Raw genomic sequence first — 72,089 nt, forward strand, 5'->3', positions numbered from 1 at the left:
GTCAGGGCTGCCATAGATTTCGGCTTTTCCTGGCCAAGGTGCCGGGCGAGCCACTCATCGCAGATGTTGTGCTTAAAAGCTGCTAGGGTCTCTGCATCCGGATAGTCGACGATTTGATTTTTCTTTGTTAGGAACCGTGTCCAGAATTGCCTGGCCGATTCCTTTGGCTGCTGAATTATGTGGCTCAAGTCATCGGCATCTGGTGGTCGCACATAAGTGCCCTGGAAGTTCTCGAGGAATGCGGCTTCCAGGTCCTCCCAACAGCCAATGGACTCTGCTGGCAAGCTATTGAGCCAATGCCGAGCTGGTCCTTTGAGCTTGAGTGGGCGGTATTTAATGGCGTGTAGATCATCACCGCGGGCCATGTGGATATGCAGGAGGAAATCCTCGATCCATACCGCAGGATCTGTTGTGCCGTTGTATGATTCTATATTTACAGGTTTGAAACCCTCTATGATTTGATGATACATTACTTCGTCTGTGAAGCATAGGAGGTGTGCGGCGCCTCTGTACTGGGCTATGTCGCGACGCAGCTCGAATGAGTCTTGCCCGCTGTGTTCGGCCCGGCCGGACTTACTTTTACTGTATCCGGCGTGACGATTATTGTCTCGCATAGTGGCACGCCCTCGTGATCCGTAGATCGATCTTGCATGTTTTGCTTTGTCCTCCAAAACGTCTCGTAGGTCTGGTGTATTTCCCCATGCCTTTTTATTTGAATGGCGTTGGGGTGCGGGCTGAGCTTTTGGCTGGAATGTCTCTCCGTCGCGGCCACGAGGTGGCCGATCAGCCGCGTGATACGCCGGGGATGTAGGTTTTGGTGCTTCCTCCTCCAGTCGGGGTAGCAACCTGCACATTGGGTAACTCTTGGAGGGGCGTTCGAGTTTATATTCCTCGGCCGCCAGGACTTCAGTCCATCTGTCAGCTAGCAAATCTTGGTCAGCTTGAAGCTGCTGCTGCTTTTTCTTAAGGCTATTTGCCGTGGCTATAAGCCGACGCTTGAAGCGCTCTTGTTCGATGGGATCCTCTGGCACGACAAATTCGTCATCGTCGAGGCTTGCCTCGTCTCCGGAGGGAGGCATGTAATTATCATCCTCCGCCTCTCCATCTGCCGCTCTCAGGAGGGCTGGCTCCTCCATCCTCCTACCCTAAATCTTGCTAGAGGGGATTGTTGTCGTCTTAGGCACTGTCCGAAGTGCTATTATCTCCTGTGCCAGTATCACCGCTTTTGCCTTGGCGGGACTTAGAGCGGCGCCGCTGACGCCGGCACTTGGGTTGCTTCTTGGAGGGGTCATCCTCCGTTGTCACGTCGCCATTGCCTTCTTTGGGTGTGTCCACCATGTATATATCGTATGATGAGGTGGCTGTCTAGTGCCCTGTGGGCAGTGGTTCCTCTTAGTCTCCCACATCGTCATCCATACCGTCGTTGTCTTCGGAGTCAAAGTCGAGCATGTCGGTTAAGTCGTCGACAGTGGCTACTAAGTGGGTGGTGGATGGGCGGCGAATTTCTTCGTCATCCGCATCCCAATCCTGCCGGACATAGTTTGACCAGGATCCTCCTGACAAGGAGAGAGACCTTAATAAGTTCAGTATGTCGTCAAAGGGCGAGTGCTGAAAAATATCCGCAGAGGTAAACTCCATGATCGGCGCCCAATCGGATTCGATAGGAACGGGCACAGGCGGTTCGGAGTCCGTGGCCGGAGAAGGATCCGGCAGTTTGGCAACACGGCTCTCGTGAAGGGTAAGGTCGATATTCGGCTCGATGGCCGCAGAGGATACGGCCTCCGTGGCGAGGTCTATCCACCCGTCCATGGATGGCGCAACTGGCTCCGAATTGAGGGTCGGAGCGGCTGCCGGTGCAATTTCTTGAACACTGTCCGATGGTAGAGCTAAATCGTACTCATCGTGGCCGCGTGGCGCACAAGGCAGGGGCTCGAATCCGTCAAAGATCAAGTCTCCATGGATATCGGCCGTGCAGTTTAAACTTCCAAACCTGACCTGGCGGCCAGGGGCTTAACTTTCGATATGCTCCAGATGGCCAAGCGAGTTGGCCCGCAGTGCGAAGCCGCCGAACACAAATATCTATCCGAGGAGAAAAGTCTCACCCTGGACTACATCGCTATCGATGATCGTAGGAGCCATCAAGCCTAACGGCGACGACACAGAGGAACTCTCAATGAAAGCACCAATGTCGGTGTCAAAACCGGCGGATCTCGGGTAGGGGGTCCCGAACTGTGCGTCTAAGGCGGATGGTAATAGGAGGCAGGGAACACGATGTTTTACCCAGGTTCGGTCCCTTTTGATCGAGGTAAAAACCTATGTCCTGCTTGATTTATTCTTGATGATATGAGTATTACAAGAGTTGATCTACCACGAGATCGGAGAGGCTAAACCCTAGAAGCTAGCCTATGGTATGATTGTATGTTGTCCTACGGACTAAAACCCTCCGGTTTATATAGACACCGGAGAGGGCTAGGGTTACACAAGGTCGGTTACAAAGGAGGAGATATACATATCCGTATTGCCTAGCTTGCCTTCCACGCCAAGTAGAGTCCTATCCGGACACGAGACGAAGTCTTCAATCTTGTATCTTCATAGTCCAACAGTCCGGCCAAAGGATATAGTCCGGCTGTCCGGAGACCCCCTAATCCAGGATTCCCTAAGTCACCCTGCACCACACCAACAACCTTCCTCCTTGCCCTATATGCAACACTTCTTGAAACATCAACTGAGAATTTAGTCTTAGTCTTCTTTATTAATGCATCCATAGGAGATCTAATATCTTCTCTCAATGCTGGTTGTACTGATTTGGACAACCACTTTGTAGTAACCTTTGTGGTCTCTACACATGCTCCACAAGTATGTAGCATATCACACTTCTTGATGCAGAAAGTGATTTTAATGAGCTATGTTAGATGCACTAATATGAAAATCACATCCATGGGCTCTCTCTGAGCACCAAACAATAATCATATCAGGGCCGTTTCTATGATACTGGAAATTCCTCAGAGTCCTTATGTGAAAATCCCTATGTGCATCTCTAAACTCATAAACAGTGGTGAAGCACAATCCCTTACAAAACTGTTCATGTGGATCTGGAAGCTTCTCATTAAACAATACCCTTTCCTTTGACTTCTTCAACACTCTCTTCCTACCACTTGCTAGTTTGAAAGCTCCTTCGGGCTCTTCTTCTTCATCACTAATGCCAACATCACTAGCAAAACAAAATTCATCTGCTTCAGGAAACCACTCTGGTTTTACCTTTTTCTCAACCTCTTGGTGGGATCTAATGGTTGGACCAGGGTTTCTGACTGGCTTAAGTTTCTCGACCACTGATGTATCTACTTCTGCAGCTTCTTCAGAGGGGGAACCTAGATGTAATTGCACATTGTGTCATCTGAACCTGACTGTGCATCATCAGAAAGAAATTCAGACACATCAATGTCACCTTCAAAATGGTTAAGGTCAGCTTCCATCTGCAGACTACTTTTCTTAAGCTAATCCTTTCTATCACTAATTGCATCCACCAACTTTGTGCAACTTTGTTGAGTGTTAATGCAATGTTCAGCAAAATAACTATCTCTATTTTCATCTGCATTACATGGCCCATCTGCTCTAACAACTCGTATGTTCACACTCTTTTCCTTCTCAAAGTGGATCAACATCTGCTGCACATCATGTTCAAAACCAAGATGCTCCATACCTTCTATTTCTTTATCCTCATCAAGAACATAGTACATATAATCATCAGCTCCATAGCCCTCACTCCGAATAAGAGAAACCATAGTCTAAAATGGTATGTCTGACTGGTAAATTCCTCTAACCACATATTCTCTAGCTAAGAAACTGTAGCGACCAGACCTCAAACAGTCTGATCTCTGTGCATCAGTATCATCCCTGGATCAGTAATGCTGACACACACAATACTTGAGGGTTTTTAACAGAGTAGCAATCACTCACTTATTACATCGAATGTCTCGAAAGAGATCTTATTACAATAAATATGGCTTAAGGCCATCTAAAGCGATAATAGCGAAAGCCTAGGAAGAAAAGTGAGTCCATCAACTCCAACGGCATCACTGAGTGAAAGACAACGACCTATGGCTCCTGACTCGTCGTCTGAAAAGTCTGCAACATGAACGTTGCAGCCTGAAACGGGTCAGCACATGGAATATGCTCGCAATTGTAACACATAGAGAGTAATGAACAGAATAATTGCTATCACTACATGCATATTTGGCTGGTGGTAAGCTCTAGGGTTGCAGTTTTGCATAAAGCCAATTTTTCCCCACAACACAGGAATAAAATTTTATTTAACTATCATGGTGGTTGTTAAACATTGAGAAGGTTCCTCCAACTCAATCCCAATTAGGCATCATCATTAAATCCATCAAATTATATTAAGAGTGACGAGATCAACATGATAATCCAAGAACCAGATACTCAAGATGTCCATAACCAGGGACAGGGCTAATCATGATTAGTTTGTACACTTTGCAGAGGTTTGCGCACTTTTCCCCACAAGACTCGAATACATCCATGGTCGGAGATTCGAGACACCGTCTTTCTGAAGCATTAACTCTCTACTCTGGATAGGCGTTACCACCTACAACCCACTACATCTGCTAGTCTACCTCTTCGAGAGCTTCACGCAACTTACTCAACTATGCCAGAGCCCATAATGGCTTGTGGCTACACACGGAAGTTTCTAGCATGAATAATCTTATGATCCCTTTGAGCCTGGGTGGAGGGTCGTAGGATGATCACTTGGGTCCTCCGGGATATCCTAGGACAACACTGGATTCTCCAGGTGCCCAGAAGCAATCCACCCAGATGTGTATTTAAGTTGCCACCTTAAGTTGAACCATTAATTAATAACTCACATCTATCATGATTACACTCAAACCCAATCCACATCTACGAGCATAGCATAGCAATATAAGCAACGTACAAGTAACTCCCATAGGTTTGGAAATAAACAGGTGAATAGGTACTACCTCATCTACTTCCCGAAGGCCACAATTTAATCAGATCCTAACCATGCAATTATTTGAGGATTTATCTAATGCAATAAAACTGGGTAGTAAAAGGGTATGATCAAAGTGTTACTTGCCTTGCTGATGATCCGTGAAACCTAGACACTCATAGTAGCATGCTTCACACTCTGGGTACTCTATCACAAACAAAAAGCATACAATAAGAACTCAACTAGAAGCACGGGTAAAACTCAAATAAGAATCTAACCAGAAATTTCAACTTAAGAACTCCGGTTTGCAAAAAGAATCAAACCAAACGAAGCAACGAAACTCAAACTGCGAAAGAAACAAGATCCGTTTACTAATCTGGACTTAAGTTGAATTTTACAGTAGCAAAATCTTGTTCAAGTTGGTTAAACAGAAAGAGGGCTTCGAAACGAAGATCTAGGCGCTTGAATCGCTTGATTCCGATAAACGAGCGAAAAGTTATACTATAACGAAGATTAGGGCAGGAATCGCGATCGAAAATAATCGCGGAAAATCCATGGAAAAAGAAAAACAGATGACCAGGCTAACGAACGAACGTTCGTTGTCCGCGGTTAATGAGTGAAAACAGTTCGTTAAAACGAACGTACGAACGGGCGTTCGCTAAATAACTAAACCGAAAAAAAACCCGAACCGATCTAGATCTAGGGTTTCCAAAAAAACCATCGGTTTTCTAACGAAAACCGGCGGCGGCGGCTACCTCGTCGGCGGTGGGTTGGTGGCAGCGACGAGTGGCGAGGTGGCGAGGTGGCTCCGGCGGCGGCGTGCAGCGGCGGCGGCGAGCGGCTCCAACGGCGGCGCGTGCAGCGGCAGCGGCAAGCGGCGGGGTCGGGGCTAGGGTTCGGGACTGGGTGGGCTGGCAGGGCCTCGGCTTATAAGGGCCGGCCGGGTGCAGTATCCTAGTCAGACACGACCCGGTAAGGCGGTTGACTTTTTATAAAAAAATAATTCCGCGCAGAAAAACGAAGAAAAGAAATACTAAACGGACTCCAAAAATCCTGAAATAAATTTTCCCCGTCCTCTAAAAATCTAACGGACAAGGTGAACATTTATTTGGGCCTCTAATGCAATTTTGGAAAACGCATTTTTTCCTAATTCAAATAAAATAGTGACAAAAACTCCGAATAAAATCTTATTTGATTTTAATATTAAATATCCAATATTTGTTTATTTTGGGGAAGTCTTTTTATCCCCTCTCTTATATTTTCATAAAAGAAATATTCAAAGAGAAAATAATTAAAATCAAACGATCCTTGTCGTTGTCAAAACCGGCGGATCTCGGGTAGGGGGTCCTGAAATGTGTGTCTAGGCCGGATGATAACAGGAGGCAGGGGACACGATATTTTACCCAGGTTTGGGCCCTCTTGATGGAGGTAAAACCCTACGTCCTGCTTGATTAATATTGATGATATGGGTAGTACAAGAGTAGATCTACCATGAGATCAGAGAGGCTAAACCCTAGAAGCTAGCCTATGGTATGATTGTATGTTGTGATTGTTGTCCTACGGACTAAAACCCTTCGGTTTATATAGACACCGGAGAGGGTTATAGTTACACAAGGTCGGTTACAAAGGAGGAGATATCCATATCCGTATTGCCAAGCTTGCCTTCCAAGCCAAGTAGAGTCCCATCCGGACACGAGACGAAGTCTTCAATCTTGTATCTTCATAGTCTAATAGTCCGGCCAATGGAGATAGTCCTGGTTGTCCGGAGACCCCCTAATCCAGGACTCCCTCAGTAGCCCTTGAACTAGGCTTCAATGACGATGAGTCCGACACGCAGTATTGTCTTCGGCATTGCAAGGCGGGTTCCTTCTCCGAATCAATCACAGAAGAATTTGAATATGAGGATAGTGTCCGACCCTGCAAAATAAGTTCCACATACCGCCGTAGAGAGAATAATATTTTCGCAAATCCAATTTGCTGACTTGTTTTGGCAGCATGACGTTATGTCATGGCCCGGTGATTATTCGAACCGTTTTTCTTCAACTAGCTCCACACATAACGCGAGGTGGTTTCTTGACACGTCTTGTCAAAGCAGAGATCATGTTCCCCCAATTATGGGATTCTCTTTAATGCGATCGTGGGTAACCCAACCGTGTCTAGGACTCCTAGATTATAGGCAAGTCCTAAACGGCTACGGAGAGGACGCTTGATATTCACCCTCTTTATAAAGGGACAAGGTTTTCACTTTTCCCCTCTCGTGCTCAATCGAACCCTTCCCCACCTCGAGTTCCAACACCCAAAGCCCAGGTTAGGTGCTTCGGATCTTCAATCATGTCCGGATCCAGCCTTCAAGGCCGATGGATGCCCTCCTCCGTGACGGAAGAGGACATCAAGAAGTTGAGGGAGGCCAGATACCTGACCGCCGAGGTTTCTGTAGCGACCAGACCTCAAACAGTCTGGTCTCTGTGCTCAGGTGTCATCCCTGGATCAGTAATGCTGACACCACACAGTACTTGAAGGATTTATAACAGAGTAGCAATCACACACTTATTACATCGAGTGTCTCAATAGAGATCTTATTACAATAAATATGGCTTAAGGCCATCTAATAACGATAACAGCGGAAGGCTTAGAAGATAAGTGAGTCCATCAACTCCAACGGCATCATTGAGTATAGAACCACGACCTAAAACTCCTTAATCGTCATCTGAAAAGTCTGCAACATTAACGTTGCAGCCCGAAACGGGTTAGCACATGGAATATGCTGGCAAAGTAACACATAGAGAGTAATGGAATGAAACAGCTATACTATATGCATATTTGGCTGGTGGAAAGCTCTATGGTTACAGTTTTGCGTAAAGCTAATTTTTCCCTACTGCAAAGGAATAAAATTTATTTAACTATCATGGTAGTTGTTAAACATTGAGAATGGTTGACAGCATTCTCAATCCCAATTAAGCATCATCATTAACAAAAACCAACAAAATTAAATTTTAGAGTAACATGTTGAGATTCACATGATAATCCAAGTACTAGATACTCAAGATGTCCATAACCGGGGACACGGCTAACCATGATTAGTTTATACACTCTGCAGAGGTTTGTGCACTTTTCCCCACAAGACTCGATCGCCTCCGTTTGGTTTCTCGCACTACATGGTGTTTGAGAAACGGATGACCGAGACATAGTCTTTCAGAAGCGCTAGCACCTTACGATGGATAGACCGTTACACCTACTTTCCCCTACATCTGCTAGTCTACCCTGTAAGAGTTCGCATGACTTAATCAACTATGCTAGAGCCAATAATAGCTTGTGGCTGCACACGGAAGTTTCTAGTATGAAAAATCTCACGATCCCTTTGGGCCTGGGTGGCGGTCCATAAAGAAAAACAGGCAATCCTGGAATACCCAGGTACCTCAATCCACCCAGATGTGTGTTTAAGTTGCCACCTTAGATAAACCATCAATTAACAAACTCACATCAGTCATGGATATCACTCACCCAATCCACGTCTACTAGCATAGCATGACATAATAGGCAAACGTAGAAGTAACTCCCAAAGGTTTGATAATATAACAGGTAATAGGTACTACCTCAACTACTTCCCATCCCACAATTTAATTAGATCCTAATCATGCAATGTTTGAGGATTGATCTAATGCAATAAAACTGGGTAGTAGGAGGTATGATCAAAGTGTTACTTGCCTTGCTGATGATCCGTGAAACCTAGAGATTCGAAGTAATAGGCGGGGCACTCTAGGTATTCTATCGCAAACAAACAAACAAGCATACAATAATTATTCATCTAATGCACAGGTAAAACTCAAGTAATAGATATAATCAGAAAGTTCAACTTAAGAACTCCGGTTAGCAAAAGAATCAAATCAAACGAAGCTTCGAAAGTCAAACGGCAAAAGAAAGAGGCTTCGTTTACTATTCTGGATCTAGGGCAATTTTTACAATGGCAAAAACTTGTTTAAGTTGGTTAAACGGATAGAGGGTTTCGAGACGAAACTCCGGGCGCTTGAATCGCCTGATTCCGATAAACGAGCGAAAGTTATATTAAAACAAAAATCGGATCAGAAATCACGATCAAAAAAATCGCGGACTTAATCCGAGAAAAGAAAAAACGACGAACGTTCGCTAGAACGAACGAACGAACGAACGAACGCTCGCTATTTAAATAAATCGGAAAAACCGATCTATGTTAAAAAACCGAAACTAAAAAACGAACAAAACCGTCAGAAAAATCGAACAGTTTTTCGGGAAAAAAAATGGCGTTATAAAAAAAATCTACCCGGCAACTCCGGCGAAGTTCCGGCGGCGGCGGGGCTCCGGTAGCGGTCGGCGGCGGCGGCGGCGGCGCTAGGGCGGGGCTGGGGCGGCGCGCTAGGGTTTGGGGGAGGCTCCGTACTGGGCTCCCCGGCTTATAAAGCTCGGTCGGGCCTGGTGTCCAGGTCGGACACGGCCCGTAGGTTGGTTGCGTTTTTTTATATTGCACGCAGAAAAATAAATAAAATAAATACTAAACGGACTCCAAAAATCCCGAAATAAATTTTCTCGGGCTTCTAAAATCAAGCTGCACAAGGTGAACATTTATTTGGGGCCTAAATGCAATTTTGAAAAACGCACATTTTTCCTAAATTCAAATAAAATATCGAAAAACTCCGAAATAAAATCTTATTTGATTTTATTATTAAATCCTCAATATTTCTTTATTTCGGGAAAGTCATTTTATTCCCTCTCTCATATTTTTGTAATAGAAATAATTGACGATAAAATAATTAAAATCAAATGATCCTATTCTCAAAATTTGAGAAAACTCAAATATGAAAATAACGAAATCCCCAACTCTCTCCGTGGGTCCTTGAGTTGCGTAGAATTTCTAGGATCAAAACCAAAAGCAAATAAATTATGATATGCAATGATGATCTAATGTATAACATTCCAAATTGAAAATTTGGGATGTTACAAACCTGCCCCCTTAAGATGAATCTTGCCCTCGAGATTTGGGTTGGCTAGAAAATAGGTGAGGGTGGTCCTTGAGCAAATCTTCCTCTCGCTCCCAGGTGGCTTCATCCTCCGTGTGGTGGCTCCACTGAACCTTACAAAACTTGATAACCTTGCTGCGGGTGACTCGGCTAGCAAACTCGAGAATCTTAACTGGTTTCTCTTCATAGGTCAAATCACTGTCCAACTGAATTGCTTCCAACGGCACTGTGTCTCTCAAGGGTATGTCAGCCATCTCTGCGTGGCACTTCTTCATCTGAGAAACGTGGAACACATCATGAACTCCTGACAATCCTTCAAGCAATTCCAACTTGTAGGCCACTTCTCCCATACGTTCCAATACTCGGTATGGTCCTACAAATCGTGGTGCTAACTTTCCCTTAACACCAAAGCACTTTATTCCCCGAAGTGGGGATACTCGAAGATAAACTCTGTCTCCGACATCGTAAACTATCTCCTTGCGTTTTGAATCTGCATAACTCTTCTGACTGGATTGAGCTACCTTGAGCCTATCGCGAATCAATTTCACCTTCTGTCTAGACTCTTTAATCAAATCAGGTCCAAACAACTGGCGGTCTCCAACTTCATCCCATGACAACGGTGTCCTGCACCTCCTTCCGTACAAGGCTTTGAAAGGGGCCATCTTTAAACGGGTTTGATAGTTGTGGTTGTAAGAGAATTCTGCATATGGCAAATTGTCGTCCCAACTAGATCCATAATCTAGCGCACAAGCTCTCGGCATGTCCTCCAAAATCTGATTGACTCTCTCGGTCTGTCCATCTGTCTGTGGATGAAAAGCTGTGCTGAACTCTAGCCTGGTACCCAAAGTTTCGTGCAACTGATTCTAGAACTTTGAGGTAAACTGGGTTCCTCTATCTGATACTATACTCCTCGGAACTCCATGTAAGCATACAATCCTGGTCATGTATATTTTTGCCAACTTAGCACTGGTGTAAGTGGCCTTTACCGGGATGAAATGAGCTACTTTCGTCAACCGATCAACTACAACCCAAATCGAGTCATAGCCTGAACGAGTCCTGGGTAATCCCGTGATAAAATCGATGCCTAACTTATCCCACTTCCATTCGGGTATCGGCAATGGTTGTAGCAATCCTGCTGGCTTCTGATGCTCTGCCTTCACTCTCTGACATACATCACATACTGCTACGTACTTCGCAATATCCTTCTTCATTCCGGTCCACCAGAAAATATCCTTCAAATCCAAATACATCTTGGTATTTCCTGGGTGAATCGAATACGGTGAGTCGTGTGCCTCTTGCAGAATCAACTTCCTGATCTCCGTGTCATTGGGCACATAAACACGGTCTTCAAACCATAGGGTGTCGTGCTCATCCTCACGAAATCCTTTAGCCTTTCATTCGCTCATTTTCTCCTTTATAGAGGCAATCTCCTTGTCAGTCTTCTGAGCTTCTCTGATTCTATCCATCAAGGTTGACTGAATCTCTAATGCTGCTACATAGCCTCTCGGAACTATTTCCAAACATAGCTCACGAAGATCCTCGGCTAACTCCTTTGGTATTTCTCCCGTCATTAGTGTATTGACATGGCTCTTACGGCTCAATGCATCAGCTACTACATTAGCCTTTCCGGGATGGTAATGCAATCTCATATCATAATCCTTGATGAGCTCCAACCATCTCCTTTGTCTGAGGTTTAACTCCTTCTGCGTGAAAATGTATTTCAAACTCTTGTGATCCGTGTACATCTCACAATGATTTCCAATGAGGAAATGTCTCCATGTTTTCAATGCATGCACTACGGCTGCTAACTCCAAATCATGCGTGGCATAATTCAATTCATGGGGTTTCAGTTGTTGTGAGGCATATGAAATAACTCTTCCTTCCTGCATAAGTACTGCTCCAAGTCCTCGTCGTGAAGCGTCGCAATACACCTCATAATCCTTGGTCTGGTCTGGCAAAATCAACACTGGTGAAGTAACCAAGCGTTTCTTCAACTCCTGGAAAATAGCCTCACACTCCTCAGTCCATATGAACTTGGTATCCTTCTTTAACAACTCCGTCATAGGTTTTGCAATCTTGGAGAAATTCTCAATAAATCTCTGGTAGTATCCTGCAAGTCCAAGAAAACTCCGGATCTCTCCAACTGTGGTTGGTGCTTCCCACTTGGTCACGGTATCCACTTTAGTGGGATCTACTGATATACCTTCTCCGGATATAACGTCTCCGAGGAATCCTACTTCCTTCAACCAAAACTCACATTTGCTGAACTTGGCATACAACTGATGTTCTCTGAGCTTCTCAAGTACCAATCGCAAATGTTCCTTATGCTCCTCTTCATTCTTCGAGTAAACTAGGATATCATCAATGAACACTACGACGAACTTATCCAAGAACTCCATAAACACTTTGTTCATCATGTTCATAAAATATGCAGGTGCATTAGTCAGACCAAATGTCATAACAGTATACTCATACAACCCATACCTGGTGGTAAAAGCCGTCTTAGGTATATCATGTTCTCGAATCTTCAACTGGTGGTACCCTGATCGCAGATTGATCTTAGAAAACACTTTAGCTCCTTGCAATCGATCAAACAGATCATTGATCATTGGTAGTGGGTACTTGTTCTTGATCGTTACTTCATTCAACCCACGATAGTCAACAACCATCCTTAACGATCCATCCTTTTTCTCCACTAGAAGTACTGGTGATCCCCAAGGCGACGAACTTGGGCGAATGTATCCTTTATCCAGTAACTCCTTAATTTGCTTCTTAATCTCCACCAAATCCTTTGCGAGCATCATGTATGGTCTCTTTGATATTGGCCCTATGCCTGGCAATAGCTCAATCAAAAACTCAATATCTCTATCCAGTGGCATGCCTGGCAACTCTTTGGGAAATACTTCAGGGAAATCCCTTACCACTGGTACTTCCTCCTGCACAACTCCTGTTAAACAATTTACTTGAGTCCCTTTTGGCACATGTCGGGATACATACTTGATCCTTCTCCCTTCTAGGGTGGTAAGCAAAATTGTCTTACTGGCGCAATCGATGTTTCCCCCATACATCGATAGCCAATCCATACCCAGAATTACGTCCAATCCTTGTGATTCCAAAATGATTAAATCCGAGGGAAACACATGCCTACCTATACTCAATGGCACTTGAAAACATCCTTGACTGGCCATATACTCCGCTCCTGGTGAGCTTACTAGCATAGGTGTTCTAAGAACCTTAGTGGGCAGGTTATACTTATCCACAAATCCCCTTGATATGTATGAATGCGATGCACCAGTATCAAAAAGAACGAGTGCAGTAAATGACCTATCCAAAAACTTACCGATTACTGCATCCGGCTGCTCTTCAACCTCCTCCATGTTAACGTGGTTTACCTGTCCCCTGTTGAAAGGGTTCAGCTTCTTCCCAGAGCTTCCATTGCCATTCTGGCCTTCAGGACATTCATTGGCATAATGTCCGGTCTTCTGACACTTAAAGCAAGTGAGTTGGCTCAGGTCTTTCTTGGCTGGGGTTGATGGGTTGGTACGGTTCTGGATGTTGCTTCCTCCATTGCCATTACCATTCTTGGTGCCATTGTGATTGTGCGAGCTACCTCCTCCATGGGTATGCTGAAAATGTCCTCCTGATCAAGGGGTAAAACGCGGCTTCTGCTGAGCTCCAGAATTGTACTTCCCTTGTCCATACTTCCTCTTGCGGTTCTCAATTTGCTGCTGCTTGCCTTCAATCATAAGAGCATGGTCTACCAACTCCTGGTAGTTGTTGAAGGTTGCTACCATCAACTGCATGCTTAACTCATCATTCAGTCCTTTCAGAAACTTCTCCTGCTTAGCTGCATCTGTAGCAACGTTATCTTGGGCATAACGTGCTAATTTACTAAAGTCCTCCACATACTGGCCAACTGTCCATCCTCCTTGGCGCAAGTTGTGAAACTCTCACTTCTTCATGGCCATAGCTCCTGCTGAAACATGGGCAGTTCGAAAAGCCTGCTGAAACTGGTCCCATGTGACAGTGTCGACAGGGAAAGTGGCTGTGAAATTCTCCCACCATGATGTTGTGGGTCCTTCAAGCTGATGTGCGGCAAACTTCACCTTCTCCGCATCTGTGCATCCTGCTGTGGTCAACTCCCTAGCTGTCTTGCGGAGCCAATCATCTGCTACTATCGGCTCGGTGCTACTGGAAAACACCGGCGGATTCAGCCTAAGAAAACGGGCTAAGTGATCAACAGGTGGTGGTGGTGGTGGGTTGTTGTTTTTGTTCCCCTGATTCTGATTCTGGACTAGCAACTACATCAATGTGTTCTGCTGCTGGATCAACTGGGTGAGCTCCGGTGGAAAGGTAAATCCAGGGTCACGTCTCGGAGGCATCTGAGGGTTTAGAAAAGATGAGATTTAAGAATAGAGGGGGGGGTCTAAAGAGAAAACACTACCCATATGCACATGAGGCAAAAGCAAACAATTCACTTCATTCAATCAAACAAGGGCATACAATTGATCTAACTATCGCAAAAGTGCTTGGACTACTGTATTTACATGGTGGACTACTACTACTGATGAGGTGGTCTACTAGAAATATTCTTCGGTTGCAGACTCCGTGATATCTGCTCCGGCTTCATCAACATAGTCATCATCGCTATCATCTGGATCCGAGTCGGTGTTGTCGATGATGATGTAGTCTTCCGGGCAAATCTCCTTGGGTTCTTCGTCTTCATCTACTGGTGTAGGGCCTCCCATAAATATTTCGATCTTCTTGATCAGATCGTCATTCTTCTCCACCAATACTTCGATTTCCTCTTTGTAATCTTCACGTGTAGCCTTGAGTTCTTCCTCCAGTTCTTTGATTCTTGTCCTAGCCTTCTTCAGGTCTATCATGTCGGCACACATCTGGTTCTCCTGTCGTCGAATGTGCTGGTTTAATTCCTAGATAAAAGCTGCAATTGATCTATCCTTTCTGGTGCTGATCATCTCCCAGTGCTCATCTCGGTGCCCGCAAATCTGGTAGATAGTATCCTTGAGATCATTGTGGTAGACTTCTCCAATGCGTCCCATGGTGATGTGAGCTGCCATGCTCTTCCCTAGACTCCAAGTTGGTGCATCAAAAGAAAACTCTATGGGCTCAGTGACTGGCATGAACGTCCTTCCTGGAACTTGAACTTGAATCATCCAGCGCTCTTCTTCAGGTAAAGTGGCGTTGTAGGTTCCGGTGAAGCTTGGTACTCCTATGTTCAGGTATCTAGTGACTTCCTTCAAGTGGCGTCCAAAGGGTGTATCTTCATCCGGTTGCGTGAACTTGTTCCATGCATCCGCCATCCTAAAGAGTAGAAAAGATAAGAGGTCAGAAGAGAAGAGAGTGAATAGTGATCTAGGTCTTTAGCTTAGTGGTCGTGTCCTATAGTCACCGTGTGCTCTGATACCATCTCTGTACCGACCAGACCTCAAACAGTCTGATCTCTGTGCTCAGGTGTCATCCCTGGATCAGTAATGCTGACACCACACAGTACTTGAAGGATTTATAACAGAGTAGCAATCACACACTTATTACATCGAGTGTCTCAATAGAGATCTTATTACAATAAATATGGCTTAAGGCCATCTAATAACGATAACAGCGGAAGGCTTAGAAGATAAGTGAGTCCATCAACTCCAACGGCATCACTGAGTATAGAACCACGACCTAAAACTCCTTAATCATCGTCTGAAAAGTCTGCAACATTAACGTTACAGCCCGAAACGGGTCAGCACATGGAATATGCTGGCAAAGTAACACATAGAGAGTAATGGAATGAAACAGCTATACTATATGCATATTTGGCTGGTGAAAAGCTCTATGGTTACAGTTTTGCGTAAAGCTAATTTTTCCCTACTGCAAAGGAATAAAATTTATTTAACTATCATGGTAGTTGTTAAACATTGAGAATGGTTGACAGCATTCTCAAACCCAATTAAGCATCATCATTAACAAAACCCAACAAAATTAAATTTTAGAGTAACATGTTGAGATTCACATGATAATCCAAGTACTAGATACTCAAGATGTCCATAACCGGGGACACGTCTAACCATGATTAGTGTATACACTCTGTAGAGGTTTGCGCACTTTTCCCCACAAGACTCGATCGCCTCCATTTGGTTTCTCGCACTACATGGGGTTTGAGAAACGGATGACCGAGACATAGTCTTTTAGAAGCGCTAGCACCTTACGATGGATAGACTGGTACACCTACTTTTCCCTACATCTGCTAGTCTATCCTGTAAGAGTTTGCACGACTTAATCAACTATGCTAGAGCCTATAATAGCTTGTGGCTGCACACGGAAGTTTCTAGTATGAAAAATCCCATGATCCCTTTGGGCCTGGGTGGCGGTCCATAAAGATAAACAGGCAATCCTGGAATACCCAGGTACCTCAATCCACCCAGATGTGTGTTTAAGTTGCCACCTTAGATAAACCATTAATTAATGAACTCACATCTGTCATTGATATCACCCACCCAATCCACGTCTACTAGCATAGCATGGCATAATAGGCAAATGTAGAAGTAACTCCCAAAGGTTTGATAATATAACAGGTAATAGGTACAACCTCAACTACTTCCCATCCCACAATTTAATTAGATCCTAATCATGCAGTGTTTGAGGATTGATCTAATGCAATAAAACTGGGTAGTAGGAGGTATGATCAAAGTGTTACTTGCCTTGCTAATGATCCACGAAACCTAGAGATTCGAAGTAACAGGCGGCGCACTCCGGGTATTCTATCGCAGACATACAAACAAGCATACAATAAGTATTCATCTAATGCACAGGTAAAACTCAAGTAAGAGATATAACCAGAAAGTTCAACTTAAGAACTCCGGTTGGCAAAAGAATCAAATCAAACGAAGCAACGAAAGTCAAACGGCAAAAGAAACAGGCTTCATTTACTATTCTGGATCTAGGGCAATTTTTACAGTGGCAAAAACTTGTTTAAGTTGGTTAAACGGATAGAGGGTTTTGAGACGAAACTCCAGGCGCTTGAATCGCCTGATTCTGATAAACGAGCGAAAAGTTATACTAAAATGAAAATCGGGTCAGAAATCGTGATCAGAAAAATTGCGGATTTAATCCGAGAAAAGAAAAAACGACGAACGTTCGCTAGAACGAATGCTCTCTATTTAAATAAATCGGAAAAACCGATCTATTTAAAAAAACCAAAACTAAAAAAACGAACAAAACCGTCGGAAAAACCGAATGGTTTTTTGGGCAAAAAACCGGCGTCTATAAAAAAAATCTACTCGGCAACTCCGGCGAAGTTCCGGCGGCGGCGGGGCTCCGGCGGCGGTCGGCGGCGGCGGCGGCGCGCTAGGGTTTGGGGGAGGCTCCGGGCTGGGCTCCCCGGCTTATAAAGCTCGGTCGGGCCTGGTGTCCAGGTCGGACACGGCCCGTAGGTCGGTTGCGTTTATATATATATATATATATATATATATATATATATATATATATATATATATATATATATATATATATATATATATATATATATATATATATATTCCGCGCAGAAAAATAAATTAAAGAAATACTAAACGGACTCCAAAAATCCTGAAATAAATTTTCCCGGGCTTCTAAAATCAAGTCGCACAAGGTGAACATTTATTTGGGGCCTAAATGCAATTTTGAAAAACGCACATTTTTCCTAAATTCAAATAAAATGTCGAAAAACTCCGAAATAAAATCTTATTTGATTTTTTTATTAAATCCTCAATATTTCTTTATTTTGAGAAAGTCATTTTATTCTCTCTCTCATATTTTTGTAATAGAAATAATTGATGATAAAATAATTAAAATCAAATGATCCTATTCTCAAAATTTGAGAAAACTCAAATATGAAAATAACGAAATCCCCAACTCTCTCCGTGGGTCCTTGAGTTGCGTAGAATTTCTAGGATCAAAACCAAAAGCAAATAAATTATGATATGCAATGATGATCTAATGTATAACATTCCAAATTGAAAATTTGAGATGTACAGTTTCGCATCGGCTTCCTGCTCGAGGGCAGGTCGTCCCTACTCCCGAACCCAACGAAAACGTCGTGTTCGTCTCCCACTTCCTCCGAGGCCTAGGCCTCACTCTGGATCCCTTCGTCAGGGGTTTGATGTTCTATTACGGGCTAGATTTCCACGATCTAGCTCCGGACTCCTTTCTCCACATCTTGACATTTATTGTCGTGTGTGAGGCCTTCCTTCGCATTACCCCTCACTTCGGCCTGTGGCTCAAGACCTTTGAAATGAAGCCGAAAATGATCGAGGGTCAACATGCAGCGTGCGGAGGTGCGTCAATAGGCAAGATGGCATGAGCTCCATGGCCGAAAGGTTCCTTTCCAGAGGTGTCTGAATTATGGCAACGGGAGTGGTTTTATGTCACAGCTCCCAGAAGTGCCAAGTGGGTGGCTGCCCCCGCTTTCCGCTCGGGCCCCCCACCACGACTAATGTCATGGATTAGCAGAGGTCTGAGCTAGGGTCTAGCCAAGGATGTGCCTATACTGCAAAGCCGCATTCGAGATCTCTTCGAGGGAGATTTTAATTTGGTCATGGTAATACAAGTTATGCTGGTTCGTCAAGTCCAGCCTTGCAAACGCCGGCCCCTTCGCTTGTGGGAGTTCAACCCAGAAGGACCGCGTGCCATTCAAAGTTTCCTTGGCCTGACGCACGAGGAGATGTACAAGTCATTCTTCAGACCTCAAATAGAGTGTCCGGATGCTACTGAGGACGTGGGCCTGAGCAGTAACTGCGCCGCCGAACAAGTAAGAAACCCTCTAGCCGAATACACTGTCCTTTATTCATCATGAAGTTATTTCTGAGAGTTTGCTCTTTTACCAGGACTGGCTAACAAAGGCGAAGATGATTCGGTGTTTGGCCCCCCTCCCTGAGGGTTTGGAAATCCGGTATTGGAAAAGATGCTCGAGCTTGCACCTTGCCCGGAGCCCTCGAAGGAAGATACGGGGGGATAATACGGGCGGATGCGGGCCCCCATCACTGCCAGTTCCCACCGAGGGAATGAGCGTCTCCATGAAGGAGGATAACCGGGGGAGGAAAAGGACTGCTTCCGAGGATCCGGAAGCCGAGGCCTCCAAACGGGAGAAGAAGTCTCCCATGGAGGGCCCTGCCTCGGGGGGTGCTTTTGCCGCACAAAGTCTGTGGGGGGATCAGCCCTCCCACGAGTCGTAAGTGATCCAGAAAATACTTTAATAGTGAAGGTATACTATCTTTCTTCTGAGAAAATAACCGCCGCATATATATTGCAGCTCGGGCCTTAGCCCCTCTCAGCTGAGCTCGTCTTCATGGGATCTTATTCCAGAGATGATGGAGAGCGAAACGCCTCCCCCGGACTCCTCTGCTCAAGAAGCGGGCGACCCCGAAGTGTCGTCACAAAGAGCCTCTCCGTATATGGTGAGGCCAGAAGATAATCCCATAGACCCCCGAAGCCCCCAGCGTCCGGCTCCCGAAGAGAGCAAACAAAAGAGTCCGGCACCGTCTGGTATGCGGTCGGACGTTCTGAGGGAGCTGGTGGGGCAAGTGGACATCTCAGAAGAACACCATACGCTGATGGGTACGGTGAAGGAGAGAATTTCGTCCGTCAAAAGCGGATTACATGAAGCCTTTATAAGTCTACTGACAGGCTTTGAGGTACGTGAGATAATATGTGATAGTACCGCACATGTTAGGTGTGCCCTGTGTAGATAGTAGCCCCTGAGACTCTGGTTGTCGTCGAGAACGGCGGCGAACAGAGGATCATAGTCCCAGGCAATAACCAGACTGCCCTTATGTGCAGGTGGTGGAAGCTCCGGTGGCTGGCCTGACAAGTGAGTTTGCCAAATTAAAACGGCAAATGGATGCGGCAGACGCCGACATCGAGGTTGTTAACAAGAGGCTTGACGAGGCAGAGGGTAAGTGTTATTATCTGGTGAATGCCACATAGTAAGAGCAGCGTGATGCCAGTATCTTTAATATGTTGTGACTGCAGGTTGAGCTGCCACCGTGGAAACCTTGCGGGCAGAACTTGCCCGAGCCAAGGAACAAGCGAGGATTAGTAATGCGGCTGCTTTGAAGGCGGCCGAAGAGTTGAAAGCCGAGAAGGCCGCACATTGCGAGAGTCAAGAGAAGATGGCCAAGATGGCCGTAGAATTAAAAGACACTGCCGACCGTTGCCGGCTCCTTGAAAAAGAAAACCAAGCAAAGGCAACGGACCTTGAGAAGGCTACGATGGCGGACAAAGACACCCGCTCTGCTATGAGAGCGAAGAAGGAGGAGCTGCGGGAAGCCGGGGATATTGCGGCTGGGAAGCCCTTCATGCTAAGGAGGAAGTTCGGAGATCCACGGTATGCCCCTCTAGATCGGCTATGGAGTTCAGCAGATGCATATATGGACTTGGCGGCGAGCGCTGCCGATGCGGCCAAATACTTCCAAGGTCAAACGGATCGTGAGGTGGACAAGCTGTTCTGGTCGCAATTCAACGTTCCAGAGCGTCCGCTTCAATTGACTGATCAGCTAGCCGAATGGGCCGAACTAAATAGGTTGTCCAGACTCGCCATGAGGTCTGTCGTGGATCAGCTATGGCCGGAAAAGCCAAAGCCGAACAACTATTTCAGTTTAGTGCAGCGGTTCCTTGGTGCGGTATCGCGCATTAATGCGATGAAGAGGTCGGCATGCATAGAAGGCTCGCGGATGGCCCTTGCCCGTGTTAAAGCATACTGGGCGGAGATGGACGCTACCACTGTTGCGACGCAGGGTTCGGTCATAGGCCGAGTGGCTACCGAGCACTATTTCGAGGAGGTTCTCGAGGGTGCTCGTTTGATAGAGGCCCAGTGCTCGAAGAATATTATGTTTGAGTGATATGTATTCTCATTGTAAACACAATGCTTTTATGAAATTTTATAAGGCTATGTTTATACTTTTGCCTGAAAGTAGTATGATGCCTCCTGTGCGGCCGTTTATGTATACATGTGTATAACCTGAAAGATTGCAGCCGTTGGCTTCAACCCCCACGCATATAATGCGGAGGTGCTTGCGAAAAACACGTGCTCACACTTAACCCAACGTCTTGGTCCTATTAAGGAGGTGATAGCGTAGCGAACGAGGCAACCGAACTATAATGCTTTAACACTTTCACTTAGCCATAGGAGTTTGACAGTGGGGCTACTAGATAGCCCCTAGTGGCTCCACACTCTCCTGATCTCGGGGTGCGTACATGCCTGGCCGGAAAACGACCCTTCGTTAAGGCGGAGGAATTCTAACATTCCGATAGGTCATCGAGTGGTTGACCAGTCTCATGCTATATCATGACAGTCAGTTTTCGGCTTTCTCTACTGAGGTGCTCGTCCGGATGAACCGGGGCACAATCGCAGTAGTTCTCCTGGTGCTGCCTTAGCCGATAAAGCGGAACGTAAGGCACCAAAACACAGGAGCCGGGCAAACCCAACATTTGACCAAAGACAATGATTCGGAGCTGATGCATATAAGGCCAAACTCGCGACGCCGAACACTCCCTAAGGTATTCGGTCTTTATGGTATAAACCGGGCCTAAATAGTGCCCTTTGTAAGAAGCCCCTTGTGTCCAGGTACGTGCATTATTCTGACGTGGCCACATGCCAAGACGTCAGCATCCTTCCCAATTGTGCTGAGAATTCGGTGGATGTGTATCAACAAGAGACAGTAAAAAAGGTTTACGTAGGGTCTTAATCTAAAAAGAATCCTTGGAACGGGTCCCTGCTGCACATCCGCGCCTGTGTCTCCGTTGTGCCGTATCCTGGACGGGTGAAGCACGATGGTCATCTGTAAAATAGAGGAATTTAGGTGAAAAAGTTGTCATGCAGAGAGATAGTTTTTAAAGAAACCATGTATAACTAGAAATGAGTATAAATTGCCACTTGTCTGCGCGCGTTGGGCCCCTTGTATTTGTAATAGGGGTGTGGCCATCAGTCCAGTATGAATTACATATAGTAGCGCCGGACTCGTCTAACCGCGTCCGTGGTCTTGACGACCTATCAAATACTTTAGTTGGCGAGGCCGTTTTTAGTGTGCGGCTGCCAAGGCAGTCGCATTCTCTTCGACGTGCAAGGATCGCTTAATACTTCCGTTCACTGTAATGACGCCGCGTGGACCGGGCATCTTGAGCGTCAGGGAAGCGTAATGTGGTATTGCATTAAAGCGAGCAAAAGCTTCGCGTCCAAGTAGTGCTTGATAGACACTTTGGAACGGAGCGATGTGGAAGGTTAAATGTTCGCTACGAAAGTTATCGTGGAAGCCAAATATAACCTTTAGTAGCAGGGAGCCCGTGCAATGAGCCCCTGGGCCTGGCGTTACTCCTTTAAAGGTAGTATTGCTATGGCAAATTTTCGTTGGGTCTATCCCCATTTCGCAGATTGTATCCTGGTATATCAGGTTGAGACTGCTGCCACCGTCCATCAGGACTCGTGTGAAGTGGTATCCGTCAATTATTGGGTCTAATACCAGGGCAGCCCATCCTGCACGCCAGATACTTGCTAAGTAATCACAATGGTCGAAAGTGATCGGTTGAGACGACCAGTGGCAGGACTCCGCGGTGATAGGCCCTTGGGCATATTTTTCTAGGAGTACCATTTTGTTTCTCCCCTTGATCATGTGTAACACGTTTACTGTTTTGACTTCTGGTGGAAATTTCTTTTGTTCCCAGTGTCTTGCTTGAGAGGCTCATCCTCGTCTTCACTTGGTGTATCCTCCCCCTTGTGTACGGCATTGAGCTTGCCGGACTGCTTGAAGACCCAACATTCTCTGTGGGTATGATTAGCGGGTTTACCAGGGGTGCTATGGATCTAACATATTTGGTCCAGAATTTTGTTTAGGCTGGACAGTTCGTCTCTGGCGCCTTTAGAGGGCGGCTTTGGCTGACCTAGCCGAGAGCTTTTGAATCCGGCGTGTAGTGCCGTGCTCTTCGTGCTGTCTTCTTTATTTCGGCGTTTGTTATTGCTATTGCGTCGTGATTTCCCGTTTCCATCTCTAACTTCGGATGTACTGGGGTTGCTGGTGCTGCATCTGGCTAGCCAGCTATCCTCACCCGCGCAAAAGCGGGTCATGAGGCTTATTAATGCTACCATTGTTCTCGGCTTTTCTTGGCCAAGGTGTCTGGCAAGCCATTCGTCACGGACGCTATGCTTAAAAGCTGCCAAGGCTTCGGCGTCCGGACAGTCGACAATTTGGTTCTTTTTAGTAAGAAACATGTTCCAAAGCTTTCGGGCTGACTCTCCGGGCTGTTGAGTTATATGACTCAAATCATCCGCGTCCGAAGGTCGGACATAAGTCCCTTGAAAATTTGCCCGAAAGGCGTCTTCAAGATCTTCCCAACTTCCAATGGAGCTTTAGGGGAGGCTCTTAAGCTAGTGCTGAGCTGGCCCTTTGAGTTTGAGGGGTAAATACTTAATTGCTTGGAGATCATCTCCCCGAGCCATGTGGATATGGAGGATATAGTCCTCAATCCAGACCCCTGGGTCTGTTGTTCCATCGTATGCCTCTATGTTTACGGTTTTGAATCCCTCTGGAAATTCATGGTCCAGCACCTCATCGGTGAAACATAGGGGGTGTGCGGCACCCCTATATCTGGGTGTACCGCATTGTTCGGATGTTTGTTATGTTGCATCGTATGCTAGAGCATGCTTGCGTGGTCCGTAGATGGATCTGGTTTCGCCCTCCTTTTGATGCGAGCCCTCGCGTAGACCGCGTATTGGCTTATGTGCGGCGTTACTTGCCGCTTTATGTTGGCCGTGAGGTCGTCTATCCGGCCAGATGGCTGTTTTAATTTTTGGTTGTGGGGGGTCTGAGGCCTCCTCATCGAATTCAGGTACCAACTTCAGCTTTGGGTAGCTCTTGGTGGGGCGATTGCCACCGTACTTCGCTGTTGTGTTGAGTACTCGGTTTGATTCTCCGTATTGCCGTGGTCCGGCGGTGGTTCGCCCTGCTCCAACGCTGGGTCTGTATGATCATTATTTCTGTCGAGGCGGGATTTGGGGCGGCGCTTGCGCCACCGCTTTGAATGCTTCTCGAGGGAACAAGCCTTCGGTGCGTCCTTCCATTCCTCGTCGTCGTCTTCTTTTGGTGTGTCCACCATGTATACATCATATGATGAGGTGGACGTCCAGCGCCCTGTGGGCGGTGGTTCCTCTTCGCCTCCCGCATCGTCGTCCATACCGTCGATGTCTTCAGAGTCGAAGTCGAGCATGTCGGTTGAGTCATCGACAGTGGCTATTAAGTGGGTGGTGGTGGGCGTCGAATTTCTTCGTCGTCCGCATCCCAATCATGTTGGCCATAATCCGGCCAGGGCTCTCCTGACAAAGAGACAGACCTTAGTGAATTCTGAATGTCGCCGAAGGGCGAGTGCTGAAAGATATCCGCGGCAGTGAATTCTATGATGGGCGCCCAATCGGATTCGATTGGTAGGGGCGCGGGCGGTTCGGAGTCAAAAAAAGAGTGTGGCACCTTGGAGTCACGGGCTGCGCAGAGGATTATGCTGGTGTTCGGCTCGATCGCCGTTCAGACTGTAGCCCCTGAGGCGGTGTCTAACCACCCATCCTTGATTGGCGCAGTTCGCTCCGAGCTAAGGGTCGGAGCTGATGCGGGTGCGGCCTCTGGGGTACTGTTCGGCGGTAGAGCTAGGTCATACCCATCGTGACAGTGCGGCGCGCCCGGCTGTGGATCGAATCCGTTGAAGATCAAGTCTCCGCGGATGTCGGCCGTGTAGTTCAAACTTCCAAACCTGACCTGACGGCCAAGGGCGTAGCTTTCAATCTGCTCCAGATGGCCAAGCGAATTAGCCCGCAGTGCAAAGCCGCCGAATACAAAGATCTGTCCGGGGAGAAAAGTCTCACCCTGGACCGCATCGCTATCGATGATAGTAGGAGCCATCAAGCCTAACAACGACGACACGGAGGAACTCTCAATGAAAGCACCAATGTTTTACCCAGGTTCAGGCCCTCTTGATGGAGGTAAAACCCTACGTCCTGCTTGATTAATATTGATGATATGGGTAGTACAAGAGTAGATCTACCACGAGATCAGAGAGGCTAAACCCTAGAAGCTAGCCTATGGTATGATTGTATGTTGTGATTATTGTCCTACGGACTAAAACCCTTCGGTTTATATAGACACCGGAGAGGGTTAGGGTTACACAAGGTCGGTTACAAAGAAGGAGATATCCATATCCGTATTGCCTAGCTTGCCTTCCACGCCAAGTAGAGTCCCATCTGGACACAAGAAGAAGTCTTCAATCTTGTATCTTCATAGTCTAACAGTCTGGCCAATGGAGATAGTCCTGGCTGTCGGAGACCCCCTAATCCAGGACTCCCTCAATCCTCTTTTTTCAAAATTTGAGAAAACTCAAATATGAAAATAACGAAATCCCCAACTCTCTCTGTGGGTCCTTGAGTTGCATAGAATTTCTAGGATCACGCCAAAATGCAATAAAATATGATATGCAATGATGATCTAATGCATAACATCCCGAATTAGAAATTTGGGATGTTACAAACCTACCCCCCTGAAGATGAATCTCGCCCTTGAGTTCTGGTTGGCTAGAAAATAGGTGAGGGTGATCCTTCCGTAGGTCTTCCTCTCGTTCCCAGGTGGCTTCATCCTCGGTATGGTGGCTCCACTGAACTTTGCAGAACTTGATAACCTTACTGTGTGTGACACGGCTGGAAAACTCAAGAATCTTGATTGGTTTCTCCTCGTAGGTCAAATCGGTATCCAACTGAATCGCTTCATTGGCATTGTATCTCTTAGAGGAATATCAGCCATCTCTGCGTGGCACTTCTTCAATTGAGAAACATGGAACACATCATGAACTCCTGACAATCCTTCGGGCAATTCCAACTTGTAAGCAACTTTTCCCATACGTTCCAAAACTTTGTATGGTCCCACAAAACGTGTCGCTAACTTTCCCTTAACTCCAAAATGCTTCACTCGTCGAAGTGGTGATACACGAAGATACACTCTGTCTCCGACTTCGTAAACTGTCTCCTTGCGTTTAGAATTCTCATAGCTCTTCTGCCTGGACTAGGCTACCTTGAGTCTGTCGCGTATCAGTTTAACCTTATCTTCAGACTCTTTGATCAAATCTGGTCCAAACAACTGACGATCTCCAACTTCATCCCACAACAACGGTGTCCTGCACCTCCTTCCGTACAATGCTTCGAAAGGGGCCATCTTCAAACTGGCTTGATAGCTGTTGTTGTAAGAGAACTCTGCATAAGGCAAGTTGTCGTCCCAACTGGATCCATAGTCTAGCGCACAAGCTCTCAACATGTCTTCCAGAATCTGATTGACTCTCTCAGTCTGTCCATCCATCTGTGGGTGAAAGGTTGTACTAAACTCTAGCCTGGTTCCCAAAGTTTCATGCAACTAATTCCAAAATTTTGAGGTAAACTGGGTTCCTCTATCTGATACAATGATCCTCGGAACTCCATGATCCTAGTCATGTAAATATTCGCTAACTTAGCACTGGTATATGTGGTCTTCACCAGGATGAAATGAGCTACCTTCGTCAAACGATCGACTACAACCCATATCGAGTCATAGCCTGAATGGTTCCTGGGTAACCCGTGATGAAATCCATGCCTAGTTTATCCCACTTCCATTCGGGTATCGGCAATGGCTGTAGCAATCCAGCTGGCTTCTGATGTTCTGCCTTCACTCTCTGACATACATCACAAACTTCTACATACTCCGCAATATCCTTCTTCATTCCGGTCCACCAGAAGCTATCCTTCAAATCTAGATACATCTTGGTATTTCCTGGGTGAATCGAATACGACGAATCGTGGGCCTCTTGTAGAATCAACTTCCTGATCTTCGGATCATTTGGCACATATACGCGGTCCTCAAACCATAGGGTATCATGCTCGTCCTCACGAAATCCCTTAGCTTTTCCTTTGCTCATCCTCTCTTTTATCTCGGCAATCTCCTTGTCCGTCTTCTGAGCTTCCCTGATCTTATCCATCAAAGTAGACTGAATCTCCAATGCTGTTACATAACCCCTCGGAACTATTTCCAAACATAGCTCATGAATATCCTCTGCTAACTCCTTGGGTAACCCTCCGGTCATGAGTGTATTGACATGACTCTTGCGGCTCAATGCATCGGCTACTACGTTAGCCTTTCCGAGATGATAATGCAACTTCATATCATAATCCTTGATGAGCTCCAACCATCTTCTTTGCCTGAGATTCAACTCCTTCTGCGTGAAGATATACTTCAAACTCTTGTGATCCGTGTACACCTCACAATGGTTTCCGATGAGAAAATGTCTCCATGTCTTCAACGCATGCACTACGGCTGCTAACTCCAAATCATGGGTAGCATAATTCAACTCATGGGGTTTAAGCTGTCGTGAGGCATAAGAAACAACTCTTCCCTCCTGCATAAGTACTGCTCCAAGTCCTCGACGAGAAGCGTCGCAATACACCTGGTAATCCTTGCGTTGATCTGGGAGAATCAACACTGGAGCTGTAACCAAGCGTTTCTTTAACTCTTGAAAACTGGCCTCACATTCCTCGGTGCATTTAAGCTTAGTGTCCTTCTTCAACAACTCCGTCATGGGCTTTGCAATCTTCGAGAAATTCTCAATGAACCTTCTGTAGTATCCTGCAAGTCCAAGAAAACTCCGGATCTCTCCAACTAACGTGGGTGCTTCCCAATTTGTCACAGTGATGACCTTGGTAGGGTCTACGGGTATTCCTTCTTCGGATATAACATGTCCGAGGAATCCAACTTCCTTCAACCAAAACTCACACTTGCTGAACTTGGCATATAGCTTATGTTCTCTGAGCTTCCCAAGTACCAAACGCAAAAGCTCCTTATGCTCCTCGTCATTCTTCGAGTAGACCAGAATATAGTCGATGAACACCACGACGAACTTATCCAAAAACTCCATAAACACCTTGTTCATCATGTTCATAAAATAAGCAGGTGCGTTAGTCAGACCAAATGACATAACGGTATACTCACATAGCCCGTACCTTTTGGTAAAAGTTGTCTTAGGTATATCCTGCTCTCGAATCTTCAGCTGGTGGTACCCTGATCGCAGATCGATCTTGGAAAACACCTTAGCTCCTTGTAGCTGGTCAAACAAATCATTTATCATCGGCAGTGGGTACTTGTTCTTGATCATCACTTCATTCAATCCTCGATAATCAACAACCATCCTCAACGATACATCCTTCTTCTCCACTAGAAGCATTGGTGATCCGCAAGGTGACGAGCTTGGGCGAATATAGCCTTTATCCAGTAAATCCTTAATCTGCTTCTTAATTTCCTCTAAATCCTTAGCGGGCATCCTATACGGTCTCTTAGATATTGGCCCTGTGCCTGGCAAAAGCTCGATCAAAAACTCAATGTCTCTATCCGGTGGCATGCCTAGCAACTCTTCTGGAAATACATCCGGGAAATCCTTCACCACTGGTACTTCCTCCTGTACAACTCCTGATAAGGAATTCACTTGAGTCTTATTCGGCACATGCCGGGATACATACTTGATCCTTCTTCCTTCTGGGGTGGTAAGCAAAATCGACTTACTGGCGCAATCAATGTTCCCTCCATACTTCGATAACCAATCCATGCCTAATATCACATCCAGTCCTTGTGACTCCAATACTATTAGGTCTAAGGGGAACCCGTAGCTACCAATCCTTAATGGTAACCGATCACACCATAGGCTAGCCATATAATCTGCTCCTGGCGAGGTTACTAACATGGGTGTCCTAAGGGCTTGGGTTGGCAGTTTAAACTTTTCCACAAATCCCCTTGATATGTATGAGTGCGATGCACCAGTATCAAAAAGAATGATTGCAGTAAATGACTTAATCATAAATTTACCTATTACCGCATCCGGTTGCGCTTCAACCTCCTCCACATTCACGTGCTTCACTTGTCCCCTATTGAAAGGATTGGGCTTCTTCCAGAGCTTCCATTGCCATTCCTATTCTTTGCTTCAGAACATTCTGTGGCATAATGTCCATTCTTCTCGCACTTGAAGCAAGTAATGTGACTTAGATCCTTCTTGGCGGGCATTGCCGGGTTGGTACGGTTTTGGCCATTGCTTCCTTCATTACCATCCCCATTCCTAGGGCCACTATGGTTGTGCGAAATCCCTCCATTGTGATTGTGACCTCCATGGTTATGTTGAAGGGGTCCTCCCGAGTTCGGGGTAAAACAGGGTCTCTGCTGAGCTCCAGAATTGTACTTCCCTTGTCCATACTTCCTCTTGCGGTTGTCAATCTGCTGCTGCTTCCCTTCAATCATGAGAGCTCTATCTACCAACTCCTGGTAGTTATTGAAAGTTGCCAGCATCAACTGCATGCTCAGCTCATCATTCAGTCCTTCCAGAAACTTCTCCTGCTTCACGGCATCTGTGGCAACGTCATCTGGGGCATAACGTGCTAGCTTACTAAAGGCATCCACATACTGGACAACGGTGCATCCTCCTTGGCGTAAGTTGCGAAACTCGCGCTTCTTCATGGCCATAGCTCCTGCTGATACATGGGCGGTACGGAATGCTTGCTAAAACTGCTCCCAAGTGACATTGGCTATAGAAAAAGTGGCTGTGTAATTCTCCCACCATGATGCCGCGGGTTCATCCAATTGGTGCACAGCGAAACGCACCTTCTCAGCATCTGTGCAACCTGTGGTGGTCAACTCTCTTCCAATCCTGTGCAGCCAATCATCAGCAACTATTGGCTCGGTACTACTGGAAAACACCGGCGGCTGCAAGCTCAGAAAACAGGCTAAGTTGTCAACAGGAGGTGGTGGTGGTGGTGGGTTGTTGTTGTTGTTGTTGTTGTTGTTGTTGTTGTTGCCTTGGTTCTGAACTAACAACTGCATCAAGGCATTCTGCTGCTGGATCAACTGAGTGAGCTCCGGTGGGAAAGTAAATCCGGGGTCATGTCTCGGAGGCATCTGAGGGTTTAGAAGGAAGAGATTAGAATAGAATGAGGTCTAGTGAGAAAGCACTACCCATATTCACATGAGATAAACACAATCATATCACTTCAATCAATCCAAACAAGGGCATACAATCGGTCTAACTATCGTTACAAAAGTGCTTGGTCTAATCTATATACATGGGGGAATACTACAACTGATATGGTGGTCGACTAGAAAAATTGATCGGTGGAAGCCTCCATAATATCTGCTCCAGCTTCATCAACAAAGTCATCATCGCTATCGTCGGGGTCCGAGTCGGTGCCGTCGATGATGATGTAGTTCTCTGGGCAAGTGGAATTGTCGTCTTCTCCTCCTCCTGGCGCGGGGTCTCCCATGAATACTCCTAGCTTCCTTGTCAGATCGTCATTCTTCTCCACTAGTATCGTCATTTCCTCCTCGTATCCATTGCGTGTAGACTTGAGTTCTTCCTCTAGCTCCGTGATCCTGGTTATTGCCTTCTTCACATCTATCATGCCTGCGCACATCTGGTTCTCCTGGTGACGAATGTGCTGATTTAACTCCTGTATGAAAGCTGCAATGGACCTATCCTTCCTGGTGCTGATCATCTCTCATTGCACATCTCGGCGCCCACAAATCTGGTAGATAGTATGCTTGAGATCCTTGTGGTAGACTTCTCCAATTCGTCCCATGGTGATGTGGGCTACCATGCTCTTGCCTAGACTCCATGTTGGGGCATCAAAGGAGAACTCTATGGGCTCAGTGACTGGCGTGAACGTCCTTCCTGGAACTTGAACTCGAATCATCCAGCGCTCCTCTTCTGGTAAAGTGGCATTGTAGGTCCCAGTGAAGCTTGGTATTCCGATGTTCAGGTATCTAGTAACTTCCTTCAAGTGTCGTCCAAAAGGTGTATCTTCATCCGGTTGAGTCAACTTGTTCCTTGCATCCGCCATCCTAAAGAGTAGAAAAGGGAGAGGAGTCAGAAATGAGAAGAGAGTAGTGATCTAGGGTTTTAGCTTAGTGGTCATGTCCTATAGTCAGCGTGTGCTCTCATGCCATCTTGTAGCGAATAGACCTCAAACAGTCTGATCTCTGTGCATCAGTGTCATCCCTGGATTGGTAATGCTGACACGCATAGTACTTGAGGATTTATAACGGAGTAGCAATCACACACTTATTACATCGAATGTCTCGAAAGAGATCTTATTACAATAAATATGGCTTAAGGCCATCTAAAGCGATAACAACGGAAGGCTTGGAAGAAAAGTGAGTCCATCAACTCCAACGGCATCACTGAGTGAAAGACAACGATCTATGGCTCCTAACTCGTCGTCTGAAAAGTCTGGAACATGAACGTTGCAGCCTGAAACGGGTCAACACATGGAATATGCTGGCAATGTAACACATAGAGAGTAATGAACAAAATAATTGCTATCACTACATGCATATTTGGCTGGTGGTAAGCTCTAGGGTTACAGTTTTGTATAAAGCCATTTTTCCCTACAACACAGGAATAAAATTTTATTTATCTATCATGGTGGTTGTTAAAGATTGAGTAGGTTCCTCCAACTCAATCCCAATTAAGCATCATCATTAAACCCAATCAAATTATATTAAGAGTGATGAGATCAACATGATAATCCAAGAACCAGATACTCAAGATGTCCATAACCGGGGACACGGCTAATCATGATTAGTTTGTACACTCTGCAGAGGTTTGCGCACTTTTCCCCACAAGACTCGAATACATCCATGGTTGGAGATTCGAGACACAGTCTTTCTGAAGCATTAACTCTCTACTCTGGATAGACAGTACCACCTACAACCCACTACATCTGCTAGTCTACCTCTTCGAGAGCTTAACGCAACTTACTCAACTATGCCAGAGCCCATAATGGCTTGTGGCTGCACACGGAAGTTTCTAGCATGAATAATCTTATGATCCCTTTGAGCCTGGGTGGTGGGCCGTAGGATGATCACATGGGTCCTCCTGGATATCCTAGGACAACACTAGATTCTCCAGGTGCCCACAAGAAATCCACCCGGATGTGTATTTAAGTTGCCACCTTAAGTTGAACCATTAATTAATAACTCACATCTGTCATGATTACACTCAAACCCAATCCATGTCTATGAGCATAGCATAGCAATATAAGCAACGTAGAAGTAACTCCCATAGGTTTGAAAATAAACAGGTGAATAGGTACTACCTCGTCTACTTCCCAAATCCCACAATTTAATCAGATACTAACCATGCAATTGTTTGAGGATTGATCTAATGCAATAAAACTAGGTAGTAAAAGGGTATGATCACAGTGTTACTTGCCTTGCTAATGATCCATGAAACCTAGAGACTCATAGTAGCACGCTTCGCACTCCGGGTACTCTATCGCAAACAAACAAGCATACAATAAGCACTCAACTAGAAGCATGAGTAAAACACAAATAAGAATCTAACTAGAAAGTTCAACTTAAGAACTCCGGTTTACAAAAAGAATCAAACCAAACGAAGCAACGAAACTCAAACTGCGAAAGAAACAAGATCCGTTTACTAATCTGGACTTAAGTCAAATTTTACAGTAGCAAAATCTTGTTCAAGTTGGTTAAACAGAAAGAGGGCTTCGAAACGAAGATATAGGCGCTTGAATCGCCTGATTTCGATAAACGAGCGAAAAGTTATAATAGAACGAAGATTAGGGCAGGAATCGCGATCGAAAATAATCGCGGAAAACCCTGGATACCGAACAGGCTAACGAACGAACGTTCAATGTCTGCGCTTAATGAGTGAAAACCGTTCGTTAAAACGAACGTACGAACGGGCGTTCGCTAAATAACTAAACCGGAAAAAAATCAAACCGGTCTAGATCTACGGTTTTGAAAAAAAGCGCCGCCGCCGGCGGCTACCTCATCGGCGGCGGGTTGGTGGCGGCGACGAGCGGCTCCGGTGGCAGGGCGGCGGCGAGCGACGGGGTCGGGGCTAGGGTTCGGAACGGGGTGGGCTGGCGGGGCCTCGGCTTATAAGGGCCAGCCGGATGCAGTGTCCTTGTCGGACACGGCCCGATAAGGCGGTTGACTTTTTGAAAAAAAAATCCGCGCAGAAAAACGAAGAAACGAAATACTAAACGGACTCCAAAAATCCTGAAATAAAATTTCCCCGTCATCTAAAAATCTAACGAACAAGGTGAACATTTATTTGGGCCTCTAATGGAATTTTGAAACACACATTTTTTTCCTAATTCAAATAAAATAGCGACAAAAACTCCGAATAAAATCTTATTTGATTTTAATATTAAATCTTTAGTATTTCTTTATTTCGGGGAAGTCATTTTATCCCCTCTCTTTTATTTTCATAAAAGAAATATTCAAAGAGAAAATAATTAAAATCAAACAATCCTCTTTTTTCAAAATTTGAGAAAACTAAAATATGGAAATAGCAAAATCCCAAACTCTCTCCGTGGGTCCTTGAGTTGCGCAGAATTTCTAGGATCAAGCCAAAATGCAAAAAAAAATATGATATGCAATGATGATCTAATGCATAACTTTCAAATTGGAAATTTGGGATGTTACAGAAATGGAACCAAATTTCCCACTTTGGGTCATCAATACTACACCACAAATTGGAAAATTTATAGTTAAATGGTCTGCACAATATTTAGTGTCTGACAGTTCAAATTTTCTGTTTTCTGATAATTTGGATTCAGTCACAGCACAACAAATTGTTTATGTTCCGCACAGACTTCAATTACCATTGTGCTCAAACATGGTTCTAATGTAAATCTAACTATGCAACTAGCCTATATATCGTGATTCCTAACAAAACAAATGATTTCAGAAAAACAATTACAGATCTGTTGCCATACCTCGCGCCGCCAGCAGGACAAGGAAGCTTGCGCCGGCCTCGAGGTGCGCTTCTTCTCGTCGACACTGCTGCTACATGCCACCTCACAAACGTTTGGGACGGCTAAGATTGAGGCTGGGATTGCTTTTCGACCGCAAAGCTACTGGTGCCTAGCCAGTTATCAACCTCAACGAATACGACATCCTTGCCGCCCAGCACGTCGGGGCGGGGGGGGGCTCCTCCAAGAGATTTGGCGCCAGAGTTTGGATCTGTCGCCACCATGAATGAAGACGGCTAGGGCTAGGAGAGTGAGCTCGAGGGAGAGCTCGGGGGAGGACGACGAGCGAGCCGGTTGGCCAGTTTAGTCCTGGTTCGACCGGGTCAGCCCGACGCACGTGGCTAATGGGCGGCAGGCGAGCGCCGTTAGCCGTTAGCGCGGCCGCCGTCCCGATAGGTGGGCCATCTCTGTCAGAAAGGTGTTTAAAACGGTTAAATCGGTCTTCAACTTGACCTGGTAGTTTTTTGTCACGAAATTAGCATTAATCTGGAGTTTTTGATCAGTTTTCAAAATGTGGTAGTTATGTGGGCCGAATACATGAAATGTGATAGTTTTTGTCAATTACTCATTGCTGATCCTGGCCATGATCCTCGTCGCCTCCTGTAAGTAAAACCATCGACCCTAGCTCAGTTGTATGAATTTGTTGGATTCTTCGTGTGGATTCATCTTAACTATGTCAAGATCTAGGTCGTGTGAATTTAGTTGAGGTGGTGGTGGAACAGTTCTACACGCCGATGTGCATCAAGAAGTGCTACAAGATGGGCAAGTATCCCTCGAAGAAAAAAAACAAGATGGGCAAGTGCATGCGTTGCTGCAAGCATTTTGGCCACATCCACGGCTGCTGCAGCCTTAAGCACGACATTGTTACAAGCGTCGGGCTGATGATCATCTGTCAAAGAACTGTGCAATAGTGCACTATTGCTATATTTGCAACAATTACAAGCACGCGTTATTTCATTGTTGCCCAGTGTTGAAGCAAATGCGTCCTTCGGCGTCTTTCTGTGGACACGGAACTAATGCTACCAGGTTCATTTTAGATCCCTGAGTATGTGTGCAAGGACATCAAATGTGCTCCATTGAATGCTCCATCGAATGTACTCTATGAACACCACTTTACCCAGCCCCTAGACAAGTTGGAGGTGGCTTAATGTGATGCCGGATTGGCCTCTAGTTCACGTAGATACCACTTTTGCGTACCTAGCCTGTGCTGCTAACCGCCATGACCTGGTATGTTTCCTAAATCTCTACGTACTCGTTCGGGTAAGCGAGATGGCGGAGCTCTGGCTATTTTATACACGCCGGAGCGTCTACCTCACCCTGCACATTCTGAAGATACAAGCTGATGCCCTTGCTCATGGCGATGAAGACGGTGGCCATGGTGGCACGCGCACTCTTGCTCATCACGGTCGTCACATTGTGTGCGGTGACGACAGTTCCCGGCGAGCCATCTCCGCGTAAGTTTTGAGCTTTATCGCCAACTCTTATGATTCTCTCTCTTACTCTTTGTCTCGTCTCTAGTTTCCAACACCGTCTACGTCGGCGCAAGCGGGCTGCGGACTGTTCAGCAAACAGGTGATGTCGTTCCAGCCAACAACACTGCATGGGTGGGCATCCACGTCGCCGCAGGGGTCTACAGGCACTCACTCTGCTTTCAAACGTCTGTGCATTCCTTCCATGAAAAAATAAATCGCCCCATGGCATGGCGAGATTTTACTTACCTATAAATAGTTCAGAGCTTGGAGTTAAATTATAATCCCTTGGTTGAGGAATGCCCAGTCAGGAAGAAGCCTAGGACTCCTGCAAAATTTGTTGGTAGTGGTGCTCCTAGTCTGGGATACTACCAAGTGGATGTGCCTGATGTCAATGATCAGCACATGGGGCACAGGAAGAATGTGGGCATTGTGTATGTAGGTAAGTGAGAAAATCTGAGCTAGCACACAACGTGTCTCTCATATACAAAACTAACTGGCCCTGGCAAGTAAGGAAACTAGATGACTGGACCTTTCTAGTCAAGTTCCCTCCACATATCCCTGTTGAACAAGTGGAAGGATACCCCATGTTTGGACTGCCAGAAATGGAAGGAGTCGCAGTTAAGGTAGAAGTGTGGAAAGGAGAATTAGAACATCATAGTGAACTGCAAAAAGTTTGGCTCCAACTGAGAGGAGTGGCCCCTGCTTGGGCTGAATGGCAGTCCTAGAACAATTTGCATCTTTCTTTGGTTCCTTGATTGATGTGGATTGGCAAGGCAACTTCAGATCCTTCTTTGAGGTGGTCAGGATCAAAATCAGATGTAGAGACCACACCAAAGTACCTGCTAATAGGATTTTTGGTATAGGGGACAAGCTCTACAAGATTCTTATCCAAGTGGAGCCACCTGAGGAGGATTTTGAGGATGATGATCTTCTAGATGATGACCTAGAGGGAAATAGGAAAGAAGTTGAAGGATCAGGCCCAGGTGCTGATGATGGTAACACCACCAATAGCAGCAAGGGTGGGGGAACAGCCAGCTCCACCTCCTCTCTGACAAGCAACAAAAACCCTGGAACTAGTTCTACAACCAACTCAAGGCAAAAAGCTATGGAATACCTCAAACAATTGCCTGATCCACTATCAATAGACCACACTTATTCCTTACTGCAGGAAATGGACCTGATAGGAGAGGATGAGGATGATGAGGACATGGTAGATGAGATTGCTGAAGAAGAAGAAGACTTGGAATTAGGTAACAATGCCAAAGTGGTGTTTAGCCCGCAAACACATCAAACTCTTGCCACAGATGCTCACTTAAGCAACATGGTCCCTGCAAAATAGCAATGGGGCCCGGTTTTGGCCCTGAGGAAGAGTAACATAGTTGATGTAGGAGACGGGACTATGCTAGAAATTGCTATGAACACCAAGAAAGTGCAGAATCTGGAGGCCAGCAAAAAAGTGATTAAAGATACCATTGTCAAAACTTCTTTTGAACACTTCACTGATCCTAAATTTATTGCTATAGCTAGTAAAATTGGTGTTAAAATAGATGATAGTCAAATACTGTCTGTAGGACAAGTTGATGACCAATTAGAAATAAAGAATGCCCCTCAAATGTCTGCAGGACATGAGGATGAATTTCTTTTAAACAAAACTACAAATATTAATGAGGTAGGAAAACTAAAAACTATAAAAATCACTGGCACATCACCAGTGGGTATGCCTAGTGAGCACTCTGAAGGAGTGTTGTTTTGCATGATGCTCTGGATTCCCCTAGAACACCCGCTACTCCTGAGGGTTTAAAGGGAATCTCAGCTGTTATTGATGACTATAGTGTTGGATGGACTCATATTAGTAAATATGGACGGGGCAAGCACCCTAGGAAAACCTTGCATAAATGAATGCTTTTTTGGAATATTAGAGGGATCACTGCTCCTGGCAAGAGAACCTATATTAATGATGCTCTCTCTAAACACAATCCTAGTATCATCTCCTTCCAGGAGACCAAAAAAGAGCATCTCACTCATGCATTCTTGAAATCTATTAACCGAAGTAAAAATTATGATTGGCACCACCTACCTGCTGAAGGCACTTCTGGTGGTGTGCTGGTGGGAGTGGATCTAGACATCTTTGATGTTACTAGCTGGATCCCTCTCAAATTCTCCGTTTCATGTATGCTAACACTTAAAAAGAAGAACATCTCTTTTAGGTTTATAGCAGTTTATGGGTCTCCATATGATGAAGGGAAAGATGATTTCCTTTCAGAACTGCATAGTCTGTTTATTGATGATCACCTTCCTACTGTTATGGGGGGGACTTCAATCTAGTTAGATATCAGTTCACTTGGGCTAACAACCAAGAGAACCTGATCATGTCTACTATTGACAGAGTCTTATGTACAACAGAACTAGGTGCTCTTTTCCCTTTGAGAAACTCTCAAGCTCTGCCCAGAACTGGAAGTGATCACACTCCCATCCTCTGGAATTCAGGGATTGATTGCATTCCCAGAAGTCCTAGCTTTAAATTTGAGAAATGGTGGCTTCTCCATGTAGAGATTAAAGATCTAGTTATCAAAAACTGGTCTGCCCCTTTTAAGAGCACCACCCCTATTGACATTTGGCAAGAAAAGGCTAGGAGATTTAGAAAATTTAGTAGAGGCTGGAGTAGAAATGTAGGTGCTAAGCTTAGGAAGCTTAAGCAATCTCTGACAGAAGAATATGATAGACTAGATGTCAGTTCTGAAAATGCACCCCTCTCTAAGCAAAACTCAGATAGGATGAAATGCATCAGTTCCGAGCTCCAAGCTATCTGGCTCAAAGAGGAAACAAAGGCCAGATAGAGATCCATGGATAGGGATATATTAGAGGGTGGCAGGAATACTAAATATTTTATGGCTGTTGCAAATTAGAGAAGCAGGAAAACATTGATTCATGCTCTGCAGGGCCCATCTGGGGCTACTTCAGACATAGATGATATGTTATCCATAGCCACATCCTACTACAAAAACCTCTTCTAGAAGGAAGATAGAAAAGGTTTTTGTCTTAATGATCAATTCTTCTCTGAGAATGAAAAGGTTAAAGACTCTGATAAAGTTGCAAAAACTTTTTTCTGAAGAGGAAGTGAAAGAAGCTTTATTTGGGTCATACTCTCATGGAGCCCCTGGCCCAGATGGACTTTCTTTCCTTTTTCTTCAACAATTTTGGGTTACTATTAAAAAAGATATCATGGCCATATTCATAGACTTTTATAATGGGGACTTGGATATCTATAGACTTAACTTTGCTATTCTCACCATTATTCCTAAAGAGAAAGAGGCCACTACTATAAATAAATTTAGACCTATTAGTTTACTTAACTGCATTTTAAGCTCTTTACTAAGGTCCTCACAAATAGATTAGCTGTCCTTATGAATTTGCTCACTTCCAGCAACCAATCTACCTTCATTAAAGGTAGGTTTATCCTGGAAAGTGTGGTGACAACACATGAGGTACCGCACTCCACTTATCAATCAGGTTGCCCTGGTTTGGTGCTTAAATTAGATTATGAGAAGGCTTTTGATAAAGTCAATCTAGATTTGTCTCATGGAGATCCTTGAGAAAAGAAATTTTGGTCCTAGATGGGTGAAATGGATTTACCAAGTCACACATCTAGGATCTGTAGGGGTTAAACTAAATGGTGTAGAGGGTGAATTTTTCACCACTAGCAAAGGGCTTAGACAGGGGGACACCATTTCCCCCCTTTTGTTCAACTTAGTGGTAGATGTTGTTACCCAAACTCTGGTTTTGTTATTCAATAATGCAAAGGGGGGGGGGGCATTAGCCCTCCTATTATTCTAAAAAAATCCCTTGGTTGCAGGGAGGAGGTGTCAATAGTCAACAAACCTTACGTCTTGCTGGAAGGTGAAGGCCGAGACCGAACGATCATTGAATGGGGGGACTTCATGGTGGTGTCGGATGATCCACATGGAAGGCCCGCCCGAGGAACTAACGAGACAGCCATAGTGAACGTAAATAGCCAGAACTTCATGGCTCGTGCAATTGGTTTCAAGGTACATTTTTTTGCTTGTTTTACTCTTTTGCTGTAGCCGTTTGATTCTTTGCGTCATGATTCGTGGGTTTGGACCAGGTGGCAGCAGTCGGGTTTTCAGTGTGACACGCGCACTTGTTTTCTCTGTTTTTTATGACTAGCACACATGCCCATGTGTTGCAACGGGATAATAAGATTACATGCCTCTAGCTCAATATAAGAATGGATCAATAACCACACATCTCCGTATTCTCTAGTTCAACATGACGCACTTTAATTAGAGACAAACCAGTATATTCTCTTTTATTGGCACATGCCCACAATTTTTTTTCAATTATAATTAACCAGCATATAAAATGGGAACATGTTTTGAACATTCAGAAGAATTTCAGAAAATGTGTTTCTTTAATGCAAATATTATTTTCAATTTTTGAACATATTGCTAAAACAAGAATATTTCCTGAATTTGGGACATTTTTTAAAATCTTGGACAATTGTGAAAAATACAAACATTTTCTAAAAATGGGAATAATTTTTTAAAATTTTGAAAAAAATTGGAACGACAAAAAAATCCAAACATTTTTAAAAATAGAAACACATTTTTGTATTTCATAACTTTTTAGGAAATTTTGAATAAAAATTGAAATTAAAAACATTTTTTGAAAATTTTGAATTGCAGAAAAAGTTAAAAATAGACTTGGAATGAAAAAAACAGGAAACAAAAATAGAAAGAAACAGAAAAGGAAAAATTGAAATGCAACACAGAAAAAATGGGCGGCCCAGTCTTGAGCGCCATGTGCGTACCTCGAACTATTTGCCGTAGTATGCGGGAAATAGAATTTTTATTGCTGCGTGGGCAGAAAAAAATAGGCTGACTCTACTAGGCCATAGGGCGCGCGGCCCATGTACGTTGCACAAATCGTTTTTCCTTTGCTAACAGACAGACGTACAGAAGTTTAGTACCACCTCGGATAGAAAAAATATATATTTTAACGGTGAATGGATGAAAAAATCGAAGAAACGTACTTTACTTTATTAGTAGGTATAGGTATAGATTGATATAGATATAGATATAGATATAGAAATATGTTGTGTCTCTCTAGCCCGTTAGCCCGTGCACTTGTTTTCTTGTTTTTTTTTTGAAATGTTCATGCATGTTCTTTTTTGTGATTGACAGTAATTATTTATCTGGGTGTGAAAATTAGCAGCTCTGTTTAGTTTTACCATGACTACAGTGCTACTGTAGTCTCAGTTTTTATATCATGTTTGTTGCTTCAGAAATGAATTGGACGAGGTAGAAAGATTTTGTGGTTATTAGTCAGTTCTTTTTTCTCAGCTTGGTTTCTAGTCAGTTCTTTTCCAATTTATTGTCAAAATAAGTCAGAAGCTCAAAATAAGTCAGAAACTCATTTTCATGCATCATGTTATAATTTTGGATATTTTATGAACACAACTGTCTCTTATATCTCCAAAATACATACGACGGAGAGCCAGTGCCAGCCGTCGCTCTTCAAATCAATGGTGACAGAGCTTCATTCTACAAGTGCGGGTTCTTTGATGTCCAGGACACGCTCAACGATTTGGCGGGGAGGCATTACTATGTCGGCTGTTTAATTGAGGGCGCGATTGACTTCGTTTTTGGCTACGGTCAAACTGTGTTCGAGGTAAGTGCATACTGTAAATTCATGTGTAGCACATTCCAACCTGTTTGGGGACTAATTTGTTGCTGTGGGTTGCTGTACAGCGGTGTGATCTGACAACGACAAAGCTTTCGCGGAGGAGGTGGCCAGGATATATCACGGCAGAATCACATTCTACCTCGGATGCAGAGAGTGCCTTCGTCTTCATCGGAGGCAGCATTACCGGTATTTCCCCTATCTTCCTCGGACGCCCGTGGACGAGCAACACACGCGTTCTGTTTTTCAAGACCACCATGTCACCGGTGGTCGACAGCGCTGGCTGGGCGCCTTGCAACTCGAGGCCGACGTGAGTGTTGCTTTATTCTCATTCACATAAATCCTATAACATTTGTTTCCTTATATCGGATAATAATCATATTTAACATCTGTAATCTTATAGGGGCAATGAAACATTGATCAAAAAAGACCGCTTTGGCGTGGGAGCCAACTTGGGGCTGTTTGGTTCTAGGTCTAGCATTGCCACATTTTGTCATACATTTTTGCCAACCTTGTCTAAGATAAATGAGAGTCACAAATTGGCAAGCCTAAGGGAATCTTGTCACACTTTTTGTGTGTATGCCATGTGGAGCTCAAGTGTGGCTTGTCTAAGGTGTGGCTTGAACCAAACACTCACATAAGTTAGTCAAACTTACCTAACTTTAGATGTGGCAACCTTTAGCAAAGTTAGTCACGAACCAAACAATCTCTAAACCCGTCGACGCGTGACGAAGAAGAGTACGGATCCTGGTGTGGCCAAAGAGGTCGTATATCTTATGGATAGAGCATATTTTGACAACGATGGCTGGGTGGAAGCTCAGCCACAGTGAGCAGAGTACCAGGTTAGATACGGAGGGAGTACCAGGTTATGCTTTCGAACTTTGTGTTAGTCCTGTATAAGCAGTGATTCTTTCAGAGTTGTGTGACACGAGAGGACATCCTGTATAAGCAGTGATTCCTTCAAAGTTGTGTGAAAAACAAGTTGAACTTTTAGTGATACTGGCATCCTCCATTATTTCTTGCCGTGGGATTTACTGGAAGTTGACGAACCAGATACAATGTGTTCAGTTTGGCTGCTAGGATAGCCCGGTAAGCTCACCTGACCGTGTAGTTGCCGGATTACTCTAGCTGCCAGGATCCCGTATCCTCGTCCAGACGACGACGACAACAACAAAATCTTTAGTCCTAAACAAGTTGGAACAGGCTAGAGGTGAAATCTATATAGATCTCGCGACAAACTTATAACTCTCGCACATGGATAGCAAAGCTTCCACACATCCCTGTCCATAGATAGTTTTTTGATGATACTTCAATCATTCAGATCTTTCTTAACGGACTCCTCCCATGTCAAATTCGGTCTACGCCGACCTTTCTTAACATTCTCCGCACGCTTTAGCCGTCCGCTATGCACTGGAGCTTCTGGAGACCTGCGCTAAATATGCTCAAACCATCTCAGACGATGTTGGACAAGTTTCTCTTCAATTGGCATTGCCCCAACTTTATCTCGTATATCATCATTCTGGACTCGATCCTTCCTCGTATGCCACACATCCATCTCAACATACGCACTTCGCCACATCTAAATGTTGAACATCTTTTGGGTTTCATCTTTTTAGACGTACCCTCCTTGAGACAACACATAGGAATTCTTTGAACCTTCTCCATATCAGGAGTCAAGTTCGCTTGCAAAGCCTGTATGTTCCACAAACCAGTACCTTGATCAATGAGATCCTCCACCAAAACTATATTAGCAGTCACTGGCTTAAGGATTGGCTTGAAGCAAGGATTGTCAGGGATCCAGGGGTTCTCCCAAATACAAATATTGTTGTCATCGTTTCGCTTTAGAACACGCACACCCACCAGTGTTGATGCAGTAAAGTGATGAAAATGATCATGCTCTTACTTTTCAATATGAATAATTAAAAGATGTTCTATGAACAAATATAACATTCAGACACATGCATAACAGGATAAAAAGGATGAGCGGATAGAAAGCGATTCATTTAATTTCTTTAGTATGTCCCATATAATTAGCGGGAAGAAATAATTTACAGGAATATGCAAAATTAACGCCGAGGGCGTCAACCATTTCCTTTTCTTTTGAAAAAAAAGACTTCTGCCTTATTATATTTTCAACACGGACCGATGGTCGGGAACACCAACCACTGAAGCTTTTCTCCTCACCAAACAGATAAGCTTTAACAAAAAAGAACAAATAAAAGGCCTAATGTAGTTGGAACAATCAAGCATGTAAGAGATGTCCAAGCGGTAAAAAGTCTCAATTTCTCTATTATAGACAGGAAGATTACATAGATGGTAACTTCGTAAAAAAAACTAGAGCCATAAATATCAGCTAAATGGTGAAGTGCATTATAGCTCCCATAATCTCTCCTTTTCTTTGACAGGTCACAAATAGTTGAGGAGTAGCGAGTGGGAAAATACCGAGCAAATGGAAATTACACAAAGCTGGAGTGTATTTAAAACATCACTTCTTTTCTGGACACAAACAACGTATATATGCGATCCACCATAATTAGCTACAGTTCTTCATAGTGACCGAACAAACCTGCTAACTGGAGCAAATTGCCACCTACGATTATAGTAATATATCAAACCTTTTGGAAGGCCCTCGTCAGGCCCCAAACCTGACGGAAGTGAAGAACTGGACACTTCTCCTGTAGCTCTTCTATTTTAGTTGCCAGGTGTAACAGTGAACGCCCGATCTTCATCCTACAGCTATCAAGGCTTCGTACTTATGACACCCCCGATTCAATTATACACACAAATGTGTACGATCAAGATCAGGGAATCACGAAAAGACATCACAACACAATTCTAGACACAAATTAAACAAATACAAGCTTCATATTACAAGCCAGGGGCCTCGAGGGTTCTAATACATAATCTCGAGAGCAGAAGAATCAGCGGAAGCAACAATATCTGAGTACAGACATAAGTTAAACTAGACTGCATTAAGAAGACAAACACAAACAGCATCGATGATCGAAAAGGCAAGGCATCCTGCCTGGGACCTCCTAACTACTCCTGGTCGTCGGCGGTCTCCACGCAGTAGTAGGCTCCGTCGGGATAGTACTAGTAGTCGACGGGGGTGGCATCTGGCTCCTGGGATCCGCCATCTGATCGGAGCAACCGGATATAGGGGGAAAAGAGGTAGCAAAGCAAACGTGAGTACTCATCTAAAGTACTCGCAAGACTTACATCAAAACTACACTATGTATGCAACACTATCAAAGGAATGGGTTGTATTTGTGGACTGAACTGCGGAATGCCGGACGAGAAGGGAAAGTCTAGCCTATCGAAAACTAGCATCTTCAAGCATCTTGCAGCATGTAGAAGAGTAAAGAATATCATTTTATAATTAACAAACATGTTGTAGCATTAACGCCTAGAGATCCTTCCTCGACTCCCTGTGGGAAAGCAATCCCGGAGCCATCATATCCATCTCATATCTCAGGTATCCGTTTCTAGTTGTAATAGATCGGGATACATCTCCGAGCGTCCGTTACCGTGAACACGGCTATTCAAATAGATAACTTACCTGCAGGGGTGCACCACATTACCCAACACGATTGATTACTCTGGCCGGACACACTTTCCTTGGTCATGTCCGGCCTCAGAAGATCAACACGTCATAGTTCTACCTAGGCTCCGCAGAGAGGTCCCCGCTGGTCAGCATCCTAAGCGCTCCGGGGTCTTGGGCCCATGGCCCATTGCATTCTGGGTCGTTGTGTGCAGGGTGAATACCAGCGCCATCTTGGATGGTTAGCACAATCCGATCGTGCCATAATGTTGAACTAGACGTCTGACAGAGCTTTCGGAAGAAATGTATGCGCTGAGTGCTCATAACTGTTCCTGCGTGGTGGTTAGTGCTTATAGGCCATTGGCCAACTCATATCAAATACGCAAACCTGTTAGTGCACTATTAAAAGAAGTGACGGCTGTCGGAACAAGTCCGGAGCTACCACCACATCTTGGGTGGTACCACGCTAACAGCCAGCCGCCACCGTAAATCTCGCGGGTGCTCTCCGGGCTCGCCCGACTTGTTGGGAAACGTTGCATGGAAAAAAAATCTACGCACCCGTAATGATCTATCCATGGAGATGAATAGCAACGAGGGGGAAAGTATGTCTACGTACCCTCGTAGACAGTAAGCGGAAGCGTTTGACAATGCGGTTGATGTAGTCGAACTTTCTTCGCGATCCAACCAATCAAGTACCGAACGTACGACACCTCCGAGTTCTGCACACGTTCAGCTCGATGACGTCCTCGCCTTCTTGATCCAGCAAGACGGACAAAGTAGTAGATGAGTTCCAGCAGCACGACGGCGTGGTGACGGTGATGGTGAAGTTATCTCCGCAAGGCTTTGCCTAAGCACTATGAAAATATGACCGAGGGACGAACTAGAGGGAGAGGGGCGCCGCACACGGCTAGGGAATCATGGTGTGTCTTGCCCCTCTCCTTCCTCTCATATATATAGGTGGAGGGGGGAAGGGAGGCAGCCCCTAGGGCGGCCCAAGCAAGACCGACTCCTGCCTGCATCTACTACTATTACTCCACACATCGACCGCTATCCAGCATGCATCTAGAGTATTAAGTTCATAAGAACGTAGTAATGCCTTAAGCAAGATGACATGATGTAGAGGGATAAATTCAAGCAATATGATGAAAACCCCATTTTTTTACCCTTGATGGCAACAATACAAATACGTGCCTCGCTACCCCTACTTTGTCACTGGGTGAGGACACCGCAAGATTGAACCCAAAACTAAGCACCTCTCCCATTGCAAGAGAAACCAATCTAGTTGGCCAAACCAAACCGATAATTCGAAGAATAATACAAAGATATTAAATCATGCATATAAGAATTCAGAGAAGATTCAGAGAATATTCATAGAGAAACTGATCATAAATTCACAATTCATCGGATCTCGACGAACACACCGCAAAACAATATTACAGCGGATAGATCTCCAAGAACATCAAGAAGAACATGTATTGAGGATCAAAGAGAGAGAGAGAAGAAGCCATCTAGCTACTAGATATGGACCCGTAGGTCTGTGGTAAACTACTCACGCTTCATCGGAAGGGCAATAGGGTTGATGTAGAAGCCCTCCATGATCAAATCCCCCTCCGGCAGGGTGCCGGAAAAGGTCCCTAGATGGGGTCTCACGGGTAGAGAAGGTTACGACGGCGAAAAAGTATTTTGCTGGACGTTTCTGGTCGTTTGGGAATATTCTGAATTTATAGGCCAAGAATTAGGGTTGGAGGAGTCCCATGGGGCCCACAAGCCAGGGGCACGCCCCCCTAGGGCGCCCTGAGGGCTTGTGGAGCCCTCGGGACCCTTCTGCCTTCCTTTCCGAGTCCTACATGTGTCTTTTGGTCCAAGAAAAATCATCGCGAAAGTTTTATTCCATTTGGACTCCGTTTGATATTCCTTTTCTGTAAAACACAAAAACAAGGAAAAAAGAAACTGGCACTAAGCTCTAGGTTAATAAGTTAGTCCCAAAAATAATATAAAATAGCACATTAATGCATATAAAACATCCAAAATAGATAATATAATAGCATGGAACAATCAAAAATTATAGATACGTTGGAGACGTATCAGGCATGATGATGAGGAGGAGATGCTGCTACCCACTAAGTATTTAGACTATGCTAGTATGGTGGAACATGATTTTATTCTAAAGATGATGACAAGCGGCTCATTTATAACTTAGTGTTCAGTCAGGGTACCTATCAGATTATTGCTTTGCCTGCACCTTCTTTCTTTGATATTCATTCAGGCAGGTACATCATTATGCCTGATGACATTTATGCATACTGGGAGCGGACGCGATCCCTAGTCGCTGAGCCAGTACCAGTTCTTGATCCGTATTAGGAGCCTGTTTTTTAGTGGGAGCGACAGGAGGTCGCCAACCAGTGGAACCCTCAGGAGTATCGAGGAGAGGATTATTTTGAGCCGTGGTCCTAGACCAACTTAGGCCAAAAGTCTAAGCATGAGGGAGTACGTATTTCTCACCGAGATTACATTCATGCTCACACATTCATTCTAGTTGTTGGTGTTCATCCTTTTCCATTGTATTATCCATTTAGTTTATTTTTCTTGCATTTTTCTTGTGTGTTTGAAAAACTATGAAAAATCCAAAAAAAAATTGTCACTTATTTTTAGTTTTCCTTTCCATGTTTATTTTGTAGTAGTATTAAAAGAAAACCCAAAAAGATTTTGCGTTCTCCTTTTGCTTGTTGGGAGCTTTCCCGTGTAAATAGTTTTTCTCGTTCTTGTTTTACTTTCTTCACAAAAACAAAAACTCCAAAAATATTTTTAGTGTGTTTCTTTGAAATTATTTTCCTTTTTCTTTGGGTCGTAAGGAGAAGAACGCGATGAAAATGTTGAGTGGCTCTCATATGCATTATTGTTGATCTAACAAAGAGCCCATATTACCTTGTCTTCTCCTTTGAATAAATGTTTGCATATTCTAGCTTAGTCCAATGCACGTGCACTCTTATTATTATTATTCACACCGTTTGGTCGTGCAAGTGAAAGCCAATAATGAAGATATTTGACTAAAAGATTGAGATAGAGAAAAGCTGGTACGAACTCGACCTATTTTGTTTTTGTAAATATGATTAGCTCATCGTTCTTGATTCAGCCCATTATGAATGAAACATGTTTGCAATGACAATTAGAGATTATAGTTACTCATGCCATTCTTAATTAGCTATCGGTGGATACTGGTTTATGTTGTGTGCCAACATGATTTTAAAATGGTTATGATGTAGTATAATAGGATGGTATCCTCCTTTGAATGATTCAGGTGGCTTGACTTGGCACATGTTCACGCATGTAGTTGAAACAAAAACACCATAGCCTCCATGGTATTTATGTTCATGGTGATTTATATCCTACTCATACTTACACTCAATGTTGATTAATCCCAATGCATGTTTATGACCGTTGTCGCTCTCTAGTTGGTCGCTCCTTAATCTTTTGCTAGCCTTCACTTGTGCTAAGCGGGAATACTACTTGTGCATCCACTTCCTTAAACCCAAATTTTATCCATATGAGTCCATCATACCTACCTATATGCGGTATTTACCTGCCATTCCAAGTAAATTTGCATGTGTCAAACTCTAAACCTTCAAATAATAATCTGTTTTGTATGCCCGAATTGCTCATGTAGTGACTGGGGGTTGTCAGTATCTTCCATGCTAGGTGGGTTATTCTCACGATAAGTGTTTATTCACTTGCATTCACCGGAAAGTGGCTGGTATTCGGGATGCCCAGTTCCATACTCTAAATCAAATCAAAATATAATTTTCAAACAAAACTCCCATGGGACTGTTGTTGGTATGGATGGTACCCGTGGATTCGGCTAGCCGTAGAATGTGATTGTTGGTGGAGGGGGAGTAAAAACTTTACCATTCTGTTTGGGAACCGCCTATAATGTATCTAGCATGGAAGATACCGAGATCTCTTGGTTGTTATATTGACAATGAAAGCATACCGCTCAAAATTATATTCATCTCTGTTTTAAAAGCTCCGAGCTCTGGCAGCTCTGCAAATCCCTGCTTCCTGTTGGGAAACGTAGCATGCACTTTCAAAAATATTCCTACGCTCATGAGAGATCTATCTAGGAGATGCATAGCAAAGAAAGGGCGAGAGCATCTTTATACCCTTGAATATCGCAAAGCATAAGCGTTTGTCAACGTGGTTGATGTAGTCATACACCTTTCAAGTAACGAAAGTACGGCACCTCCGTGTTCAGCAGATATTCAGCTCGATGACGTCCTCGCCTTCTTGATCCAGCAAGAGGCGCGAAGTAGTAGATGAGTTCCGGCAACACGACAGTGTGGTGACGGTGTTGGTGAAGAACAATCTCCGCGGGGCTTCGCCAAGCACAACGGAAACTATGATGGAGGATAAACTAGAGGGACGGGGTGGCCAGCACATGACTTGGTGTTTCTTGATGTGTTCCAGGTGCTAGCCCTGCCCTCTATTTATATGTTGAGCCCTGGGGTCGAAACTTGGAGTAAAAGCCCCCCCAAAGTCAGTTTTGCCCGCAAGGAAGAGTCCTTCTTGGACTTCCAGGACTAGACGCCACAGTCCTTGGCATCTGGCCCAGACGCCATGGCCCAGGGTCCCCAGCGTTTGGCCCCCTGGCCTCCCCAAAACTCCTTTTGCACCGACCTAAAGCCCTGTGGGCTTCACCCCTTGGCCGAACCATATCATCCTATATATCAATCTTTACCTCCGGACCATTCCGGAGCTCCTCGTCATGTTCGTGATCTCATTCGGGACTCCGAACAACATTTGGTCACCAACATACATAACTCATATAAAACTATATCATCAACGAACATTAAGCATGCGGACCCTACGGGTTTGAGAAATATGTAGACATGACCGAGACACCTCTCTGGTCAATAACCAATAGCGGAACCTAGATGTCCATATTGGCTCCTACATATTCTTCGAAGATCTTTATCGGTCGAACCTTTATGACAACATATGTAATTCCCTTTGTCCATTGGTATGTTACTTCACTACTGCAAGATGTTGCTAACGCGACACTACGATCAGAGACCCTTCGACGAAATTGTGTGTGATGCAATAATCGCAAACGGTGGTGTAAAAGAACCGCCAAAAAAGTGCAAAATGTTTGCGATGGCAAAGCCATCAAACACGGTTCACATTTTAGTTGCGTGTGCGATGCAGGGCATACGGTTTCCTAGGTAAACATCACATGCAATCAAAATATGTGACATGATATGGCCATCATCATCTTGTGCTTTTGATCTCCATCTCCAAAGCATCGTCATGATCTCCATCGTCGCCGGCTTGACACCTTGATCTCCACCATAGCGTTGTGGTCGTCTCGCCAACTATTGCTTCTACAACTATTGCTAATGCATAGTGATAAAGTAAAGCAATTACATGGCGTTTGCATTTCATACAATAAAGAGACAACCATAAGGGTCCTGCCGGTTGCCAGTAACTTTTACAAAAAATGATCATATCATACAATAACGTATATCACATCATGTCTTTGACCATATCACATCACAACATGCCCTGCAAAAACAAGTTAGACGTCCTCTACTTTGTTGTTGCAAGTTTTACGTGGCTGCTACGGGCTTCTAGCAAGAACCGTTCTTACCTACGCATCAAAACCACAACGGTGATTTATCAAGTTTGCTGTTTTAACCTTCAACAAGGACCGGCCGTAGTCAAATTCGATTCAACTAAAGTTGGAGAAACAGACACCCACCAGCCACCTTTATGCAAAACTAGTTGCATGTCTGTCGGTGGAACCGGTCTCATGAACGTGCTCATGTAAGGTTGGTCCGGGCCGCTTCATCCAACAATACCGCCAAATCAAAATAATACATTGGTGGTAAGAATAATTCCTTTTGATGTCAGCTAGGACTACGTCGGTATTTCCCCAAAGAGGAAGGGATGATGCAGCACAGCGATGGTAGGTATTTCCTCAAGTGATGAAACCAAGGTTATTGAACCAGTAGGAGAACCAAGCAACACAATGTAAACAGCCCCTGCACAGAAATAACAACCACTCGGAACCCGACGTGTTAAAGGGGTTGTCAATCCCATTCGGGTAACGGCGCCAGAAATTGGTGTGTGGACAGGAGAAAGTTGTAATAGATTGAATAAATAGATCGCAAATAAAATAAAGTGCAGCAAAGTATTTTTGTATTTTTGGTTTAATTGATCTGAAAATAAATGCAAAGGAAAAGTAGATCACAAAGGCAAATAATATGAGAAAGAGACCCGGGGGTCGTAGGTTTCACTAGTGGCTTCTCTCGAGAAAAATAGCAAACGGTGGGTGAACGAATTACTGTTGGGCAATTGATAGAACTTCAAATAATCATGACGAAATCCAGGCAATGATCGTTACATAGGCATCACGTCCAAGATTAGTAGACCGACTCCTGCCTGCATCTACTACTATTACTCCACACATCGACCGCTATCCAGCCTGCATCTAGTGTATTAAGTTCATGGAGAAACGGAGTAATGCAATAAGAACGATGACATGATGTAGACAAGATCTATCTACGTAGAGATAGACCCCATCGTTTTATCCTTAGTAGCAACTATACATACGTGTCGATCCCCTTCTGTCACTGGGTTCAAGCACTGTAAGATCGAACCCACTACAAATCACCTCTTCCCATTGCAAGATAAATAGATCAAGCTGGCCAAACAAAACCCAAATATCGGAGAAGAAATACAAGGCTATAAGAGATCATGCATAATAAAAGAGATCAAAGAAACTCAAATACTTTCATGGATATAAAAAGATATAACTGATCATAAACTCAAAGTTCATCAGATCCCAACAAACACACCGCAAAAAGAGTTACATCATATGGATCTCCAAGAGACCATTGTATTAAGAATTCAGCAAGAGAGAGGAAGCCGTCTAGCTACTAACTACGGACCCGAAGGTCTACAAAGAACTACTCATGCATCATCGGAGAGGCACCAATGGAGGTGGTGAACCCCATCCGAGATGGTGTCTAGATTGGATTTGCTGGTTCTGGACTCTGCGGCGCCTGGATCAATATTTCGTCGACTCCCCTAGGGTTTTTTGGAATATTGGGGTATTTATAGAGCAAAAAGGCGGTCCGGGGGGCACCCGAGGTGGGAACAACCCACCAGGGCGCGCCTAAGCCTCCTGGCACGCCCTGGTGGGTTGTGCTCTCCTCGGAGCACCCCCCCCCCAGGCACAGCCATGGCCCACTAGGTGTCTCCTGCTCCATACAAAATCTCTGTAAAGTTCCGTGGCATTTGGACTCCGTTTGGTATTGATTTTCTGCGATGTAAAAAACATGCAAAAAAAACAGCAACTGGCACTTGGCACTATGTCAATAGGTTAGTACCAAAAAATGATATAAAATGACTATAAAATGATTATAAAACATCCATGATTGATAACATAACAGCATGGAACAATCAAAAATTATAGATACGTTGGAGACGCATCAATGATCACCGCCCACAACTCTTTGTGTTCTACTCATGCATATCATCTACGCATAGACCTAGCTCGGATGCCACTGTTGGGAAATGTAGCATGCAATTTTAGAAATATTCCTACGCTCATGCGAGATCTATCTAGGAGATGCATAGAAACGAGAGGGCGAGAGCATCTTCATACCCTTGAAGATCGCAAAGCGGAAGCGTTTATCAACGCGGTTGATGTAGTCATACACCTTCATGATCTGTCCCGATCAAGTACCTAAAGTATGGCACCTCCGCGTTCAGCTCGATGATGTCCTCACCTTCTTGATCCAGCAAGAGGGGCGAAGTAGTAGAAGAGTTCCGGCAACACGACGGTGTGTTGACGATGTTGGTGAAGAACAATCTCCGCAGGGCTTCGCCAAGCACAACGAAAACTATGACGGAGGATAAACTAGAGGGACGGGGTTGCCGACGCACGGCTTGGTGTTTCTTGATGTGTTCCGGGAGCTAGCCCTGCCCCTCTATTTATATGTTGAGCCCTGGGGGTCAAAACTTGGAGTAAAAGCCTCCTCAAAGTCGGTTTTGCCTGCAAGGAAGAGTCCTTCTCAGACTTCTAGGACCAGACGCCACAGTCCTCGGCGTATGGCCCAGAGGCCATGGGCCTCGGCGTCTGGCCCAGGGCCAGATGCCAGGGTCCCCGACGTTTGGCCCGCTGGCCTCCGCAAAACTCCTTTTGCACCGACCCAAAGCCCCGAGGAATTCACCCCTTGGCCGAAACATATCATCGTATATATCAATCTTTACCTCCGGACCATTCCGGAGCTCCTCGTCATGTACGTGATCTCATCCGGGACACCAAACAACATTCAGTCACCAACATACATAAATCATATAAAACTATATTGTCAATGAACGTTAAGCGTGCATACCCTATGGGTTTGAGAACTATGTAGACATGACCGAGACACCTCTTTGATCAATAACCAATAGCGGAACCTGGATGCCCATATTGGCTCCTACATATTCTACGAAGATCTTTATCGGTCGAACCTTTATGACAACATACGTAATTCCCTTTGTCCATCGGTATGTTACTTGCCCGAGATTAGATCATCGGTATCTTCATACCTAGTTCAATCTCGTTATCGGCAAGTCTCTTTACTTGTTCTATAATACATCACCTTGTGACTAACTCATTTGTCACTTTGAATGCAAGGCTTCTTATGATGTGCATTACTAAGAGGGCCCAGAGATACCTCTCCGATACTCGTAGTGACAAATCCTAATCTCGATTCACGCCAACCAAACAAAACACCTTCAGAGATAGATGTAGAGCATATTTATAATCACCCAGTTACATTGTGACGTTTGATAGCACACAAGGTATTCCTCCGATATTCGGGAGTTGCATGATCTCATAATCGAAGGAATATGTATTTGACATGAAGAAAGCAATAGCAATAAAACTGAACGATCATAATGCTAAGCTAACGAATGGGTCTTGTCCATCACAGCATTCTCCTAATGATGTGATCCCGTTATCAAATGACAACTCATGTCCATGGTTAGGAAACCTTAACCATCTTTGATCAATGAGCTAGTCAAGTAGAGGCTCACTAGGGACACAGTGTTTGTCTATGTATTCACACATGTATTTAGGTTTCTGATCAACACAATTCTAGCATGAATAATAAACATTTATCGTTAATAAGGAAATATAAAATAACAACTTTATTATTGCCTCTTGGGCATATTTCCTTTACTTCCCTCTGCTAAGGGCCTATCTATTTACTTTTATTGATGAGTCATCATCCTCTTATAAAAAGTACCAGTTAGAAAGCACCACTGTCATTTGTATGCTTTGTTATTAATTGATATTGAGTATGAGTGTGACTGGATCTCTTTTGCCATGAATTATAATGTCTAGTCAGTCCTTGATCTTCAGGGGTGCTCTACCTTTATATTTTGCGGTCTTAGAAAGGCTAGCGAGATACCATTATATCATGTTGTATCGTGATTGTTTCTTAAAAGTGTTGTCATTCGAGATTTATTACTATTGCTCGCTAGTTGATTATGCCATTGATATGAGTAAATGTGAGACCTAAATGTTATTGTGAATATGGTTAGTTCATAATCTTTGCTGAAACCCTAAATGCTAGCTATACATATTTGCAACAACAAGATCAAACAGAGTTTGTAAAAGTTTTTCTTTGTCACGTTCAGTTTGTCAACTGAATTGCTTGAGGACAAGCAATGGGTTAAGCTTGGGGGAGTTGATATGTCTCCATCTTATCTACTTTTCCAAACTCTTTTGCCCTTGTTTTGGACTCTAATTTGCATGATTTGAATGGAACTAACCCAGACTGATGCTGTTTTCAGCAGAATTGGCATGGTGTTATTTTTGTGTAGAAATAAAAGTTCTCGAACTGACCTGAAAATTTAAGGAGAATATTTTTGGAATATATAAAAAATAGTGGCGCAAGAATTATCCAGAGGGGGTCTGCCCACTACTAGGAAAAAGCTTATACACAAAATCTTAGCAGCAGCGCGGGACAGCAACGGGCACTACTGCTAATTAGCAGCAGCGCGGGCCATAAACAGACGCTATTGCTACCAACTTAGCAGTAGCGCGGCCCGGTCGAACTGCACTACTACTACAATTGACCGACTGTTCCCACCACGCTAGGTTTAGTAGTAGCGAGCCCACGTTAACCGCGCTACTGCTAATGCAATAGTAGTACCGTGCTTTTTTTGCAAGTTGCTACTGCTAATTCTGAAACTGGCCACATGGCAGGCCCCGCTTAGCAGTAGTGCGTGCCCCGAAAGCACGCTGCTGCTATCTTATTAGCAGTAGCGCGGTTTACGACCAGTGCTACTACTAAGTCGCAGAATATACCACCTTTTTCACTTCCCCTCCCCCTCCCCCATCCTCTCTTCCTCACTTTCCCCTACCTCCCACCTCCTCTCTCCCTCACTTTGCTTCTTCCTCACTACTTCTCCCCCCACTACTCTCCTTCTTCTACCTACCTTTCTCTCTCTTTATTACTCCTAGCTAACTACACCACCTCCATTAATGCATCTACTTTCTCTTTTTCCTTCCCCCTCCACTAGTTGAAGTTGTCTCCTCCCAAATTAGCTAGCTAGGTAGGTGTAGCATTCAGTGAAGTGACCTATGTACCCCCTAACTAGATCTAGCTTTGTCAAGAAGATCTTTGTCCACTATTGATCTCCCTACTATATACACGTACATCATCATCTCCACCGATCTCGAGATCGGTGATTAAAAATTCATGCTTTTGCAAGAATGGAAATATGTGTATGTCTGTGCGATATGACATAATTAATCGGGCGATATGATGGAAATTGTGTGTGTGGCATGAGTTGACGCCGAATTGTGCACATGAGTTGCCTATGTTTTGCCGAAATGTCGATTTAGTTCCGTATTGGCGAATTCCGGGCAAACTCTAGATCTATATGCCCTATTTTTAGGGAAGGTCATGCCGAATTTTTGTATGACTTTGATGCATGCATGCATTTTTATAATCAATTTGTTTATTATTACTATGCAGGCATTCATGATGGTCAGTGGAACGATGGTGGACAGGTGGTTGCGGTTGGCGGTGCAAGACATGAAAGAAAATAACCTGACAGAGGTTTTATGTCTGTGTCGAAGATGCAAAGAAATAGTTTGGCTCGACCCCTATGATGATGGTCGTGTCGAGGCGCACCTGCTCATGACTGGTTTCATGGATGGCTATACTCGGTGGATAATTGAAGATGAGGATGATGATGTTGAGGACGCCGATGGTGTAGGCAATGACGACACGGGGCAAGATGAAGAGATGATCGATAATGGCGGCGGGGAAGAGGTCGGACATGCCGGCGGAGAAGGGGATGGACATGGCGGAGGAGAAGGGTCTGGACATGGCGGTAGAGAGAACGTGGACTCCGAAGCCGCTGCTGAAGGTATGGAAGACGAGGTCTGTGTTCTGGGACTTGGAGTACTGGCACAAACTCGACACACCTCATTGCCTTGATCAAATGCATATCTATAAGAATGTCCTTGAGAGCTTGCTCGCGACACTGATGAACATGCTGAATAAGACCAAGGATGGGCCGAAGGCAAGAAAAGACTTGCAAGATTTGAAAATGAGGGAAGATCTACACATGCCGCCCCGTAAAAAGTCAGACGAGATAGAGATGGAGACAGAGGCGCGGGAGAAGAAGGGAAAAAAAGTAAAGGAGGAGGATTATTGCCAATCTTCTTGCTTCACCTTAAGTCTGGCTGAGATCGATCAATTCTTTAAGTGCCTTACCGGAGTCAAAGTTAGTTCCGGTTACTGTGACAAGATAAGCAGATATCTAGACACGAACAAGAAAAGGTTCAGCGAGATGAACTCCCATGACTGCCATGTGATGATGACGCAGATACTACATGTTGCCCTTAGAGGGATAATGGAAAAGCACGTCCATGACACGCTTATTGGTCTCTACAACTTTTTCGACGTCATCTCTCAAAAGTCGATCAGTGTGAAGCAGTTCCGAAGGCTACAGGAAGAGATCGTTGTGATACTAAATGAGCTTGAGGTGTACTTCCCGCCCGCATTCTTTGACGTCATGGTGCATCTGTGTCTCCATATTGTGGATGACATAATATACCTGGGCCGTTATTCCTACACAACATGATGTCGTTTGAGAGGATGAATGGAGTCATCAAAGGATTCGTTCGTGACATGTCCCGTCCGGATGGAAGCATCATCCAGGGCTATCTGACACAAGAGTGCATCTCTTTCTGCTAGAATTTTCTATATGGCGCAGACCAGCCGCCTGGTGTTGGTGTTGCTTTGCCCGTTAACAAGCACGATGGGAGGCTCGAAGGAGAAGGTCACTCCAATGGTCGCAGGGAACTCCACGTGGCATACTCAGATCGAAGCAACGACTTTGACAGAGCAAACTTGGTAGTGCTACAACACCTAGACGAGGAAGATCCTTTCGTGGCACTGCACAAAGAAATTATCGCAAAAAAGTATCATGACTGCGGGGTATGCAGGATGGACGCCAAAGTTACTAGAGAGCACAACTCCACTTTCCTGCATTGGTTCAAAGAGCATATTATTGCTAATCCCCCGAAAGAGGGCTCTAAGGACGGATTGCTCCTATACGCCTTAGCTCATGGCCCCTCGCCCAACCTCGTCACCTATCAGACATATGATATCAACGGATACACATTCTACACGGAGGCCAAGGATATGGATAGTGATGATCAACTCAGGGGTGAGGATGGAATGCATGACCGGCAGCGACAACAGCGCAACTGAGAGATTTTACGGAAGGGTCGAGGAGATCTGGGAGCTTGACTACTATGGACTGCACAACGCGATGATGTTATGTGTGAGATGGGCTAAGAATTTCGAAAGAGAAAACAGGTATTTCACTACCATGACTATACCCGACACCAAGAGCGCTACCGTGAACGCTATCGCAAAAAATGAGCCATGGGTACATACTAAGCACGTGACACAATGCTTCTTCATAACCGACCCGTGCAATCCCAGTTGTGTTGTCATGAGGAGAGGCAAAAGGAACATCATTGGAATGGATGGAGTCGCCAACGAGGAAGACTACGACCAGTACGGCAACCCAATGAGGGAAGATGATGACGACGATGAAATATATGTCAAAAGAAGAATCAATATTACATTACCTAAGAAAGATCGTGCTCCATGGAAAAGGAAAAGTCACAACGAGGGCTCAATTATTCTTCAACGAATAAGAAGGGAAAGAAGCTCACTCAAAAATTAAAACGTCAACGCTGAAGAACCGTTATCGGTCAAATGATGTAATATATATGTTCCTATTTTGTGTACACACTTAACCGTTATGCATGGGTCAAATGATGTAATATATATGTTCCTATTTTTTATACACATACTTAACCGTCAAATGATGCAATTGAAGGAAATATGCCCTAAAGGCAATAATAAAGTTATTATTTATTTACATATATCATGATAAAAGTTTACTATTCATGCTAGAATTGTATTAACCGGAAACTGATACATGTGTCAATATATAGACAAACAGAGTGTCACTAGTATGCCTCTACTTGACTAGCTCGTTGATCAAATATGTTATGTTTCCTAGCCATAGACAAAGAGTTGTCATTTGATTAACGGGATCACATCATTAGGAGAATGATGTTATTGAATTGACCCATTCCGTTAGCTTAGCACTTGATCGTTTAGTATGTTGCTATTGCTTTCTTCATGACTTATAAATGTTCCTATTACTATGAGATTATGCAAATCCCGTTTGCCGGAGGAACACTTTGTGTGCTACCAAACGTCACAATGTAACTGGGTGATTATAAAGATGCTCTACGGGTGTCTCCGAAGGTACTTGTTGGGTTGGCGTATTTCGAGATTAGGATTTGTCACTCCCATTGTCGGAGAGGTATCTCTGGGCCCACTCGGTAATACACATCACTTAAGCCTTGCAAGCATTGCAACCAATGAGTTAGTTGCGTGATGATGTATTATGGAACGAGTAAAGAGACTTGCCGGTAACGAGATTGAACTAGGTATTGAGATACCGACAATCGAATCTCGGGCAAGTAACATACCGATGACAAAGGGAACAACGTATGTTGTTATGCGGTTTGACCGATAAAGATCTTCGTAGAATATGTAGGGGCCAATATGAGCATCTAGGTTCCGCTATTGGTTATTGACCGGAGACGTGTCTTGGTCATGTCTACATAGTTCTCGAACCCGTAGGGTCCGCACGCTTAAAGTTCGATGACGATTATATTATGAGTTTATGTGTTTTGATGTACCGAAGGTAGTTCGGAGTCCCGGATGTGATCATGGACATGACGAGGAGTCTCGAAATGGTCGAGACGTAAAGATCGATATATTGGACGACTATATTTGGGTACCGGAATGGTTCTGGGTGAGATCGGGATAATACCGGAGCACCGGAAGGTTATCAGAACCCCCGGGAGGTATATGGGCCTTAATGGGATTTAGTGGAAAGGAGGGGAAATGATCAAGGGAGGGTGCGCCCCCCAAGCGCAATCCGAATTGGGAGCCCCCTTTCCTTCCTCCCTCCTTCCTCTTCCTTCCCTCTCCCTCTCCAAATAGGAAGAGGAGGAGTCCTACTCCCGGTGGGAGTAGGACTCCCCCCTTGGGCGCGCCTCCTCCCCTTGGCCGGCCCTCTCCTCCCCCCTTTGTATACGGAGGAGAGGGTCACCCCATAGACACAACAATTAATGTCTTGGATCTTTTAGCCGTGTGCGGTGCCCCTCTCCACCATAGTCCACCTCGATAATATTGTAGCGGTGCTTAGGCGAAGCCCTGCGACGGTAGGACATGAACATCGTCACCACGCCGTCGTGCTGACGGAACTCTCCCTGAAAGCTCAGCTGGATCGGAGTTCGAAGGACATCATCGAGTTGAACGTGTGCAAAACTCGGAGGTGCCGTGCGTTCGGTACTTGCTCGGTCGGATCATGAAGACGTACGACTACATCAACCATGTTGTGCTAACACTTCTGCTTTCGGTCTACGAGGGTACGTGGACACACTCTCCCCTCTCATTGCTATGCATCACCATGATCTTGCGTGTGTGTAGGATTTTTCTGAAATTACTATGTTCCCCAACAGTGGCATCCGAGCCTGGTTTTATGCATTGATGTTATATGCACGAGTAGAACACAAGTGAGTTGTGGGCGATACAAGTCATACTGCTTACCAGCATGTCATACTTTGGTTCGGCGGTATTGTTGGATGAAGCGGCCCGCACCGACATTACGCGTACGCTTACGCGAGACTGGTTCTACCGACGTGCTTTGCACACAGGTGGCTAGCAGGTGTCAGTTTCTCCAACTTTAGTTGAACCGAGTGTGGCTACGCCCGGTCCTTGAGAAGGTTAAAACAGCATTAAATTGACGAACTATCATTGTGGTTTTGATGTGTAGGTAAGAACGGTTCTTGCTCAGCCCGTAGCAGCCACGTAAAACTTGCAACAACAAAGTAGAGGACGTCTAACTTGTTTTTGCAGGGCATGTTGTGATGTGATATGGTTAAGACATGATGCTATATTTTATAGTATGAGATGATCATGTTTTGTAACCGAGTTATCGGCAACTGGCAGGAGCCATATGGTTGTCGCTTTATTGTATGCAATGCAATCGCCCTGTAATTGATTTACTTTATCAATAAGCAGTAGCGGTAGTCGTAGAAGCAATAGTTGGCGAGACAACAATGATGCTACGATGGAGATCAAGGTGTCGCGCCGGTGAGAATGGTGATCATGACGGTGCTTCGGAGATGGAGATCACAAGCACAAGATGATGATGGCCATATCATATCACTTATATTGATTGCATGTGATGTTTATCTTTTATGCATCTTATTTTGCTTTGATTGACGGTAGCATTATAAGATGATCTCTCACTAAATTTCAAGATAAAAGTGTTCTCCCTGAGTATGCACCGTTGCCAAAGTTAGTCGTGCCCAGACACCACGTGATGATCGGGTGTGATAAGCTCTACGTCCATCTACAACGGGTGCAAGCCAGTTTTGCACACGCAGAATACTCAGGTTAAGCTTGACGAGCCTAGCATATGCAGATATGGCCTCGAAACACTAAGACCGAAAGGTCGAGCGTGAATCATATAGTAGATATGATCAACATAGTGATGTTCACCATTGAAAACTACTCCATTTCACGTGATGATCGGTTATGGTTTAGTTGATTTGGATCACGTGATCACTTAGATGATTAGAGGGGTGTCTATCTAAGTGGGAGTTCTTAAGTAATATGATTAATTGAACTTAAATTTATCATGAACTTAGTACCTGATAGTATTTTGCATGTCTATGTTTGTTGTAGATAGATGGCTCGTGTTGTTGTTCCGTTGAATTTTAATGCGTTCCTTGAGAAAGAAAAGTTGAAAGATGATGGTAGCAATTACACGGAATGGATCCGTAACTTGAGGATTATCCGCATTGCTGCACAGAAGTATTACGTCCTGGAAGCACCACTAGGTGCCAAACCTGCTGCAGGAGCAACACCAGATGTTATGAACGTCTGGCAGAGCAAAGCTGATGACTACTCGATAGTTCAGTGTGCCATGGTTTACGGCTTAGAACCGGGACTTCAACGATGTTTTGAGCGTCATGGAGCATATGAGATGTTCCAGGAGTTGAAGTTAATATTTCAAGCAAATGCCCGGATTGAGAGATATGAAGTCTCCAATAAGTTTTACAGCTGCAAGATGGAGGAGAATAGTTCTGTCAGTGAGCATTACTCAGAATGTCTGGGTATAACAATCACTTGATTCAACTGGGGGTTAATCTTCCGGATGATAGCGTCATTGACATAATTCTTCAATCACTACCACCAAGCTACAAGAGCTTCGTGATGAACTATAACATGCAAGGGATGGATAAGGCGATTCCCGAGCTCTTCGCAATGCTAAAGGCTGCGGAGGTAGAAATCAAGAAGGAGCATCAAGTGTTGATGGTCAATAAGACCACCAGTTTCAAGAAAAAGGGTAGAGGGAAGAAGAAGGGGAACTTCAAGAAGAACAGCAAACAAGTTGCTGCTCAAGAGAAGAAACCCAAGTCTGGACCTAAGCCTGAGACTGAGTGCTTCTACTGCAAGCAGACTGGTCACTGGAAGCGGAACTGCCCCAAGTATTTGGCGGATAAGAAGGATGGCAAGGTGAACAAAGGTATATGTGATATACATGTTATTGATGTGTACCTTACCAGAGCTCGCAGTAGCACCTGGGTATTTGATACTGGTTCTGTTGCTAATATTTGCAACTCAAAACAGGGACTACGGATTAAGCGAACACTGGCTAAGGACGAGGTGACGATGCACGTGGGAAATGGTTCCAAAGTCGATGTGATCGCCATCGGCACGCTACCTCTACATCTACCTTCGGGATTAGTTTTAGACCTAAATAATTGTTATTTGGTGCCAGCGTTGAGTGTAAGTGCATCTAGTGCCACCCCTAGTTGGTTTTGGAGTATTGACGACAAACCTGGTTGAGGGACTAATGTGTTTGTGAGAATTGCAGGATAACACAGGTAGAAGTCCCTAATTGATTCGGTTTTCCTACCAGAGATGACCCCTAACAATGTATGAATACATTGAAGTCAAAGGTGGTATGTGAAGACATTCACATTGAAGACTATGACAAGAGAAGACATCACGTGAAGACTATGAAGCGTGAAGACTTAGTTGTTTTGTTGTTTCGTTTTCTTCTTTGTTGAGTCATAGGAACCACCGTACTGTTAAGTGGGGTCCAAGTGAACCAGTCAGAATGACTGAAGTGATGCTTAACCAAAATCCTATGTCTTCGAGCGAAGACAATGAGAGCAAATCTTATCCAAAGTTGGATAAGTCAGCTTTGCTTGTAGCCCAAGTAAAGTTGTCGTGTGTGTTTGAAATCTGACCGTTGGAACACGTGTCAGTTCCTTAGTGACCCAGGGTCATTTCGAACAAATCAGGTCGGGTTGCCTAGTGGCTATAAATAGCCCACCCCCTACAACCATAAATGGTTGGCTGCTCAGAGTGAGTATACGGCTTTTGTCGTTTGAGAGCAACCCACCTCGAAGCCTTTGAGAGAGAATTCCTTGCGAGGACAAAGCCCTAAACACCCAGAGCCAAAGAGTGTTAGGCATCACTGAAGTCTTCCTGTCTGTGTGATCTGAAGACTTATTACACTTGGGGACTGTGAATCCTCCAGGCGGTTAGGTGTCGCGTTTTGAGCATCCAAGAGTCATTGTGGATCGCCAGTGAATGAAGTCTGTGAAGGTTTGGAAGTCTACCTTGAAGACTTACCAGAGTGATTGGGCGAGGACTGGGTGTCCTTAGCTCAAGGGGAATAAGGTGAAGACGCGATCTTCTGAGTTGAATCTCAGCCTCCCTAACCAGACGTACAGTTGTCACAGCAACTGGAAGTGGTCCAACAAATCATTGTCTTCAACGAGCCACTGGTTCTATCCTTCCCATCTCTTGATTTGCAGATTGGTCCTTGTGAAGTCATTGCTTGTTTGCAATATTTATTTGTCTTCACTGTGTGACTGCTTGTTCTGATTGGCTTAATACTATCTTCCATCCTGATCTATACTGCCTAGCTGCTATTAGTCTTTGTGCTTTCATTTCATTGAATACTTGACTATGGCTTGCTTAGTGTAGTCTACCTTCCGCTGCATGGTAATAGGTTTATTTCTATAGTTTGTCTTCGAAACATCCATGTTTTGAGGACTTCCATAAAAATCGCCTATTCACCCCCCCTCTAGTCGATCACTAGCACTTTCAATTGGTATCAGAGCAAGGTACTCCCTTGTTCTGTGTGATTCGGTTTAACCACGTGGAGTTTTAGCTATGTTGACTGCGGGGATAATCAAAGTCTCCATTGTGTGCCCAGTCTTCGATGGAACTGAATATCCCTACTGGAAGAATAAGATGCGCATGCATCTGGAAGCCATTGATGTCGACCTTTGGTATGTCGTCAAGAATGGCGTCCCCAAGGCTGGTGAAGGTGTCACCGCTGCTGATGTCAAGAAGTTCGTTCAACTGGATTCCATTGCCAAGAACATCATCTGTGGTCATCTGACCAAAGGATAGTATGGCCGTGTGAGTGCTCTGGAAACATCCAAGCTAGTCTGGGACTGGCTCTCCAAGGTCAACGAAGGCGTCTCAACCTAGAGAGATCAAAGAATCAGTGTCCTTCGCAACCTCTTCAACCGCTTCAAGAGAAACGACAATGAGAACGTTCAGCTCGCGTTTGATCGACTCACTGACATCACAAATGAGCTTCAAGCCCTCGGCGCTACTGAGATCACCAAGCATGAAGTCGTCAAGACACTCCTGAGATCACTTGACAGCTCGTTTGACACCCTAGCCCTGATGATTCAAGAACGCCCTGACTTCAAGACACTCGATCTGTCTGACATACTTGAAAGGCTCAACACACATGAGTTTCAGCTTTCTGAGAAAAGAGACATCTACGGTCCCAACTATGGGTGAACTCGTGCTTTGAAGGCAAAAGTTGTTTCCTCATCTGAAGAAGAATCTGATTGCAGTTCTGATGATCCTGAAGACATTGGAAAGGAGCTTGCTATGCTTGTGAAGAAGTTCCAGAAATTCACCAAGAAGAAAGGCTTCAGAAAGTCCTCACGATCCAGCTCAAGGAACGATGAAGCTTCTGCTCATGACTACAAGAAGAGAACATGCCACAAGTGCAAGAAACCTGGTCACTACATCTCTGAGTGTCCGCAGTGGGACAATGAGAACAAGAAGAAGAAGAAGAAGAAGAGCAAGGAATATGATTCTGACGACAAGAAGACACAAGAAGAGCTCATCTGGCAAGGCTCGTGCGTTTGTTGGCAAGGAAATGGATTTAGAGGAGGAGTCTGCTTCTGAGGAGGCGGAGGTGGAGTCTGAGGAGGAGTCCGATTCTGGCGTTGCAAGTCTGGCTACAGCCTACATTGCCAAGTCCATCTTCAACATTGAAGACAATGACTTCATCACCGACGCCGATGCTAATGACAAGGACAACTCCGCTCCCACCTACTGCTTCATGGCACGCGGTGCCAAGGTAAACTCACGCACTACTCACTATCAAACATCCAGTGAAGATGACTCTGATTGTGGTTCCAAACCCAGCTACAAAACACTTGCTAAAATTGCAACTGAACAACAGAAAGCTATGGAACATATTCAAAAACAGTTAGACAAAAGCGATGACCTGTTAGACGCTGAAATGACTCGATCTCAGTCCTTAATTGAAGACATAAAAATCTTCATGTTAAGTATGAGGAACTTGAAAGTCATCATGAAACGCTCTCAACAACTCATGAAAAGCTTTCCTATGATTATCTTCAAAGGAAGCAAGATCTTGAGAAATTGAGAGCGGCTCATGAAGATCTTCAAAAGGAAAACGAGTCGCTTCGCACCAAACAGATCAGTTCCGCTCAGGAAGGATCTGAACCACCATGTCTTAAATGCATTGAGCGTGACAACGCTACTTCTGTTGCTGGATGTTCCACTGCTGCTACTGTTGCAATATCTTCAATTGTTGATGTGGTAACTAACTCCTCTGTTGAGGATGCCACTACTATTGCTGATGAAAATGCTAAGTTGAAGACATTGCTTGAAACAGGGATGTACAAAAGTCTCAAAGGGCATCAGACACTATGTGATGTCCTCAAAAGACAGATCTTGAACCGAAACCCTAGGAAAGAGGGTGTTGGGTTCGAAAGGAAAATGAATGCTGATGGCTCTTACTGGAAACCTGAGCAGTACCCCAAAACCACATGGGTTGCTGCAAAGGAACCTTTAGTGGATCCATCCACCCTATCTGGCTTCACTTGTGCTAATCCCATTGTTATTGATGAATCCTTTGATACAAACTATAAACTGTTTAAGAATCAGAATGGTGAAGTGTTTGCCAGGTATATTGGTACTAATTTCAGGTATGGGCCACCTATGAAGAAGGTCTGGGTGCCGAAAAAGTGTCTGGAAAATCTTCCTGTGTATGTCGTCATGACACCACAAGTGAAGAAGATAAACCCCAGACCACGGGCTTCATATGGTCCAAAGGCTTCATACAGACAGAGGACTCATCTGAGTCGCACTAACGCAAATGTTTTGCAGGGAAACCATACTCAGGCCTATGAATATGAGTGTGTTTCATCAAACCGCCATGTTCATAAGACCAAGAACTACTCTGCTTATTCTTATGAGTACTATTGTCCACCTGCAAGACTATTTGCTAGGGCTCCAAAGCCAAAGTTCTCAGATGCTGCACTTAGACTCATTGCTTCGTAGCCACCCTTGAAGATGTGGGTGGCTAAGAAAGCTTAACTCTCTTTTGCAGGGAAGGGTCTCCAGCCGAAAATCAAATGCGTCTGAAGCTATTGCTGGGGACCTTAAACATCTTGTAGGGCGCAAGATCAAATGTCCAAATGGTCTTATTATGTATTTTGTTCCTGAGTCGCTTGCTACTTGCCCTATCAGTCCTAACCTCGATCTAAGCTTTCATAATCCACTTGCTCGTCAAATGTTTATGCTTCACAATTCTCTTCGTGAAGCCTATCCCCCTAACTGCACTGTAGGGTATGACACCAGCTGCTTCAGAATGGATTATTGATAGTGGATGTACTAATCACATGACTGGCAAGCGAAGTCTTCTCATGGACTCAACCTTACGTCCATCTGACAAGAGTCACATCACATTTGCTGATACTGGTAAAAGCAAGGTATTGGGTCTAGGTAGAGTTGCAATCTCAAGGGATCAGCACATGGATAAAGTGATGCTTGTTGAATCCCTTGGTTTCAACTTAATGTCTGTCTCAATGCTTTGCGATTTAAACATGATTGTGATGTTTGGAAAATATCGTTGCCTTATTCTAATGAAATCTGACAAATCTCTAGTCTTTGAAGGGTATCGGAAAGATGATTTGTACATGGTAGATTTCTCAGCAGGACCACAACTTGCCGTATGTCTTCTTGCAAAAGCTTCAGAATGCTGGCTCTGGCATCGGAGGCTAGGGCATGCTGGCATGAGGAACTTGCACACTCTTGCAAAGAAGAAGCATATCATAGGCATCGAGGGCGTAAAGTTCAAGAAGGATCGGTTATGCGGTGACTGCGAAGCTGGAAAGATGATGAGGGCCAAGCATCCCTCGAAGACAATCATGACAACGACTCAACCCTTCGAACTGCTACACATGGACCTCTTCGGTCCCACTCACTACTCAACTCTTATTACTACTTCTTGTCTCTATGGCTTCGTCATTATTGATGATTATTCAAGATATACATGGGTACATATAATCCTCTACAAGACTGAAGTGCAGGATGTCTTCAGATGCTTCGCCAATCAAGCCATGAACAACTATGGTGTCAAGATCAAGCACATCAGAAGTGACAATGGCACTAAATTCAAGAACACCGGCCTCGACACTTATCTTGATACTTTGGGCATCACTCATGAATTCGCATCTCTGTACACGCTGCAGCAGAATGGCGTTGTGGAACGCAAGAACATAACACTTATTGAGATGGCCTAGACGATGCTCGATGACTACAAGACTCCAAGAAAGTTCTGGCCTGAAGCCATTGATACTGCATGCCATATCATCAACCGTGTTTATCTTCACAAGCTTCTGAACAAAACATCCTATGAGCTCCTCACTGATAAGAAGCCAAATGTCAGTTACTTCAGAGTATTTGGTGCCAGGTGCTGGATCAAGGATCCACATCACACTTCAAAATTTGCACCGAAAGCACATGAAGGTTTTATGCTTGGATACGGAAAGGACTCGCACTCCTACAGATTCTTTAACCTCTTTCACTATAAAGTGGTTGAATCTATGGATGTGCAGTTCGATGAGACTAACGGCTCGCAAAGAGAGCACCTGCCAAATGTGTTAGATGAAGTTCCATCCAATGAATCCATCAAGCTTATGGGAACTGGAGAAATCATACCGTCTGAAGCACAGCCTGAAGAGGAACTCATCATCTCTGCACCTGATCAACCTGAAGACAATGCTCAGCCTGAAGACAATCCTTCTAACAATGACAATGATTAGCAAGAGCAAAATCTTCGTCCTGCTCATCCTCGTGTTGCAAATGAAGTACAGGTTGAGAGAATAGTTGATAGCATCAATGCACCTGGTCCACTCACTCGTTCAAGGGCAACACAACTAGCAAATTTCTGTGGGCACTTTGCATTCATCTCAATATCTGAACCCAAGAAAGTTGATGACGCCTTCATGGAAACTGAATGGATTCAAGCTATGCAAGAAGAGCTTCAACAATTTGAGCTGAATAATGTATGGGAACTAGTCAAGCGTCCTGATCCTCGTAAGCACAATATCATAGGCACTAAATGGATATATCGCAACAAGCAAGATGAGCATGGTCAAGTTGTCAGAAACAAAGCTCGTCTCGTTGCTCAAGGATACACTCAAGTTGAAGGAATTGACTTTGATGAAACATTTGCTCCTGTGGCTAGGCTTGAAGCTATACGCATACTGCTAGCCTATGCAAATTATCATAACATCCTTCTGTATCAAATGGATGTGAAGAGTGCTTTTCTCAATGGCAAGATTGAAGAAGAAGTGTATGTTGCACAACCGCGTGGCTTTGAAGATCCAAAACATCCTGACATGGTGTATAAGCTCAACAAGGCACAGTATGGCCTCAAACAAGCCCCTCGGCTTGGTATGACACACTCAAAGACTTCCTGAAGAGCAAAGGCTTCAAATCTGGTTCCCTAGATCCCACACTCTTCACGAAGACATATGATGGTGAACTGGTTGTGTGCCGAATATATGTGGATGACATTATCTTCGGCTGCACTAATCAGAAATACAGTGATGAGTTTGGATACATGATGCAAGAGCAATATCAGATGTCCATGATGGGAGAGTTGAAGTTCTTCCTTGGTCTTCAAATACGATAGCAACGCAACGGCATCTTCATATCTCAAGAGAAATACCTCAAAGATTGCCTGAAAAAGTTTGGAATGCAAGACTCCAAAGGTTACACGACGCCAATGCCAGCTAAACACCATCTGGGTCCCGACGACAATGATAAAGAGTTCGATCAAAAGGTATACCGCTTCATGATTGGTTCTTTGCTTTATTTATGTGCATCTAGGCCAGATATCATGCTTAGTGTTTACATGTGTGCCTGATTCCAAGCGGCACCAAAGGAATTGCATCACTTAGCTGTGAAGCGAATTCTTTGATATTTGGCTCACACCCCAACACTAGGATTATGGTATCCAAAGGGCTCAGAGTTTGATCTAGTTGGATTCTCAGATGCTCATTATGTTGGTGACAAGGTTGATCGCAAGTCTACATCAGGCACATGTCACTTTCTGGGAAGATCACTTGTATGTTGGTTTTTAAAGAAGCAGAACTGTGTATCTCTCTCCACTGCTGAATCTGAATACATTGCTGCTGGATCTTGCTGCGCTCAGCTTCTATGGATGAAGCAAACACTCAAAGACTATGGCATTCATCTGAAGCAAGTGCCACTCTACTGCGACAACGAAAGCGCCATCAAGATTGCTAACCATCCAGTTCAGCACTCGAAGACAAAGCACATTGAAATTCGTCATCACTTTCTCAGAGATCATGTTATGAAAGAAGATATTGATATCATACACGTCAACACTGAAGAGCAACTGGCAGATATCTTCACAAAGCCCTTGGATGAGAAAAGGTTTTGCAAGTTACAGTGTGAGCTAAATATCTTGGAATCCTCAAATGTTCTGTGATCAGGCAGACATCCTAACACTTATGCATGTTGATGACTTAGATGTGCAACACACGAAGTAAAGTATGTCTTCAATCAATGAAGACTTACATTATAAGTGTGAATACAATAACATGGAATTTGACTTCGGAGCGCCACGATAATTGTGCGCCGTGTCTGGGTCTAATACTTCCTAAACGGTGGGTAACACCACCACCAAATTCTTCCCTTAGAAGTGTTTTTCTCATGGCGTTACATTTGCAAAGTCTTCGTATTTTGTTTGTCTTCAATATTAACATGGACTCATGTTTATCTTCGATGTACTGATTTAGTTTCTGTCCTCTACAGCATTCACTTATAGCTATGTCTTCACGTTGAATTTTTTGAACTAAGTGAATGTGATCGGACCCTAACCTTTCTATGCTCCTGTCTCAAGTCTATCTATCCAAATCATATGTGTTGACATGGATTTTGACCAAGATAAAATGAAATCCATAAACCACATAAAATATAAAGACAAAATGGCAAAATCCGTTTTACAATGAAAAATAATTAATATAATTAACCGCTCGAATTGATGACTAAAAAATAGGCATATGATTTATTTTCAAATGTCAATTATGCATGCGTTAAGCCGGCAATTATAAAATATGACGAAACAAATAAACAGCCATCAAGTTTTCTCCTATAGAAAAAATGGAGGACACACGGTTCGTATGTACGCGCACCGTCGCGGACGAATAATGATCTAAAATTTCACCGTCAAAGACAACATCAATATTGTGAGAGCATCGATCATGCAGTGTGTTCCTTCATCTAATATCATATCATATTAACCAAATCTATACAGAATATAATTAAAGAAAATATTTGTATCAATTAAATTTAGCTAGCACGTTGCTTGCATATGTGCTAATGCATGCAGGCTAAGCGAGTGTACATGCATGGCATCTGTATATATCATGGCCCATATAGCCCCACTCTAGCTAGCTTTTCCAGAGTCATGTGTACATGTATTTGACCCTAAGTAAAGAATTAGAGTAGAAGCCCATATGTTGACAGAACATGGCCTAATTAAGCCCGTAATGATGGAACGTTGCCAGTTGATTAGCGATTAAACAAATGAAAATAAAAAGGGAGCAGCCCCGCTCCCATGCACGATCTCACACGATCTCACGATCAGGATGTGGATGGGTGTGCGCGCGTGCGGCCGGAGCCTGCACTGCGCTCCTCCGCTCCATATAAATACATGGCCGCTCGGCTGTTATGGGGTCTTTTCAATCCATTCGTCTCCTGTAACACCCCGGATGTAATTTATCTAATATGTAATCCAACTCTTTCCGTTTCCGGCGCTAAGTTATTTTATTTTCTCGGGTTCGGGTTTTTGTCTCCATGTGTTGTTGTCGTTGTCATGCATCTCATATCATGTCATCGTGTGCATTGCATTTGCATACGTGTTCGTCTCATGCATCCGAGCATTTTTCCCGTTGTCCGTTTTGCATTCCGGCTATCCGTTTCTCCTCCGGTGGTCATTTCTACCTTCCTTTCGTGTGTGGGGGTTAAACATTTCCAGATTGGACCGAGACTTGCCAAGTGGCCTTGGTTTACTACCGATAGACCGCCTGTCAAGTTTCGTACCATTTGGACTTCGTTTGATACTCCAACGGTTAACCGAGGGACCGAGAAGGCCTCGTGTGTGTTGCAGCCCAACACCCTTCCAATTTGGCCCAAAACCCACCAAAACCCTCTCCATCATCTAGAGCGTTCGATCACGATCGCGTGGCCGAAAACCACACCTCATTTGGACTCTCCTACCTCCCTCTATGCCTATAAATAGGTCCCCCTCCGAAATTCTCGGTTCCTCTCCCCCGAAACCCTAGTCCCGCTCCTCTCCGCGCGGCCGGACACGTCCACCGGCCGCCGGACACGTCCGCTGCTCCGTCCGGTCCAATCACAGCACGCCACGTGGGCCCCGAACCCCACTTCGCCGCCGCCGGCCCGCCAGGCCCGCGCGGGGCCCTCCCCGGCCCGCGCGCCCGCCGCCTCCCATCGTCCCCGCGGCCGGCGCATCTCCTCCCGGCCGGCCACCGCGCCGCCATTGCCGGCTGCCACCGCGACGCCGCTTCTCCTCCGGCCGGAGCCGCATCTCGCCGCCGCGGCCATCGCCGGCGCCGCCCGCGGCCACCTCGGCCGGATCTGCCCTCCTCGGCCACCGCCTCACCTTCCCCTCACCGGAACAGCTTCTTCTCTGGCCGACGAACTCCGGGAACCGTGCGTCTACAGTGACCCAATCCAGATCTGGATCTCGGGTTGACTTTCTACCCCCTAACCCTAATTATTTTGCATACTTTGACCTGCTATATCTCCGCATCCGTAGCTCCATTTTGGGCATGTAGCATATCAAAATGTTCGTCTCAGGGAGCACATCGTTTTGTCTTATTGCATCATTTTCATTTGAGTTTATCTTGATGCCCGAAATGCTATTGAAAGAGTGCTATTTGAGTTAATTGTCAGATCTGCTGCTCCAATTAGCTATTTGTCATTTTTGCCATGATTAATGTTTGCATGATATGCCCCTGAGCTCTACATGGGTTTTGTTATATGCTTTGCTATCTTTCCAGAGATGCTATCCATGTATTTTTGTGATGTGTGTGGTGACTAGCACAAGCTTGCAAAGTGGTGCATTTGTTAATGCTGATTTCAGGGACTTAGCAATTCCACTAAGTCCTTGGACTGTTTTTATCAATATGTCATATGTTCATGTTGTTTCCTAGTGATCCGTGCCTCTTTTGAGGATGATCAATAAGGGTGAT

The sequence above is a fragment of the Triticum dicoccoides genome, chromosome 6A, assembly GCF_002162155.2.
Source record: "Triticum dicoccoides isolate Atlit2015 ecotype Zavitan chromosome 6A, WEW_v2.0, whole genome shotgun sequence".
In the NCBI taxonomy this organism is placed as follows: domain Eukaryota; kingdom Viridiplantae; phylum Streptophyta; class Magnoliopsida; order Poales; family Poaceae; genus Triticum; species Triticum dicoccoides.